The sequence below is a fragment of the Micromys minutus genome, assembly GCF_963924665.1.
Source record: "Micromys minutus genome assembly, chromosome: 16".
NCBI lineage: Eukaryota > Metazoa > Chordata > Mammalia > Rodentia > Muridae > Micromys > Micromys minutus.
Window position 1 is genome coordinate 29,774,266 of NC_137985.1, and position 67,691 is coordinate 29,841,956.

General features: G+C 45.6%; 2 protein-coding genes and 1 pseudogene across 3 annotated transcripts in view; all 3 read right to left on the reverse strand.

The window, feature by feature from the left end:
• Nucleotides 1-5,959, reverse strand: part of ST3GAL4 (ST3 beta-galactoside alpha-2,3-sialyltransferase 4) — a 52,772-nt gene extending 46,813 nt beyond the window's left edge. Inside the window, exon 1 of the mRNA XM_080929879.1 lies at nt 5,840-5,959. The gene's annotated coding sequence lies outside the window, so the exon portion shown is untranslated. The remainder of the gene's footprint in view (nt 1-5,839) is intronic.
• A 7,102-nt stretch (nt 5,960-13,061) lies between these two features.
• DCPS (decapping enzyme, scavenger) lies at nt 13,062-60,710 on the reverse strand. Its single transcript, XM_080930770.1, has 6 exons — nt 60,511-60,710; nt 56,444-56,618; nt 24,511-24,656; nt 17,957-18,070; nt 14,990-15,100; nt 13,062-13,526 (listed from the first exon to the last, which is right to left on the reverse strand). Exons 1-6 carry the CDS (start codon nt 60,706-60,708, stop codon nt 13,260-13,262), a joined length of 1,011 nt encoding a protein of 336 aa, XP_080786896.1. The 5' UTR covers nt 60,709-60,710; the 3' UTR covers nt 13,062-13,259.
• On the reverse strand, nt 55,270-55,817 carry LOC308430624 (ferritin light chain 1-like; annotated as a pseudogene). The gene has a single exon. The product of its transcript is annotated as a ferritin light chain 1-like (transcript).
• Nucleotides 60,711-67,691: the final 6,981 nt, after the last annotated feature.

The following is a 67,691-nucleotide window of genomic DNA, read 5'->3' on the forward strand; positions in this document are numbered from 1 at the left end:
AGGGATGCATGAGAGCCTACAGCCTGTCCCCAGAGACACAAATCCCCTGGCTTCACAGCATCTCCAAGAAGCCTTTGGTTCTGCCCGTCCTCAGAGGTACCTTCTGGACGCAAGCTTGCAGGAGTGAGAGGATGAGAAAGCGGAGGGGCTCGGGAAGCCTTCCTAGAACACTGGCTCAGGGTGACGTGAAGGCCAAAGGTCATTCCGCATGGCCATTACCAAAGATGACCAAGCCATGTGGCAAGGCTATGGGAACAGAGGCTGAGAGGTGACAAAGCCATATGGCATACTACCAGGAACAGGAGAAACTCGGTGGAGATGAATAGAGATTTAGAAAGCAAACAAACTTTTTTTTTTCCAGCTAAGAAAGCCTCTGTCCCAGTTTTAGAAGGGTTTAGCTGGAACTCCCATATGTGGAAATAAGAACAAAGCTCCGAGTCTGCAGATGCCACCAACCTGAGCGCCCAGCCCCCAAGACACCTTTTGTGGGCAAATAACAAGAAGTTGACACAGGAACAGGAAGTGAGGTTATGACTAGTCTTTGTAGGGATCTGAAAATTACTATAGAGAGGTAACTAGCTGGGCTTAGTGGCAAATGGGGGCATATTCTCCTTGGGGGACTGTGCCTGAATACAAGACCTTCACCATTATCTGAGCACAAGATGAGGCTGGACAGTGTAAAGATAAAGCTAGAAAACCTGAACTACATGTTCCCAATAACTCCTTAAAGAAATCTCTATCAAGCAATTATTTGCTAGTCATCCTTTCAGACAATAAGAAAATATCACTGAGAGCCAAGGGCAGCAGAGGGTACATTTAGTTCCAGCACTTGGGAGGCAGAGGCAGACAGATCTATAAGTTCTAGGCTAGCCTGATCTACATACAGAATGAGCTCTAAGACAGCTAAAGGTACACTGTGAGCAAGGCAGACAAGACCCTAGGGCTTGAAGTCCTAAACCTTCCAGGAGGAAAATGCCTTACAAGTGCTCAGATCCATTCCACACTACGAACATGCCTTCCTGTCCTTTGTCTCTCCTCGATGTTGCCCTAGTTTCCGTCAAGGTCACAGATGTGTCTCAATGACCTTCAATGGCCATTACACAGCATGCTTCTAAAACTTGCAGGTGGCCTCACTGGTGCCTCTCCCTAACCAGCTGGGGCAGCCTTCAACAAGGGAACAAACAGGCCACTTCATGTGTGCCTTCTATAGCAAGGTAAAATGTGCATGTCCTCACTCCAGTTCGGTGACAATCACTTGGGATCAAAGTAACTATAGCTGAATTTTCCCATTCCCAGAGCTCCAGGACCCCTCCGGGCTATGCCAGCAATAATTCGACAAATCCTCAAAACCAGAGCATACCCAGCCCAGCATCCCTCCTCCTGGGCCAATGACCTCAAAAGGACAAGATGAGGGTCTTTGAGGAGTCACTCTGGCACTGAGTCAGCCCAGTCCGGGCATCACCAAGCACCAGACAGCAGAGGTAATCCACTCTAAATCCAGACATGCCCCAGGAACAGTGACCTGGGTGGGTGCCCAGGCTTAGACACCAACAGAGCCCCTCCCCTTCCCCACGTGTTCCAGCGGTTGCCCAAGACAGTCTTTTCAGCCTTGTGGGCGGCGGCTGCATTTCCAAGGAATAAGAAGAGCAAGCAGGCAGGGCAGATGGAAGTAATTACCAGCGGGAAAGAGGCGAGGCACAGGGTTGGGAGGGGCCAGCAGGGAAGGAGGAGAGCCCTGGCCGGCCCCACTAAAAGGGATGAGAAGCCCAACTAGACATAGGTTCTGGTCCCATAGAGAGGCCCGGATGTGTAGTCCCCCTTTGATACTAAACCACCATGACCTTGCCGTCCATATATATATATATGACTGGTTAAGACAAGCTCCAGCTCAGAACTGGAGAAACCAGGGCTGGAAAGTGCAGGCTTGGGAAACACACTCAGTCTCAGCCCCACAGTTTACCGGGGCTGTGTGACCTTGGTAGAGTAACTGTCACCTCCTCCAGCCTGTTTCATTTACAAATGGACTTCATTTACAAAGAGGCTTGCATGAGGTAACATGCAGTGTACATCGAAGCTCTCCCTCCCCGCCCTCGCTTTTTCAGTTTTCCATTAGTGTGTGCTCTCACGTGCATGCACGTCTGGCCGTGGACACATACCACAGTGTACATGTGCAGATCAAAGGACAGTCTCAGCCCTTCACCTTTCGTGAAACAAAGACTCCTTGTAGATCACACAGCATAAGCCAAGACAGCTGACCTGCCGGTTTCCAGTGATTCTTGGGTCTCCATCCCCCACCTATAAGAGCCCTGGGATTCCAGAGGGGTACTATGCAGTCTGCCCTCCCACAAGTCTTGAGGACTCACTCGGGCTCTCAAGACTAAGTGGCAAGTGCTAGCCCTAATAAATTGTTTGAGTCAAGAACTCATGGGCCTCCAGCCTTTGAACTCCTGATCCCCCTGCCTCCACCTCAGGATTACATGGATGAACCACCATGCCTAGCCCTAAGTCCTTTTTTTATTCGAAGAGTGTGTGTGCTTCGATGGAATAGGCCAGAGGGCAGCCCACGGGCACAGTGACGTCGCCATTGCTACAGCAGCTGTAGAGCTCACACCTGGAGGAAGACTTGGGTCCCAAGCAGGAAAGGCCATCCTCAAGCTTCAACCGCTCTTGGGCTTCCTCACATTCACTGTGTATCAGCTCAGACTGAGCTGCAGCACCCTTCTTGCTGCCCAGCCTAGAGCAGATCTGAGGGCTTCACAATGGAGACAGTCACATCTGCTTTCTGCAATGGCAGCTTCGGAGATCAGGTAGGAAGAGCTGCTCTTGTGGACACCTGTATCCCAAAAGCCACAGCTCAACATAACCCTGGGGTAAATTTCAGGCCAGGCTCTGACTGAGACTTTCTTACTCCTTGGGGCTGCATTAGCCAGACACACCTCAGGACTGGAGAAGGTATGGAGGGTTGGGGGACATTCTCCATCTCGGGGTAGGGGGGCTCTGAACACACACAGATATGTTAGAGCTTCTCGGGAAAAGGCTAACAAAAGGACCTGTAGGCTAATGGCCATGTCCTAGCAATTTCCTTGTGGAAACTAAAAACTTCGGGTCAGAGCCAGGGATCTTTAGGAAGAAGAGGGATCCTAAGGGCTAGAGAACAGAGAAGCAGGAGCTATGCTGAACAGCACCAGGTAGTTGCAGAGAAGTGGTGTTAGGAGATGGAGTAGATTAGGTAGCGTGAATCCCACTTGCCCTGCCCTCTGCTGCCCAAATCTATCTCCTGATGGATGCAGATGTGCCTTGATCAAAATCTGTAGGGTTCAGCCTTCAGATCTTAGGGCCCCACGCTCCCTCCTGAGCCCGTGGCCTCGCATCTGACAGGCTGCATTTGCTGCATTAATGCAGTTAAAACAACTGTACTGCATTATCCGTAGTGGTGCCCTCCCTCCAATTCGGGGTGTAAACCTTGAACCACGACAACAGGTGTTCTTACTTCATGGGGCAGCCTTGGGGCAGCCACTCTGAGAACAGAGGCCTGGAGTATTCTGCAGAGCGGGGTCAGATGCCAGCCCGGTGGAGTAACTGCAGTCCGGCCATGCCTCAAGATAGTGCTGTGAAGCAGGACTGACCTCTCTGCTCCTCCATACCCAGGGGAAAAAGGAGGTCCTTCCCAGGATTTCTGATGATTCCAGAAAGGGGCCGATTCTTAGTTCTACCGGGAAAATGAAACCCTATGACACTAAAACAGCTGGCAGACTCGAGGGGCCAAGGCACTTTTGTGGGTGAGTCACTGGTTCAGAAAGAGAGCAAGGGAGGGAAGAAAAGAAAGCCTAGAAGGCACTGGGGGCTTCCTCACCCTGGGCCTTCTCTCCTAGTGAAACAGAGGCCTCTCCTCCTTGAGCAGCAACCCACTCCCAAGCTAAATATGCCCCTCAGTTTAAAGCCTAAGCAATCAACTCTAAAAAAATGTGTATGAGTGTCCTGCCTTTGTGTATTGGATTTATGTGCACCGCATGCATGCCTGTGCCTATGGCAGCCAGAAGAGGGTGTTGGATCCCTTGGAACTAGAATTAGCCGCTCTGTGGGTACTTGGGAATTGAGCTTGGGTCTCCTGTAAAAACCACTCAGGGCTCTTAACCTCTGAGCTGTCTTTGGAGAGATATAACCCCAGGATAATCTTGGAGAATAATACCAAAAGGGTGTTATTAAGACAGGGTCTCATGTAGTTCAAGTTGGCCTCAAACTCCCTACAGAACAGAAGATGACCTGGATTGTCTATTGTCAACGTGCTGACTTAACATCTCCAGGGTGCTGGGATTACAGGTAGGTACCAACACAATAAGTTTAGACAATGCAAGAGATCAAGCTTAAGAGTTTAAGGCAACTCAGCTGCATTCCTTGTGCCCCCCCACACACACACTCAGTACTAGGACTGTAGGAATTGTAGGCAGCTCATCTGCCACTGAGCCATACCCCCAGTCCCTAATTTACTTTTATGACTTCTGTCTACATCCCAATCTTTATCTCCATTGTCACCTTGAAATCTTTGAAGGCTGGCCCCAACTCCTGGCTTGTAGTGGGAGTGGGGGGAGTAGGAGGTGTTGGGGAGAGTGAAATGGGTGAGAGTGGGGGGCCCCGGGTTCGATAAGCAGCCAAAGATGCCTCTCCCTATGCAACAAGTCAAGCCATGAGGGATGCTCAGAGTAGGGCAGAGGCAGAACAAGTTTGAGGAAGCTGAGTGGCGTCAGCTTTCTCAAAGGATGTTTGCAGACCAACTCCCAACAGAGCAAAAACATACCCAGTTATTTCCCAGGCCCTTAAGTGACTGGCACCTCTTAGGAGTGCCTGGGAAAGTAAGGTTATAGATGGAATTTCAATCAGCAAACTCACAACTCTTCCTCTGTGCCTCTGATACTTACACCTATCAATTTGTTTACAACCTCCTAGGTAAGAGGCCTGGAGGGGCCAAGTGGGATCTGTAGAACTGACCCTGCCCTGTGGTACAAGTCTGTCCCCCTTGTGAGAGACAAGCGACACCGTGTCACTGTTCACACCTAGCCTAGCCTGCAGGCAGTAGTAGCCTTCTCAGCCTGGCCCTGGAAATCTAGCCTAGAGAACAGAGAACACAATAGATCAAGCTCATAGACCAGAAAAGTTACTCCTCAGACTAGAAATGGCACTGATACAAGACACGTTGGCATCTCGGGGCTGCTTACAGGTCCCAGCCAGCAAGGGTCAGTGAGGTACCTAGAGCAGACATGACAAGGGTTCCGTCTCCAGCTCTAGGTCAACTTCTCAGTCCTATACTATGTCTTCTCACTGTCCACAACCCAGGCAACTTTGAAGCACAGTTGCATAGGCCCACAGACCCCCTGACTCCTTAGACACAGCCACCCTGTGATTGGCAAGCCCACCTTTGGACTCTGCCCAGAGACCTTGCAACTCCAGCACACAGGCAAACCCTCCAAAACTTGTCACCTCTAGCAAAGCCAGCCCACATGTCCTAGACTTCAGAGGATGCTAGAGATGGTAGTCACCTATTCAGCCAGGGCGCAAGAGCGACAGGGGTGGGGGTTAGAAACTTTCTGAAGGATTGTCCTGTTCACTCACTCCTAGAGAGCGAGACAAATCAGGCTTCCCGCGAAAATCTAGTCCAAGAAAAAGAACCCAGCTCCCCAGGGCTGTGGCCACCCTGCACCAACCGGGTGCAGCGTGGCGCCCACGTGCCGGGCCCCGACCACCTCCCCAGCTCCCCAGCCGTGGCGGGAGGCTGGAGCCTCGCAGCCCGGTCGCTCCCCGCCCTCCGCCGCGGGGCCCCAGAGCCCGGCCGCCGCGTACTCACCCTCGCGGGTGGAGCGGGGCGGGGCGAGGTAAATCCGCGCGCAGCTCCGATCCGTTAGGCGCCGCGACTGGCGGGGCAGCACTGGCGCAGTGGCTCCGCTCGGCCCGGTCCCTGTCCCGGGAGCAGGGCCGGCCTGGGAGCGGGCAAGTCCGCCTGAAGGGGAGGCGGGGGCCAGGGCTTGGGCAGGGGGCGGGGAAGGGGCCGGACACGCTTGCGCACACGGCCGGGAAGCCGACAGCCGCGAACGAACGCCGAGCTGGAGGGAGGGCGCACCGAGGAGGGAGGACGCGGAGAAAGGAGGGAGCTAAGGAGGGAGGGAAGACGCCGAGGAGGGAGGGCGAGCTAAAGGAGGGAGGACGGGGAGAGAGGAGGAAGCTAAGGAGGGCACCAAGGAGGGTGGGCGAGGGCATGGGGCCGCCAGGAGACTGGGGTTGGCGTGGAGGCCTCCGGGGCCTGGAGAGAGATGGCCAGACGGGGTGCGGGAGACTGGATCGGGTGAGGGCGAGCCCAGGGCAAGAGCTGCCTGTGAGTGGCTCTAAGATGAGTATGCCCAAGGTTGCCTCCAGCACTTATCCCACTCTCTCCTGGAAACAATAACCAAGAAAGGCAAAAAAAAAAAAAAAAAAAAAAAGTATCCTTTTCTCGCTACAGAAACTGAAGCACAGGAGTGGGAGTCCATCCTGCCGCTATCCTCCCATGCCCTCGGGGCAGTCAGGTGACCTAAATTCAGGAGCCTTTTCTCTGCGGAGCGCCCTAAACTGCCCCCTCAGCACCCTCCCCTGCATACCCTGTCTTAGCCTCGGATAACTTCTCAGTTTCCGTTCTTGCTGAAGGCGCCAGGCATCCTGTCTCCAGGGGAAACTCCTTCAAGCCTTTAACCCTGATTCCTTGGGCTCTAGAATTGCCTGGGCTGAAGAACAGTGCAGAAACCACCCTCTGGACCATTAATTGCAGGAGTCAGTAGTTACCCAGTTCCTATCTTGAGCACCCTGAGGCTACAAGGAGAGTGTTAGATCCAGTCCCCTTGCCCGGAAGCTTACTTATCTCGTAGCGGAGAAGGGGGGGGGGGGTGCTGTGCTGGACTCCCAGAATCAGGCGGCACAGGATGTGACTAAGTGTAAGATATGAATAACTGACAGCGCCCAGGGTTTTGACAGAGTTTAAAAGTCATCTTCAGGGGAAGCTGGAGGTCTCATGTGTTGGGAACCTCCAATTCACAAGTTCTGCTCTGTAGAAACAAAAGGAAGAGGCAGCCTCCAGCTTCTTCCACTAGTGACCGTTTCCACCTGAATTACCTTGCAGTGGTGGAAGCTCTTTGGCAGCTCGGCAAAAGCCTGGTTTTATTTGAATGGTGCCTTTGGCCTGTCAGTCATCTAGTCACTCAACAAATATTTATTACATCTTGTGCCCTGGTCAGGAGCTAAGCTGGGAACAGAGAATCCAATGACTGTCACTGTTTGGCAAGGAAAAAAAAAGAAGGTTCATATTTTGCAAAAGAAAAACTGCCCCAGGAGAAAGAGAAACTGAGATATGTCTGGCAGGCTGATCCAAGAAACAGTTGCCCAGCCTCCAAACCTGGCTAAGTCTTCACCAAACAAGGTACAAAGACAAGTTCACACTTCTTGCCAAAGGTCAAAAAAAAAATCTTTCTACCATAAAATTGAGATTAAGAATTCGCTTTTCTTTTTCTTAGCCTCCTGGAGACCTGAGTTCCAATTGTGCTTTTGCCACTAAATAGCTTTCTTTTTCTTACTGGGAAAGAAAAGATCATGGAAATAACCGAGCTTATTAAAAGGACATTATTATTAGTATTGAACGATACAATGGAGGTGAACTTGTCCTGAAATCACCATGATACACATAATTATGAACTCAATAAACATTCAGATAAATGTCTTTTAAACATACAAAATGCATTCAGAACCACAGAAGCACAACCGCACAGCCTATCCTGGTGCCAATCATCTACTTTAGCTTACTACGTGCCTTTTCTCTTGTGCCTCCCCCCAGGCTGACCTGGAACTTTCCACCCTCCTGCCTCAGCTTCCTGAGAACCAAGATTACAGTTTAACAGTACAGTCAGAAGCTGAGCCCCTACCTCTTCTGTGGAAGAGAGGGAAGTGATTTGAGTATAGAGGAATTCTTTGATCCTAGACTTCTGGGTTCCAGGTTCTTGCCAGTCCCACTGTACCCCTTGACAGGACACTACAAGTTGCTTACCATGAGTCAGGGATGTGACAAGCTGGGCTATGGCCTCAAGGGACTATTCCTTTCAGAGGTTTGCTGTGTTGATGTGAGCCAAGACAACCTTCAGAATAACATCAGTAAGTCGTACTCGGCTAACAAGCAAACCACCGCCTCCATCCTCATCCTTCTGCCTCCTCCTTTACCTTTCCTGTTCTCCTAGTTAGATGTGGCAAACATCTGACTCCTGGGACAACCACTGGAACCTCAGAGGGAGGAGACAGAGGAGGAAGGGGTGTGAGAGGAGACAGGTGTATCTGGGCCAGGCAGCCCTGTCTCTGAGGCGCCTGCTGGACAGACAGCCTACCTGACAAATGTGCCTCCTCCCAGACATCTGGCTCCTGTCCTTCACATGTGCCACGTTCACATCCTGGAGGAAGGGACAGCAAGATGCCATTTGAGGAAGAAATAAACCCAACCCAGCATCTCAGGCACTTTTAAAAATAGCAACCCCAGGATGGTATTTCAGCTCCTATTTTTATCAGATTTATAAGGCTGGACCATGGCGTTGAACTGTTCTCAGGGATCTCAATAGCAGGAGACATTTCTATTGTAGTGTAAAAAAACCTGCCAGAAGGCCAAGGCTAAAATGCATTCCAGGACCCTTTAGGTTGGTAGAAATCCCAAGCATGTGGCTCTTGCCTTTCTTTAAAGCCAAAATGAATTAACCACAGTGGGCTTTCCCCCTAAAATCTAAGCTGGGTGTAGTGGAACATGGTTGCAATCCCAGTATTCAAAAGGCTAAGGCAGGAGGATTATCAGGAGTGCAAGGCCAACCTAGCTTATAGACACTGTCTCAAAAACACTCGGGCACGGTGGTATAACACTAGTACCATTGAGGATGCTGCTGTCATGACCTAATCACTTCCCAAGGCCCCTGTGTTTAATGCTGTCCCCTGAGGTGTTAGAATATTAACATACAGAGGCTATAGCAAGTATCTAGTTCCCAAATCTTTCCTTTTAGATCATTCTTGTGGCAGAAAAATAGCAAAAATTTACTATGTAATAGTGCTATGCTTAAAAATCTTTTTTTAAAAAATGTTTTTTTAAAAAATGCTCTGCCTGCACATATGTTTGTATACCATGGTGCCTATGGAAGTCAGAAGAGGGCATGGGATCCCCTGGAACTGGAGTTACAGATACTGTCAATGCAGGGAATCAAACCCAGGAACTCTGGAAGGGCAGTCAGTACTCTTCACCATTGAGTCACCTCCCTAGCCCCTTAAGAAATCCACAAGACCCCTGTGGAGTAAGCATGGTTGTCATCCTTATTTTGTGAACAAAATGTAGGTTGCTCCAGTGTATGTTTATGGTGCAGAGTCTTATGCTGGAGCCATCAGACTACTTTGCCTCCCAAAGTAGGAGAAAAGTCCAGAGGGACAAACGAGAGGAACAGAACATTACCCATTAGGCTTGGAGAGAGTCCAGTTGGCAAAGTACTTTAATCCAGGGGACCTGTGGAATATGGTGCCACTTATTTGTAATCCCAGCACTGGGGAGGCAAAGAATTACTAGTGATGATACATTAAGATCTGCCTTCTTCCCCCAGTTCTCTCGAGGAAAGATGCTGGACTGTAACTCAATGACAGAATTCCTGCCTAGCAGACATGAAGCCATGGGGGTTCACTCCTTTGAGCTGCAAAAAAAGAAAATCTATAGTGCTACAGTATTGTGTTACAGTATTAGTATCGATTAATTAATACAGATATAGATCTATTGGGCTAGAAATAGAAAGATGGTTTAGGAATTAAGAACACTCACTATTGAGTAACACTGTTGAGAACTCGGGCTCAATTCCTGGCTCACAACTCAATGTAACTACAGTTCCAGGGGAGTTCCATGCCTCCATGGTCACTGCACATACATAGTACGCAAACATACATGCAGGAAAAACACCCATATATAGTAAATATAAAATATAAAGGTCTATATGAAAAATGTTTTTAAATAGACTTTTTTCCTTGATATTGCCTAATAAAATATAACGAAGTACTTACATTGCATATTATGAGTAGTCTAGAGATGATAACATAAAGGATTTGTATTGACAATATTATATCCCCTGCAATACTTGAACATCCAGAGTTTGGGCCTTGGGGTGGTGTGTCCTGTAATCAAAATCCCTGGTACACCAAGGTAAAGACTATTCAAGGTATTCTGGTATCCAAGGTATTCTGGATAAAAAACTATCACAAGAGAAATGTTTTCAAATATTTGTGTGTGATTCTTGTTTGTAACCTTAGAGCTCTTTATGCACCAGGGACATACAAAATGGAGCCTGACTAAATTTTTTCTCTTGGCTTTGTGCTGACAATTCTGCTCCATGAGAAGGCTTTGGAGTGCACAGATGTTAAGGAACCACAGCAGCCGTGTGTCCTTTTGCTTTTCATCTCCAGCCAGGCTGTAAGAAAAGAGCCAACACTAGAGGCGAAAAGACATTGTGAAGGTATCCCTGATTTATCTGGAAAGGGTGACATCTGCCACTGCCCCAACATGCATGTGAGCATCTCATTGCCAGAGCAGGGCTGGCATTTTCAGCTGCTCAGGGAGGGCTGAGCATAATACATTCTGCTCAGAAAGCTTGGTCCCAGGAGACAGGACATTGTGCCCTGGAGTGACAGTAGGAAGAAACACTAAGATACCTCTGTCTGGTTTGGGAACTCAGGCCCAGTTCCATTCCTGTGTTCTACACTTTTAGAGCATAGTTCCACAGGCCCCAGGGCAGAAGTTTCAGCTTCCTGGGGCTGACATTCACCCTGTAAGGAGGCTCTGAGCCTCCTGATATGTTTATCTCAGTAGTAAAGTAGAGAATCCATGAAATGATTTGTTATACAAATATTAATGGTTCCAATGTTGATTTGCCTTAAAACTCTGTTTTACCCAGTCAGAAGTCCAGGTGTTGGGAAGCTAGAACGGTAAGATGTTCTTAAATCTGTGGCCCTCTCAGTCCAAAAGGAAAGGCAACAAGCCAACAGATACAAGAATAAAAGGCCATGTATGTGAAGCTACCCAAATAAATCACGTAGAAGAGTCTGTCTCCCTGCAGACTAAGACAAAAGGAAGACAGGACTGGCTAACAGGAATGGAGAACCAGAAAGGTTATCCAGAGCACAGGTCTATGCCTTAGGGAGGAGGAATACCTGGCCTTAATTACTACCCTTGCAACTATGACCCCATGACCTCGCTAAGCAGACTATTCTTTTCCTGTAAGTTGTATATCCAGTCATCACTCCAGCCCACCCAAGCCAGACAATGAGATTATAGCATGTAACACAAGTCAGCCAGTGTGTGAGCCTGAACTCAACAGGCTGGGATGAGGAACCAGGAGCATGTGATATGGTAGAAGGGTGTATCTTCTGGAGAGGCCTTATCACCCACCAACAATGCCTCCTGCCTATGAGGCTCCAGGGCACATCCAGTGCCATTTGCTTTCAAAGAAGAGGTCACTTTCTACCCTGATAACCAGAAAAGGAGCAAGTGAGACAGAGGAGTCTGCCCAGCAAGCTGAATGCAGCTTTAAAAAAAAAAAAATCTCTGTCAGTCTTTTCTCCACAAACTCTCAGCATTGGCACATAGCCCTGCCCAGGAGAGCTTTTGCTTTCTGTTCAGGAAACCACTAGTGTTTGTACCAGCCCATGAACAGATCTGGCACCCACTTGTAACAGATGCTCCCCCTTTGGTTACCACCAGAATAACTACAAGTCCATGTGGTGGCTAGGTATATTTCTCAATGCTGGGGTGCTTGAACTGCAAAGAAGGTTGGGTTAGGACAAGGGTAACTTTATCCTGCCTCACTTGAACTTCCTGAAGACTAGAGTAGCCTCAGGTTCTAACCATTCACTCCAATCCTGGTTGGTTGGTTGGTTTTTTAGATAATCTCTCAGGGGCACCAAGGTCCAAGTGCTAGCCACTATAGGCAGTATGTGCCTGGAGCAAGTGACAAGGGGCCCCACTGAAGGACTCACTTGCAAATATAATAGTTGGGCACTGAATCAAAGCTCTTTGTCCTCAGGCCAGGGGATACAGGGTCACAGCCATCTGTCTTCCTCATGTTTTCCTCCTGGTCACTTCAGAGTCCAACATCCTGCATCTCAGAAGAGAGCTTCCAGAGCACAGCACAATATCTTTAGCCTTCCCTTGCCCAACAGTAAACACTAGCTCTATTCTGGCAGTTAGATACAATTGTCCTTTGTGCCGGAGAGTGATCTGATCTCATGGCACTACATGTGGCCCTGTTCTGGTGAACAGTGGCAGATGTCACCTTTCTATGTTCCTGCCAGCTCCATGGCTGATCAATGCCCCGATACCCTGAAGTCTGTAGCCTTGAGATTCTTTGAAGCAGAGTTGATCAGATGGTCCCCAGCCCCTCCACTGCAACCAGATCATTTTGCCCCAATAGTGTTTTGAAGTTTCTAGCTGCCCCACATGCGTTTGTTTTGTCTTTCTGCCTAGATAACAAACTCAAGGTCAGGGTTCTGCTGACCAAATAACAGAAGGAAAGGCAGGCTTTGGGGGTTTGCATCATCTGATTCTCAGGAAAATGTTCCCAGTTCCAGGCATCTAGACCCAGCCCCCTCATCAACAGCCTTGACACAAACAGGGTGTAACCTCATTACTGGACAGTGAAGGAGGAAGTGGCATCTAAAGCCTCCACAGACTATTTCCGGAAAGGTTTTGAATTTGGTTTTCAGGGTGAGAGTGAGCTTGTCCAAAAGGAGAGTAGGGGAAAGAACGTGGCAATAGGTTTGGAAGGAGTATGCAGGGGAATGAGTTGGACTTGGGACAAGGGAATCAAGAGGTACAGAAATCACAAAGATGGAGGAAATCCTCAAACCTTCCAGGAAGCTGTGACTCACCAGCTGTGATGATACCCTGAAACTTTTCACCTTTCCCAAGAGGTCCCCACCAGCTCTGCCAACTCCCCTTCCCCCACTTGGCTTTCCCCCATTCCCCACCACACTACACCGTCAGTCCTCACCGATATGAAAGTTCTTTATTCTCATGTGAGGAATAAACCAGTACAAAAAAAAAAAAAAAAATCTCACATTTGACCTTTGCTGAAAGGCCAAGAAACTACAAAATACATTTTAGGAAAATCCCTTAGAGATAAAAACCCAGCCCACACTACCCCAAGCCCAGCCCACTAGTTCCCCTCTCCTCGGGCACTCTCAACAACTCAGGGTTGCTGGGCCTTCTGCAGGAGCTGAAGCAGGGGGTCATCGGTCCTGAGGGCAAAAGTAAGAGTGCGCTGTTGATAATGCTTGGGGTCACACTCCAGGTTCTCGATCACCTCAGCCAGCAGGTGTGCCCGCTCTACACCTGAGCCGGGGGCCTCAAAACCCAGAGCAGTGAAATGTACATGCAGGTGGTAGTAAGACGGCAGGTAGTGTAGATACACACGCAGACGGTCTCCTGTTAGCTGGTAGCGCTTCAGGATGGCTTCCTGGTAAGGAAAGACAGAGATAAAAGGTCACATTGCCAAGGAGCAGCACCCCCAACCACTAACCTCCCCATCCTTGCTACAGTTGCTCTGGGATGGTTACAAAACCAATCAGCTCTCTGCCCCACCTGCCTTAGATCTTGGTCTTCTAAGGCATTTGAAAATATGGTGACACAGCCAAGCTGAGACGTTCCTAAATAGAAATGAGCCTCAGTTACTCCAAGCCTCAGGTAACATGGGCTTCTTCCTTTTGGGAATTCAGGAGACCCAGCTCCTAAGTTGACCCAGAGTCCTAAGATTGCAGACCTGCAGTACTTGTGGAGTAGGCAGGAGGCTGTGTAGAGATGACTGCTAGGAACTTGGTGAAAGGAAAAGATGCCGGGAGGGTTCTGAGACTTCCCGGGGCTCCTTGCAGAAGAAGAAAGCACTCAAGTTGGTCCTGGTTCCTTTTCCCCATTCACCTTGCTCAGGCCTCTTTGTGCTCAAGAGTTTACCCCAGATCATATTCTGCCTTCAGTGCTACCAATGGAGAATCACAGCAGCAGGGTGAACTGGGGAGGGGGTGAGGGGTTGGGGGAGGCGGTTTTCTGGGATAAGAAGAAGTTTGGGGCAAGCCTGCCAAACTGCTGGGTCAGGTTTTTCCCTGAGAACACCCCTCTGTACCACTGGGGGTACCCAAAGGCTACTTTTTGAGAAACTAGTGGCTCCACAAAGGAAGAGGTTAGAAGGGCACCAAGCAGAGAAGGCAATTAGGGCACAGAGGTACAGGAGGAAGTATCTAGTCAGCACCCAAGCTCTGTGTAAGGGATGATTAGGCAACTTGTAACTGTTGGCCCCTGGCAGGACAGGTATCTTTACAAAGTCCAGAAAAAAAGGCTGAGGCTCAACTTGTACAGTGGTGGCTTCAAAAGGGATCCCAACTAGATCCTGAGATCTGAAAGTAAGCTGTTCAAGGGCCCTGACTCAAAACAGCAGGTCAGGACCATAGACCCAAGCTGCTAGTTACTCTTCTCCCGCCCTCTTCTCTTCTGCCCCAAGGGTGACGTTCCCTATCCCATAATGAACCAGATAGAAGGCACCTCCAGAACATTAGGTGCTACAGAATTCAGCCAGCCTTCAGTCTAGGTGAGAAAGTGTGTGCAATACCCAAGCCAGAGTCACGTGACCAACATCCAAAGAACTCATGTGGTACAAGGTGGTTGTCATGAACAAGACATAAATCTGGACAAGCCTATGGGGTAGAGAGACCTATGGATGAAGGCAGGGGGGAGGCAGGTCTGAGGGCAAGGAAAGGTAGGTGGAAACAGAGCTGGACTGTCCAGCAGGACTGCATATGAATTAACCTATGACTTCTAGTACTGTTCATCACTGAAATCCAGACAAACTGAGAAGTGTAAGGAAGAAGATTGCAGGGTGGAATCTGGAATGTGCTATGAGTCTGGCTTCTGCACTGTAAAGCAACTCACTTGTCCTTCCCGGAGAATGTTCCTCAGTAGTGGCAGGTGCTCCCGAGTGAGGTCTCGAAGTGATCTGATACCCCGGCGATGGCAGATGGCAATCAAGTACAGGTCATCAAGCTGTGGACAAACAAGACAGTTTTAGCAAGGAGGCCACCAGCCAGGGCACTCCTACCTGCAAGGCCAATCCAGGAGAGCCTAGAGAAGAACCAGTGAGCAGGTACCAGAGGTGTCGGTCTGCCCTGGATGACAGGGTTTCTGTGTATTTGGAACTCAGCGTGCACACCTGTAATCCCAGCGAGACTTTGACCTCTCAGTCCTTCTGCTGGAACGGCAAGACCCTTTCTCGGGAAGTAGAAGGAATTAAAGGAAGAAAAAGAAAGTATAAAACAAAATTCTCCATCTGGGAATGTCTACATGCACCACAGAGTTGGCAGGAAGAGATGGGCAAGCTCAGAAAGCCAAGCACAAAAGTCTTGGCCCTGAAGAATTTACAGCCTCACCTATGTTGTTCTGTATAAATAAATACTGTATGTATAAAAGCATCGATGACGACAGAACCCAGGGTCTTGTGAATGCCGGTCACAATCTCTACTACTGAGCTTCTTCCCCATGACACAGTCATCAGCACACAAGACGAAGGACAGTTCAGCTAGTTGGGTGACCAGAAAGTTTTCCAAGGGCAGGCAGGGGATCTGGATCTAGAGACAACTATGAGAGTGAAGGTTCAGAGGGTGGCAGCTCAGTATATGTGAAGTCAAAGGGGCACGCAGAGGTGTGGGTGACACATGGAGGAAGTGTCCGGGGCCTGTCAACTATTTCTTTTCCTATCTCAGCGGCTCACAGAAGACCTTTCCTGCAGTCCTTCCTGTAAATCGAATCTGGCTGAAAACCAGGAGGTCAAAACGGAGCAAAGAACCAATGTCAACAAGATCTTGTGCCAGAGAGCAAGTGAATTTTCTCTCGCCCGGAAACCACTCCCACGCTCTCCCTGCTCCCCAAACCTTGGCCTTGCTTGGCTATCAACACCCATGTGCCAGGCTGCAGAGCCAAATCCAGACAGAATACAGCTCCTAGTCCTGAGGTCTGACCTGCTCAATTCCTCAAGGAGATAACTGGGGGACCGTGACTCACCCAGCTAAATCCCCAAGAGCCCTAATGTAAGAACTGGAAATGAGAGCATCTGGTGTCCAAGTATGGCAGCTTTCTTACCAGAGTTAGAGGAACCTGTGCACTGCCCCAAAGCTGTTGTCTGGACTGTGCCCACTGGGCCTTTCTTTTATGAGTCTCACCCGGATTCTCCTTTTTTGTCTTGTGCCCAGGTAATATGCTTACTTAGTCCAAGGGTAAACAGAAAATAAGATGGCTTGATTTTGGGCATATGTTTTGGCTGTAATCACAGGACACTCAAAATAATAAAAGCATTTGTTTTAACTGTGAGAGAACAAATCCCAAACATCACACTACATGGTATATCCTGCTCACTGGCACGGAATGAGGCATGCTGTTGTCAGGTCACAGGATAGGTGAGAGAAGAAGGAACCATTCTTTGATAATAGACATGAGGATAGGATTTCTGCTGGCAGCCAAAGATCCTCCTGGCACAGAGAATGGAGCTGAAAAACTAGACAAGGACAGGTGAGACTTGAGACCCATTCTCCATTAAGTGGTTTATCGGTCACTCTGGGAAGATTTTTTATAAAGCAGAATGAAAACAATATTGTAAGTTTTCTGGGAATGGCAGGACTTAAAGGAAAGATTCCTGATCTGAGAACTTTGGGCCAAAGAGCTTAAGCTGTATGAACTGAAAATGTACTACATGTTCATGCCTAAGTATTTATACCCACAACATATAAGGATTAAGCTAAGATGTAACAGTGGTGGTTTCTGAAGACCTGAGGAACGTGGAGTAAGGGAACCTACTCTTCCTACACAGCCTTTGTATTAGATCTACTTTAACTATGGGCACCCAATAACAAAAAAGTGAATCATGACAGAACCTATAGGCAATCTCTTGATAGAACTGAGGAAGTCAGGTATGGTGGCACACATTTCAGGAAGGCTGGGCATTTCAAGATTGAGATTAACCTAGGCTACAGAGCAAGACCCTGTGTCAACAAAACAAACCAAGGCGCAGCGGGAGCATGACCTGGGAAGGCATAACCTCTATCAACATTAGACACTTGCTGCATATTTGTTGGATGGATGAAAGGCGCAAATGAATACACTCAGGACCTCCAGTTTGGGGATAATAAATACATACTTTTAAGGCTAGAGAGGCAGCTCATGGCTATATCTCTGCTAATATGCTTAGCGCCTGACATTTGAGCCTCAGCAGAAAGAGGCAGGAGAAGAAAGGGAGAGCAGTGTTTCCAGAAGGGGTGGAGAGCAAGACTGAAGAGTGCCAGGAAGGCTCCTCAAAGCTGCAGTTTCTCCATTTCCTTCATCCTTCCCTTGACCCTCAACCCAGTTCAAGAATCAGAAGCTCAGATATGACCTATCTTACTGCTGGTGATACAACTTCTAAAGGGACAATGAAGTTCACTCCTGTCACATGTCAAGGAGCTGAGGTATTGAATAAAATAGGGCTCTCTAAGATCCCTAGGCTGGAATCTGCCTGCAATCACAGCACTTCAATCTTTAAGTCTCAGGAGGCAGTTCTTCCTGTCCACACCTACTTCCCACGAGCAATTAGACTTTAACCCAGAATTTCCCGGTACAGGGTTCCTGGAAGAGACACAGAACTTTGCCTATAGCCATGGAGGCAAACATCACCCCATGATGCCTTCTGGCTAAGAGCAGAGTCAGGAGAGGCTTTAGGCTGACCCATGAAAGCAAACATGGTTGCCTTTGACAGCTATGCACTGTCAGCTGGAGGAGCTCAGGCCATTGCTTGCTGCAGTAATCAGAGCTATAAGGGACTGAGCAGGGCACAGGAACTTAAGAGGCTGGCGTGCTCTAGCACCTTGTCTTTACCTGTTGCTGATTCCACTTGAGGTCTGGGATGAGGACAAAGCCATCAGAAGGATCTGGGTTCTCAAAAACAATCCGGTCGGCTTCAGCCTTCTTGTCAAGAATGTTATATACCCACTGGAAGGAGAGAAAAGAAAGAGTTTACAGATCCACTCACACCGACTGGGACCTTCCAAGAAAAATGGTCCAGCTATAAATGGCCACAAACTCAGGATAGATACTCACTGGCTCTGATAGACGCTCCACTTCCACCATAGCTGACTCCTGGTTACCACTGACATCATATAGGCCTCTGAGCTCACACAGGGCTGGGCCCTTTAAGTTTCTCATGCTCAACATAGACATATGCAGACACTGCTTGCCCTGTACTAACCTCTCCAGTGTCTAACGAGGCAGGGTAGATGAGAACCTTCAAGGAGGACAAGGGTACAGAAGCTTCTTTCTGCAATGGCAGACAGCCACAGCACAGTAAAACCTCTCTAGTTCTATAGGCCAGTGAATGTGAGGACTAGCGTGTGGAGTTTGATATGCTATATAGCAGCAGGCCTTGCTGGCAGGCCCCACAAGTCAAAGCAACACAGAAAGCCACACAGGCATAGAAGGTCTCAACAACACTCTCATGGGACCTCCTGCCCTCTTACTACCTTCTGATTAGCAGCTGGCAGTCTTTGAAGGACCCTTACCCAGTCCTGAACAGACTCCTAAGAACATCACTGTACAGGTACACCTGGGGGGGGGGGGGGCTCTGTGAGGAAGCCAGGCTTCAAAGAGGTTAGGCTACGGTGCTTCCAAGCTCACAGTACTCAAGAGCCCAGGTGCCTCTGGTTTTTTCTCTATTTTCCCAGCTTTGAGAGCCCATTTGCAAGAAGAGTGCACCACATCCAAAAGACAAAGCCGCTGGCAAATCGGATGGAATAAGCAGCTGGGGCCACACCATTATCTCTTCTTTCTTCAAGTCAGAAGGATTTCCAGGCTCATGTACAGAGAAAGGAAGGTGCTACAATCCTCTTCCCACTCTAAGAAGTGCTGGCATAAGCAGTGTGCCCAAAGGCCAAAAGCAGGGGCCTGGCCTGGAGGCAGGGAGTAGTAAAGGACATCTGCTAAGAATACCTTGGCTTCTACTCAAGGAGACACTTCAGTCCAGAGGGCTTGCTGATCCACAACTAGTTGTCAATGAGTCAAGGGACCTCCCTAGGACAAGATGGTCTGGAGAACACCAGTGAAGGGTAATGCACACAGCAGGGTGCTCCCTCCCGATGCCCAGAGGGTTAGGCACAAGCCACACCCAAACACCTATATGCATATACTTCCTTTTATTAACACTGTTTCCTTTATTAAGCGGGGGAAGAAAAGCCTAGTGACTGATTTCTGACTCAGGCAGAAAACAGCAATAAATGACCTTGCAGGTGTGATCTTTCAAGAGGAAACAGGGGAGGTCTGTGTTAGAATGAGCTAGGATGCAGTGGTATGCTTTGATTGGGCATGTTAACTGAGGTAGCAAAAAGGGGGCCTTTGTTTGATGCACTTCAGTACTTTGATATCTGGACCTTGGTGGTCAGCCTCAGGAGAAGAAAGTGTCCAGATGAAAGAATGGACCTTGGTGGCTAGCTGGAGAGATGCAGTCTATGGTTTACAAGAAAGAGAGGCTAAGGTCAGCCACTGCCAAGTTTTCCATGCCCCGGCCTGCTAGAACCCTTCAACTTGGAGATGGTTTCTTCATAAAGTACCCGTGGCCAAGTCACACACAAGCTAGTGGGCTAAGATTCTTTCAGAAGCATTTCCCTTACCACCAGAGACATCTTTGGGCTTGTGCTAGTAGAGGAAAAAGAGCCAACAAAGGTGACTGAAGCCTCCCAGAAACAGAGGAAAGAGACTGACCCCCTTCTACCATGGAGAGTCCTGGTGCACCTCACACCTGGCCTCCGGGGCTATCCCTTGCCCAGAGGCACACAGTTCCCACTGGAGAGCAACACACAGTAACAAAATGTGAATGGGCTCTGGAGCGTGACAGCACCTCCTCAGCTCCTCCCTCACTTGCTTCCACCATGGGCTAGCAACTAAATCCTTTCCCAAAACAGTGTGCTTGAGGCTGATGGGGAAGATTTTAACCAGGACAAGCACATAAAAGAACTATCCCCAGAGCCTGCTTGATAGAGGCACCCAAGGAGCAGCAGCAGCAGCAGCAGCAGCAGCAGCGCAGAGACAACAATGGCATGGTTTAATGGAGGAAGCAAAGGGAGAAAGGGGTTAGTTGGAGGCTGAGTGGCCACAGGCATGTGTAAGGACAGCATGAGCTGCCTAGGAGCCTGGGCATAGCACATTCTACCTCCCAGGGAGAGAGCCAGGCCAGGGGGCAGGAACCTGCATCCAAAGGAAGTCTCGTGGCCAGCAGCCAGAGAAAACAAGCTGGGGAAGGAGAGAACAAAATCCACACAAATTACACAGGGTCAGAGAGTAGGAGGGCTGCCCTTGAAAGCCAGTGCAACTTGTAAGTCCTCCTACCTCCCTGGACCTCCCAAGGGACATCTGGTCCCTTTCCACTCTCCCTCCATTCTTCACTCTGTGCACAACCCCTGCCCCGCCTCTGGCCATGCTTTCCTCCTGTATGTGCCGTCAGGGTCTGCACCGCATACTTCTTCCCCATTCCTGTGCGAATCTGTGTATGCTGATGCAGCTCCACTTGGAATCCTTTTCTGTGCTGGCAACAGCACTGGGCACACGATAAATGGGATGCCTCTCAGTTCTCACACACCTAACACAGAGGAACTGTGACTCACAATTTCCAGGCAGGGAACCTCCTCTCAGGGGTTGAGGAAAATGCCCTACTGCTCTTGGCCAGAGGAATGAGAATCCAAACACTAGCAGATGCAGAGGCTTGCAGATGGGCATTTTAACCAGATGATCTTGAAGGCTTCAGGTCCAGACATACCATTGCCACTCTGTGTCTTTTACTGGATGTTTTACTAGGAAGTTATAAGTACTTCAAATTTCAGGAACCAGACAGAGTAGCCCAGATGATGGAACCATATAGTATGGTTTTCTCTCTTATAAAGATTTGAGATAATGTATGTAAAATGCCTACAGCAGTTCCTGGCACCTAGGATGTGCGTAATAATCCCAAAGTGAGCATGCTGTCTTCCGCATAACCTCCCTTCCTGTGGTGGTCAACATCCTGTCCTTATCAATGAAGGCTCAACTGTCCACTCTTCGGTCTCATATGACCCAGGGTAACCCCACAGTCCTTCCTCTCTGTATCACCATTATGAGCCCTGTAACCCAGCTGGGGCCTCCTCCTGAGTGGCTCTCTGTCCTTCCATGCATTGAATCCATGCTGGTTTCTATTCCTGCTCCATTTGCACTTGCTAAATTTGATCACACGATCCACACCCTTAGAAATATCACAGATATTCAGAGCCGGAAAAATGGCTCAGGAGATAAAGCACCGAGGAACATAAGCAAAAGGGCCAACCAGAGTTCAGACCCCTAGGATTGGCATCAAAAAGTGGTCGGTAGTAATCCATCTCAGTGCTTAGGAGAAAGAGGTCAGGAACCCCCAGGGCGAGCTGGCTAGCTACCCTAGCTGAATCTACATGCTCTCTGTTTAGTATATAAGGTGGAGAACGATGGAGGTAGACAACCAACATCAACCTCTGGCCTCCACTAGTACATGAAGCATGTGCATCTGCATCGGCACAGGTGCACCTACATAGATCCAAACGTGTGTATACAGATGTGCACAAACACTGCACACCTGTGTGGCAGGAGAGAAAAGAATACAGAGCATAGCTTCATTAAAAGTACATGTGGGGCTGTCCAGACGGCTTGTAGATTTATTAAATGTACACGTGTGGCTGTCCAGATGGCTTATGGATTTATTAAATGTACATGTGGGGCTGCCCAGACCTCTTATAGATAAGGACACTTACTGCTAAGCTTTTTGACCTTGATGACACACACACATAATAAAATAAAAAGTAAAATGCTAAAATTTTCATTAAAAAAAATAAGCGTAAGCCCCAGTTTTAGCCCTTGAAGGGCCAGACAGTAGATACAAAACAGTTTTCTGCTGCCATTTTTAAGAATGTCCTCCAGTGTCTGTGAACTTCCAGTCTCCTGAACAAGGTCCACAGACCTCCTCTAGGCCACGCAGGGCCGTCCCCACGGAGCCCTGTGTATTGAGCGCCTTGTCACATCAATACTACGTCTATGTATTTCCTGGAAACCGAGAAGGATTCCGTCTGTGACCCCACGTCTGCACTGGTCCCTCTCACTGTATCACCGATATGCTCACAAAGCCCACCAATGGGCCTGTGTCATTATCACAGCTGTCTATCCGCATGTCCGTCTTCCCTGACAGTCTGTGGACGTCAGCAAGAGCTTGTCATCTGGAGCCCCCTTAAAGCCCCGCTGCTGCCGGCTGTGCTAGAAGCCTGTGTCAATCAGATCTGAAGGAAAGGAGTTCCGGTGAATTACTTTTGTTTACAAGTAGAACTGCACAGTAAGGCAGTTACATGACTCATGTCAACTAGACAAGGGCCTCTCCTCTTGAATCCCAGGTATGTACAAACAGCCCCACAGAACGTGTGTTCTAGAAGGTCCCTCTAGGATCCTACACAGAAGTTATCTAGGAATGTAGAGACACTTCCTTTCCACTCAGAAGACAGAAAACTTCTCAGGCTGTTTTTAAAAAGAAAGGGGTTGGGGAATGTACAGATTCTAGAATGCCTACCTAGTATGAATGAGGCCCAAGTTTAATTCCTGATACCACATACACTGAGAGTGGTGATACACATCTGTGACCCTAGCATTTGGGGAAAGGGGCAGGAGGGGCAGAAAGATCTGAACTTTAAGGTCATCTTCTGCTAAATAGTGAGTGTGAGGCCAACCTTAGCTACATAAGATTTTGTGTGGTTGTTAAAGTGTCAAGTTGACACAACAAAAAAAATCACCTAGGAAGAGGGATTCTCCATGAGGGCTTGCCTAGAGTAGGTTGTGGTCAAGCTTATACCGCAGCTGTCGCGCAGCCTCTTTGGAGGTTAAACAGCCCTATCATAGGAGTTCCACGTCAGCTATTTACATCACAACAATGGTGAAATTACAGTTATGAAGTAGCAGCCAAGTAATGTTATGGTTGGGGGTCACCACACATGAGGAGCATTAAAGGATCACAGAATTAGGAAGGTTGAGAACCACTGCTGTAGGGAATCGTCTCAAGTGATTTCATCGATGTGGGAAGGCTCAGCCTGAACGTGGGCGGCACCATTCCCTGGGTTGGGGCCCTGGACCGAGTTAAAGCTGAGAAAGCTAGCTGGGCCGTAAGCATGCGCGCACTCATTCTCTCCGCTCTTACCCGTGGATGTGATGTGCCGGGGAACTGTGAATCTGGAATTGTGAGCTAAAATAACCCGAATCTGGAATTGTGAGCTAAAATAACCCCCACCCCAGGTCGCTTTTTATCAGGATATTTTAATCACAGCAACTGAAATGAAACTAGGACACCTTGCCTCGATTTTTTACAAAAGAGAGGAGAAAATAAAAGACCTTGAGCCAAAGGAATCTGAGCAAATGCCGCTGGGAGGTGGCACCAGTCAGATCACCCGGTCTTACATGGGAAAGACTGGCTGTCAGCACAAGGCCTCCCAGTGGAACGTGTCCTCAGGCACAGTCCCCTCCCCCCCACTTCTCTCTGTTACAACTCATAGAACAGCACCCTCACACTTCTGAACTCAAGAGTAACAGCTCTGAGTGTCCCACATAAGAATATTCATTACCTGTACCCCAAGTCCAGAGAGAGTATAAAAAGGGCCCAAAGAGAATGTCAGTGAGCGATAGTGAGGAGCCACTGAAGCCACTGAGTGGGCAAGGAAGTGGCTCATCAATACGCATCAGTCATATTTAACTGTGAGTGGCCACATGGGGCTAATTCCAGGCAGAAGCTCTGGTTGGCACTGGGCCTAAACCCAAGGAACTGCCAGGATATTTGAGCTAAGCATCCTGAATCTGGCTCAGCCACAGTACTCGGTCACCCCTGGATACACACACTGTACTAAACACACACTGGGGACGACGGAGCACAGCCGGCTGTGGAAAGAACGCAAGGGGAGCGAGTGACAGGAAGTGTTTGCTCTAAGACTGTCTCCTGCAGGCTGGATTGCTACCGGAAGGACGAGGGGATAAGAGGCTGGATGAAGGTCTTCTAGCCCAACAGAAGGCTTTTACCCACTCACAGATCTTTAGCGAGGACACAGTCAGAGGATATACAGGGCTACTACAGAGCCGGTAAAACTTCTCCAGTGAGATGGACTTCTCAGAGAACATCAGTAGAAAACCCCAGAACCTCATAAAGGGCGAAAGATCACAAAGCCTGCCCTGAATAAAACAGCAACCCGCCCACACCAGGAGGCTGTCCACACTTCTCTTTGCAGTCTCTCAGTCACACAGACTGTCCCGGCCTTCAGGTATTTCTGTACTATTTCCGGGATAACCCTAACAGGTGCTTGCAAAACGACAAAACCAGCTTCAGGACCAACAGATTAAGAGACTTGGCAGCTAGTCACCTGGATGCTGAGGCTCTGGGACTCCAGGTAGGGTAAGGTGATGCTCCTGTAGTCATCTCCCGTCTCTTGGATCAGGCGGAGGTCCTGACGCATGTACTTTTGCAGGTGCTTCTCTGTGGCAGGGTACACCACGGTTGTTTTTATATCTACAATGACACAGCACAGTCTGACTAGAAAGGAAGACTGTTAAATTCATGAGGTAAGCCACATTCCTGGCAAGAAAAGTCTTTTACTCTTGGCGCTCTGGCCCCTCGAGAAGTTAACTATAGCCAACCGACCTCCATGTTCCAGGCACAGTGACCAAAGGTTTCTCACTTGTTAACACGAAAATGTCTCGGTATGTGGCTTTCTGGATGCAAAGCAGGAAGTGTAGCTTGAATCCTCGTGGCTCCCATAAGTAGCTTACTGGTTCAGTGTGGATTCTGGAGCCAGGCTGTCTGGCTCAAGACCTGCCTGTACCTGCTTCTCACTCACTCTGAGTAGGACTATGGCCCCCAGTTGGGAATTTGGTCCAGTTACTTAACTTCTGTGTTACTATCTACCAAATGGGGACAGCAACAGGGCTGATGTCATATACTGGAAGATGAAGTGAGTCAGTTACCCGAGACACTTCATAAGTGCTAGATGGGGTGCCCGGGGGATGGCTCAGTGGTAAAGGCACAGGATAACTTGAATTTAAACCCACATGGTAGATGGAGAGAAACCAACTCTTGCAGGCTGGTCTCTGACCTCTACAAACACCGTGGTAACACTAATAAGCAAACAACGTGTTAGATGTTGAACCCAGGTTTCTCAGGTGGCAGCATCAATCGCTCTGGCTTGGCTAACTCTACAGTGCAGTGTACTGTGTCATGTCTAATTCTGCAGTAGCCTAGCCTCAGGTTGGGTGTTACTGACCCCTTCCTCTATAACAATCAGATGTCTGTAGAGATTTCCAAACCACCCTTTGGAATTTTAGAGTGTTTAATTTGTAAAAACTGAGGGATTTTTAAGTTTGTAATGTATTTTATATTGCAGTGTTATTAATCTGTGATCTTGAGGACAAACAAGAAAGGAAAGGTTATAGCTTAACAATGGGGTGTGTGTGTGTGTAGTTGACAAGGAGTCAAATGTGCTAGATAGTTTTCTAGCCTCAATTGAAAAAAACGCCTCCTTAAGATCCAGCTATAGAGCATTTTCTTAATTAGTCCTTGATGGGGTCAAGGTGATGTCACCCCTTGGCTGGTGAACCTAGGTTCTCTAAGAATGCAGGCTGAGCAAACCACAGGGCACAAGCCAGTGAGCAGCACCCCTTCACCGCCTTTGCATCAGTTCCTGCCTTCAAGTTCCTTCACTATTTGAGTTCTTGTCCTGGTTTCCTTCAGTGATGAACAATGCTGTGGAAGGATAAGACAACTAAACCTTTTCCTCGCCAACTTGTTTTTGGTGATGCTGTTTCAACACAGCAATAGCAACCCTAATTAGGGCATTGTGTTAGTTTACTTGTGTGTCTGTCTCTTTAATTGATATGGTTTCACTTTGTAGCCTTGTGCTGGCCTAGAACTCACTTTATAGATCAGGCTGGAGTTGAATTTGTGGATGTCCTTCCTTTGTATCCCAAGTGCTGGAATTATAGCCAAGAATATCACTTTTAATCAGCAAGAAATCCTAAGCCCAGTGTAAGGGCACACACTTTTTAATCCAAGCTTTTGGGAGGCAGAGACGGGGAATCTCTTGTGAGTTTGAGGCCAGCCTGGTGTACCAAGTGAGTTCTAGGGCAAGCCTGGACTGTTACACAGAGTAACCTTGTCTGGAGGGGTCAAGGAGAAAACCTATAATTTTCCTGAGCAGACTACATTCAAATGTTCTGGCCATGGTTAAGTCCTTCCCACTATTGTCAGTAACATGTGGCATAGCTGGTGTCACTACAGTTTGCTGGGGGAGGGGAGGATGGTGACCTGGTGTTGCAAACTCAGCTGGGTGTTTCTAAAGAGCCCTGCATGCCCCCTCTTGTGGGACTGGGTATGACCTTCCAGAGAATAGCATTCCCTCCTTATACCAGCACCCAGCTAAGAACCAGCAGGCTGCACTTTCAGACTGGGTCTGAGGAAGCAGATGGTGCTAATGTACTTTTGTGGATGAGAAGGAAGAGTGGCAGGAATTCAAAGCTCATCCAGTCTGATGCTGAAGACAGCAGAGGCAAGACTGAAACAAAGGCCACTTTAGCTTGAAGTTGGTTGTCTTTCAAGATGGCGGCCCAGTTCTAAGGCTCAGTTGACATATGCAGGTGACACACCAAGCACATGACGTCCAGTGAGCACAAAGCATCCCATTCTATCACCTCTGAGACAGGTTGGCATGGCGGGGACATCAGAGTTTGGGACCAGAGTAGCCAAATAGTTTACCTTTTCTGCTAGATGGCCCTGAGCATATGGCCTCCCAGAGGCTGGGATTCTTTGACCGTTTAAAAGGGTGAACACAAAATCTGCTTCTCGGCTGCTGTTAGCATTAAGTAAAGCATGTCGTCTGGATCACCAGGAGTTAGTCTAATTCTCTGGATCTGACCCTGGAAATAAGGCACAAGATCCTCACAACCTTCTGGGGGAAGAAAAAAAAAATCTCTTGATTTTCACTCTTCATGACTAATAATCTATGGTCAGACACCAAGCACATACATTTCAAGAGCCAAGAAACTAAAAAAGACTGAAGGGCACCATCCTGGACCTTGCAGGGGCCTTGAGGAAAATGTCATGACATCTGTACTGTAGTGCAAGGTAGAGAATGAGAATAGAGGTTTGGGCCAAGTAGCCTGGGTATAACCCCCGAGTCTGCATTCACTGGCTGTGTGATGAAGGGCAAATGGCCAACCCTCTCTGTTGCTTAATTTCCCTCACCTGTAGAACTGAAGGTGATAATGGGACTATGCTGGCAGTGTTGGTATGAGAACTACACCAGCCAGTGGGCGGAAGACATTCAGGCACTTTCTCACACACACAAAAGAATGGGTGCTGACACCAGTGTCTGCCTCCTTGTTTCTGTGGTGCTGTCAGCTGCCTGAACTGGAGAGAGATGGGCCTTGGCAAGGGAACTCTCTCAGGGTTGGGGAGAGGTCCTGGAACAAAGACGGGGTTGACACTGGAAAAGAGCCTGATTCAGCTGGCAGGGGACACACAGCCCTGGGCAGATAGCCTGGGGCTCCTGGTGGTTCCAGAGAGTGAGCCCCAGTCTGCCCAGGCATGTCAGGGATCTGGCCCAGCCACCCAGGGTGCAGGGAGACAGGAATCTCACCAAGCCAGCCCTCACCTGTCCTCCACCCACCTCAGCATGGAGAAACTCCAGAGGCTTTACCCTTCCTTCCCCAGAAGCTGCTGGAACCCCACACTTTCTCCTGGAGCCCCGCAGGCTAGTGTGAGGCTGGGGCCCAATCAGTTCTTTCACCCCCTTTCCTGCTGCCTCAGCTGGGCCACCTACTGCTTCTCTGACAAGTGCCCCTCTCTAGGCGAACTGTAGCAGTTCCCAGCACCAGCCAGATCCCCACAGCAAAGATCCTTGAAGCTCCTTTGCCTCCCTTGGTTCACCAGCCAGCTGGGCAGCCTGGTCAGGTTCTGTGACCCTCTGTCTATTCTCCCCTTGCCCCTGACTTCCTACAGTTTTCCTGTCTACCTCCTCATGAGAACAAAAAGTTTGAGAAGGCATTTGACTTATTTATTTTCACTATTCATCCCTGGCACCTCTCCCATGGTAGGTACTCAGTAATTACTGCACAAATGAACGCACAAATTTGGACTTTTAAACCTTGAAAAAAACATTTGTGGAATAAATTATCCTTGATTAAAACAAACAAAAAAAAATCAATGTTTCTTTCTCAATGATGCTCTTAATTGGCAGCCTCACACCCGCCTCCAGAGTCTCACCTGCTGCTGAACTTCAGGAATGTGGTCAAGAGCTGATGACCAATAAGTGCACAAACATCTGTTAGAAATGTGCTGGGAAACAGGAGACAGCTGTGCACGCTCTGTTTCTCTCACAGGCCACTGGATAGTTATATGGGACCGACGTCCTCTCCTCCACCTCACTGCTGATGCAGATTCCAAATCAATCATGAGGAAACCCCAGCACACCAAGTCCCAAAAGCATTCCCAAGCATTCTTTAATACCCCACCAAAGAGGCCTGCTTTAGGTGTGCACCGGGTGCATTGCCTGCAGTCCATCATTTGGGAAGCTGAGCCCAGGGTTTTGAGGGCAGCGTAAGCAATATGAGGAGACCCTGTCTCGATAAGCAAAACAAAACCCAAATGTTAAAGCTAGAACACAGAAAGAAAGCCTGAGGGATTGCTCCAGAAGAGAGAAAATGGATGTAACTGAGGGGGCTTCAGGGGATCCTCTGTGGGACAAGAGTCCTGCTTTACATGGGACATGGAAATAGGCATGACCAGTAAAGGACTGTCTGTAAGTCCTGCCTCAGTGAGATCTGACATGTCTGGTCTCTGTGGGCACCTGCACCCACATCTGTGTGTGCTCACTTGCTCTCTCTCTCTTTCTCTCTCCCCCCCCCCACTAAATATTTCTTAAAAATAATAAAAAAAAAAAAAAAAACAAAAATTTAAAATGTGAGATCTCCTAAAATGAAGTCTGTCCATTTCCATACCTGCGTCCACAGCAGCACTGTATCTAAACAGAGGGGGAAGGGAAGCAAACAGAGATGGGAAGCCTTTGACTGTCTACACTACTTTCCTGAAGGATGCTTTTGTTATTGTCCCTTCACTGTTTTCAAAGTAACAAAACAGAAAAAGTGTGATATCTTTCAGAACCTTGGTTTGAGTTTCTAACACATGTACCAGAGCCCAGTGTTCAAAAGCCGGAGCAGTCCTTAGGCTCCTGCCACCATAGTGACAGCCTTTTCTAGCCACTAGGCAAAACTCCTTGGGACAACTCTAAGGCATATGCCACCAAGCAAGTTGGCTTGAGGGAGCACCTGCTCTGCCAGGCACGATCAATGAATGCCCTGCAGCAACTCTTCCAGCCCAAACCCTTCTTGTTTGTGTAGCTTGAGAAGCAAGGAGGAATTCCCCAACCACGCCCTCCTGCTGGCATTCTTTAAAAGACCACACCAGGACAACATTAAAGCCCCCCCAACCCACCCCTTTGAATGTTTACAATATAATAAACAATTCCCTGGAACTCCTCACAAAGACATGCCTGACATGACTTCTTAAATTTTGTTTTTTCATTTTCACTCAAGCTGAATTTACAGAAGCTGAATGGAGTCGGGTGGTACTTGCTTTGCAACTCCTCACTCCTCCCTCCCTGCCCCCCAACCCCCATCCCTGTCTCTAGCCCCACAGAGGCACCACTGGAACCCCACTCGCCACTTTTGAGGTCTGCTGTCACTGCACTGGAGATAAATGACATTTGTCTCCGACTGGTCTTCTAACAAGTGCACATGCACACACAAATGCACGTCTGCCAGTGCCCTTCCCAGAGGCCCCTTCCCTTAGCAACATCCCGGTTTGTGAGAAACTGATACACAATTCTACCAGTGTTTTTCCTTGTTAGCACACTTCCTAATGTTCAAAATCAGTAATTACTTTTTTGCATCGTTAATTTTTGTGATTATTTCCTTTTTTTGCTGAAGCAGTGGTCTTTAACCTTCAAGTTGCCATTATTTTTTTAAATTACTTCTTAGAATTTTCATTACAAAAAGCATACAGGGGACTGGAGAGATGGCTCAGCGGTTAAGAGCACTGACTGCTCTTCTAGAGGTACTGAGTTCAATTCCCAGCAACCATATGGTGGCTCACAACCATCTGTAATGGGGTCCGATGCCCTGTTCTGGTGTGTCTGAAGACAGCAACAGTGTACTCATATATGTAAAATAAATAAATCTTAAAAACAAAACAAAAAACAAAACGCATACAAATATTTTCAATTCTCTACTGTAACTTACCTAGTAAATCAGTAGGCAGAATTTAAAAGCACATACAAAGGAATACTATTCAGCCATTAAAAAGAAAAAGGGGGTGTGAAGAGAGTTCAGCAATTACGAGCACACTGTTCTTTCAAAGGACCAATTTGTTTCTCTGCACCCATACCAGTCAACTCACAACTGTGTCTAACTCTAGAGGATTTGATGCCTTCATCTCAACTCACCAGCAAATGTTCATATTCATAAGCCCACACTCACATAACTTAAAATAAGGGTGCCCAATGACCTCCCCCTGGAGCTCCATTCCTGGGACCCACATGGTGCAAGGAGAAAACCACCAAAGTTGTCTCTGACTTCCATGATGCCCTCTGGGAGTCCACAGCCACACAGGGACAAGTATGTGCACAAAATATTTTAATGTAATAAAAATTAAAAAACAAATCTTAAGGGCTAGATGTGGTGTTACACAACTTTAATCCTGGCAATGGGGAGGCAAAGGCAGGCAGATCTCTTGAATTTGTGGCCAGACTGTTCTACATATGGATTCCTAGGCCAGCGAGGTTACAGGAGGGGTTGGAGGGTAAAACAGGCCCGTATGTGACTCTGTAGTTGTCTGCTTATCTAACATGCTGACATGCAAAGGACTGTGGATTCAACCCCCAGCATCACAACACACACACACACACACACACAAACACACACACACACACACACACACACACACACACACACACACGAGCATGCCTGTACTCTCAGGTCCTCTGGAGGCTAAGGAAGGAGTTTAATCATGAGTTCTAGACCAGTCTGGTTGTCATAGCAAGACCCTGTTTCAATAAACTGAGAACCAATACAAAGATGAAAATGTCTTTTGCAGCAGCAGTACTGACAGAGCTGGAGGACATCTCTGCTGCCAACCCCCTAGCAACGGTCCCTTCTTACTTTCCTTGGTTTCTGCAGTTACTCCAGGTCATGTACCCACATCTGAAGATCTGGAAACAGGAGCCTAAGGAATTTAGGTTTTTCTTAAAAGCCATTAGTATACAGTCAAAAGGATACAGGACTATCCGATGAGCCAAATTACTATCATTTTAAGGAGTTTGGCTGGGTCTACTTGCCAAAGATCACCATTGGCTGGGCTTTGCTGTCGAGTTCTATCCTAGAAGGAGGGTGCAGGGAGTCACGTGATCCTTACCTAAGAGTCCAGCCATCCTCCCAACCAGTTGTATGTATGTAATTCTGTTCTGATCGTGCTCGGCCTTGGAGTCTTTGGGAAAACTAGAGGATACAGATGGAAAGGAACTGGGGAAGGGTCTCCATCTACAAAGCCAAGAGAGTGTGATCATCCATGTAGATCCAGCATGACTACTTAAAGGCCACCCTCACTCCTGACTATGATCCCTCACTGTCTGCTTTGTAAGATAGCACAATAAACTCATTGGGTCCCCAGAGTTCACTCTGACAGAACTGTGCCTTGGCTTGTTGTTGGGTCTGCATGGGGAGAGGGTAAACACTGCTTATGTCTCTCCAAGGGAAGGGAGGAGAAAAAAAGAATAGGAATGAATGTGATCAGCATACACGTGCAGGACAGTTTTATGTCGACTTGACACAAACCGGCCTTATCTGTAAAGAGGAAACTTCAATTAAGGAAAGGTCTCCATAAGATAGCTGTGGGACATTTTCCTAATTAGTGATTGATAAGGTGGTGGTGGTGGTTCTGGGCTGTATAAGAAAGCAGGCTGAGAAAGCCTTGGGAGCAAGCCAGTAAGCAGCATCTCTTTATGGCCTCTACATCAGCTCCTGGTTCCCGCCTTGTTTGATTTCCTGTCCTGACTTCCTTCGATGATGAACAGTACTGTGGAAGTGTCAGCTAAAGAAATAAATCCTTTTCTCCCCACCTTGTTTTTTGTCATGGTGTTTTTATCACAGCAACAAAAAACGCTATCTAAGACAATGCATCCCCTCCTGGCAATGGGCAAAGAGATACCTTGTTAGAGGTGGTGCTCTTATATCAGTCAGGGGCAGAGCAGATGGCAGTCCTTTGTTTATCCTAGCTTGATGCCTGGCTTGGCGGCCAAAGCTTTTTATGCCTAGGACTCATAAAAATCAAATCAAATCAAATCAAATCCAGGTGAGGTAGTATGGGAGGAGAAATACAGAGACCTGTGGACCACCATGCTACCCGAAGACCTGCCCTCCGGCACACTGCACAGGCAGGCCACAAGGCACCTACCTGCCTCCACATAAGCAGAGACAGAGGATGCCACCCAGGATCCAGCCTCCTGGCCAACCTGCAGGGACCATGTGGATATCCAGGGGCTGTGCAGAACTGGCCCAGCTCCTCAGTGGCTGCAGCTCTCAGGACTGCAGGTCCTGCACCTTGACCAGACAGCACAATGGAGCTGGCTGTGGTAACAGGGGTATGAGTGAGTCAGCCCAGAGGGCGCGAGTGTGGGTGAGACTCCACCACTTGTCTCCTGTGGGTGGCACGGGCACAGAAGTGATGCCCCCAGCCCTCACCACTTCTGGCAGACGGGAAAGCTGCCTACAGGGCCATGAACTGGGGGAAGCTAGCCCTGCCCTTTACCAGACGCAGTACTTGGGAGACCTGGTCTGGCACCTCACCTGAGCAGCACAGTAGGGCTGGCCCTGTTCCAGGGGATGCAGGTGAGCTAGCCTCAAGGTTGAGAGCTGGCCCCACCACCTGCAGCAATCTGGAAAGATGGCCCCAGGGTCGTGAGATCAAGTGAGTTGGTCTCACCACTACCTCCAGGTGGCTTGGGTACAGGGATGATGCCTTCCCCCTTGTTCCCTCACCACCTGAGGCAGTCAGGACAGCTGGTTTTGGGGACATGAGCTGGAGAGGCAGCTCTGTAGCACTCAGGAGAGTGAGCCCTGCACCTTGACTGTACAACACATTGCAGATGGCCCTGATGGAGAGGACGCAGGTTAGCAAGCCCCAAGGATCTGAGAGCAGGACAGTTGGCCCAGCCCTTCCAAGGCTGCAGCACTTGGGGAAGTGGGCCCTCTGCCTTGACCAGGCTCAGTGGAGTTGGCTCTGCAGGTATGGGTGCAGGTGAGCTGGCCCTGAGGGCATGAGAGCTGACCTTGACTCCTGCTGATGGTGGCTTTGGGGGGCCTAACCAGAATAGTGCTGGAGAGCTCGCCCTGGTGACATGGAAAAGGCAAACTAGGAAGGCTGGCCAGCTTAGCTAGCACCCAGACCAGGGTTCTGAGTTGGTCCAGCCCCAAATCTAAATCATCTGCCATGGGTTGGGACATGTAAAAGGGATAGTCACACTGATCCAAAGCTGCAGGATTCGGAAATCAGCAGGATCACTGGCAAGAGTCCCGATGATGATCCAGTATTGATAGTGTCATAGAAGCTAGAGATCTTGAGCCAGACACACTGCAATGAACATTTTGCAAGTGAAGATGTGTGGACTGAGGGTATACTGTGGACACACTGTGACACACTATAACTTCCGTGTGTGTGTGTGTGTGTGTGTGTGTGTGTGTGTGTGTGTGTGTGTGCGCGCGCGCGCGCGAACGTGTATATTTTTCTTTAGGGAGGCTTGTTAAGGATGAAGGGCAGGTGTAAAGGGATGACAAGATGCGTAGGACTGGGGTGCATGATATGAAACTCAAAAAGAATAAAAAGTTAACAAGAAAAAAAAGAATGCATTATATACATGTGTGAGAATGTCCTAAAGAAGCCTATTATTTTGTCTAATTGACATGGTTTAATACAACTTGTTGTTGTTGTTGTTGGAAACAGTATCTCTCTCACTGTATAGCTCTAGATGGTCTGAAACCCACTTTCTAGACCGGGTTAGCCTTGAACTCAGAGATCCACCTGCCTCTGGTTAGCACTGAAGGCATGCACTAGCATGCCAGGTACAAAACAAATTTCAGCACCAAAATTTACATCGAACATATATTATATATGCTACATCTACCATTAAAATTATTCCCATTTTGGAAAATACCTGAAGCAGAGCATACATAAAATTAGAATAAAATGTTGTTGCTAGTAGTAGTAGTAGTAGTAGTAGTAGTGGTAGTGGTAGTGGTAGTAGTAGTAGTAGTAGTAGTAGTAGTAGTAGTAGTAGAAGTAGTATTTTGAGAAAAGAATCTTGCAATGCGGCCCTGGCAACAAAAGCCAGGCTGGCCTAAACCTTGCAGCAATTCTCCTGCCTGCGGTAAGTAGTGGATTATAGGCATGTGGTACCACATCTGGTGGTTATTCTTGTTATTGTTCTGCTATACTGGAGAATGAACCCGGACTCTCATGCATGCTAGACAAGAAATCTATCACTGAGTCATACCTCTAACCCAACTCAATGTTTTAAAGCTGATTTCTACTGGTCAATGGAAGACAATGTATTTTGAACAGCTTTCCAAATGAAATGCCCCCTGTTGCTATTGTTAAAAGTACAGAATCATCAAATTTGTAAACTGAAAAATGTTAGCTTATGTTTCTTTTCCTGTATATAAAGCAGGGTATCTTCACCAGCATGCTGAATGCAAACAAGAAACATTAATCAGCCAAACCCCTCACAGTTTCTATGTGCAGCACAGCCGCCCGACTTGTGAGACCTGGGGTAGGGCCAGAGAATCTGCACATCTAACAAGCTCCCAGGTGGCCTGACCCTGCTGGCCCGGGGACCACACAGGACAACTCAAGTCGCTTCCACAGTGATGGTACAAAGAGGTAAGTCTGCAACTTGGAGCATCTCTAAGTGTCTTTATTCTGTTGTCACACTTCAGAATCTGGCTAAGGAATTCTAGGATAGAGGGATATAGGCATGGCTCAGAGGGCAAGTTACTGCCAACTCCAATGACCTGGGTTTGATTCCCAGAATCCACATGATGGAAGAAGAGACTGAACTGTGACTTCTACATGTATGCTATGGCATACTAGAACCCTTCCTACACACAAAATAAATAAAAAGTTATGATAATAATAAAGTAAATTTGGGGGCACTGAAGAGATAGCTCAGAGGTCAAGAGCATACATATACTGTTCTAGTAGGACAAGAGTTAGATTCCCTGCATCCATGTTGGGCAGCTTACAACCACCTCAAACTCCAACTTCAAGGGATCTGATGTCTCTGACCTCTGCCAGCACCTGCATACACATACTCAGATATAGGAGCGTGCGCTCGCACACGCGCGCACACACACACACACACACACACACATTCACACCTTTTAAAATTTAAACTTTAAAAAGTTTTTAAAGATCCTGGCTACAACTTCAGCAGAAGACATCTGCTTTATCAAAGGCCATACTAGCACTAGGGACTCCAGGTAAGACACCACCAACCCACCCCAACAGTACCACTTACCTCCAACCCCACCCCCATATTCTAGCCAGCCACAACTCAGGCAGGAGATTCCTGCTTTATCAGAGGCTACACGGAAAACCCCAGAAGCCAGTGTAAGAACACAATCAACAACAGCCAGGGCAATACCGCTGTAGCCTAGATGACCTACTACAACAAGGCCTGGCTACTCCAACACAGCTAAAGCACAAGATAATGACTTTAAATCTAATCATATGAAGATGATAGAGGTCCTTAAAGAGGAAATGAATAAAAGCCCTTTTAACGATCCAGGAAGATACAAACAGATGAAGGAAATGAATAAAAACTGTTCAAGATCTAAAAGTGGAAATATGAACAATAAAGAAAACAAACTGAGGGAATCCTGGAGATGAAAAATCTAGGGAGGTGAACAGGAGCTACAGACACAAGCAGTGGATGAGAAAATCTCAGGTGTGGAAGAAACAACAGAAGTATCGTTGTCAAAGAAAATGTTAAATCTAAAAAATTCCTAACATAAAACATCCAGGAAGTCTGATACACTATAGAAAGACCGATCCGAAGAATAATAGGAATAGAAGATTCATACATAGCTCAAAGACCCAGAAAATATTTTCAACAAAATCATAGAAGAAATGTTTCTTAACCTAAACAATCAAATGCTTATTAACATACAAAAAGTTTACGTAATACCATACATTAGACTAAAAAAAGAAAGTCTCTCCACCGCACAATACTCAAATCACTAAATATACAGAACAAAAATAAAGAATATTAAAAGCTGCAAGAGAAAAAGGCCAAGTAACATGTAAAGGCAGACCTGTTAGAATTATACCCAACTTCTCAACAGAGACTCTAAAAGCCAGAAGAGCCTGGCAGATGTCTTACAGATTCAAAGAGACCACAGATGTCAGCCAAGACTCGGCAAAATTTTCAATTATCATAGACAGAGAAAACAAGCCATTCCATGACAAAGTTAAATTTAAACAGTTTCTGTCCACAAACCAAACCCTACAAAAGGTACTAAAAGGAAAACTACAACTCAACAAGGTTAATTGCACCCAATAAAACAAAGAAGATAAATAATTTCACATTAGCAAAACCAAAAGAAGGGAAGCACATGCATGCGCACACACCACTGCCACGGCCGCCAAGGTCAAAATAACAGGAATTAACAATCATTGGTCATTAATATCTCTCAATATCAATGGACTCAGTTCTTCAATAAAAAGTCACAGGCTAACAAAATAAATGCAAACACAGAATTTATCATTCTGTTGCATAAAAGAAGCACACCTCAATATCTCAAGACAGACATTATTATCTCCATATAAAGGGCTGGAAAAAGATTTTCCAGGCAAATAGAACCAAGAAGCAAACTAATATAAAGCCATTCTAATATCTAACAAAGTAGATTTCCAACCAAAATTAATCAACAAATGGTAAACGACACTTCATATTCGTCAAAAAAAAAAATCCTCCAAAATGACCTCTCAATTCTTAACATCTCTGGCCTAAGTGCAAGGACACCCACATCTGTAAAAGAAACATTACTAAAACTTAAATCCCACACCAAATCCCACACAGTAATAGTGGGAGACTTTACTACCCCACTCTCACCAATGGACAGTCCAGTCACACAGAAACAAAACAGAAATCACGGAACTTAAAGACATTATGACTAAAACGGACCTAGCAGATATCTACACCACATTTCACCCAAACACAAAGGAATATACCTTCTTAGAACCTCACAGAATATTCTTCAAAATTGACCACATTCTCTGTCACAAAGCAAGTCTCAGCAGATACAAAAAAACAGAAATAAGCTGATCTTATCAAATCACCATGGACTACAGCTGGATTTCAACAACAGAAACAACGGAAGTCTACAAACTCATGGAAACTGAAGAAATTAAAGACTACCTAAAACTCAATAAAAATGAATACACTGTATACTCAAAGTTATTGGACACAATGAAACCTGTGCTAAGAGAAAAGTTAATAGTACTAAGTGCCTTCATAAAGAAATTAGAGAGCTCTCATACTAGCAATTTAATAGCACACCTGAAAGCTCTAGAACAAAAAGAAACAAACATACCCAAGAAGAGTAGGTGGTACAAAGTAGTTAAACTAAGGGCTGAAATCAATAAAAAAGAAACAAAGAGAACAATGCAAGGACTCAAAGAAACAAAGAGTCTAGTAAGTTCTTTGAGAAAAATCAACAAGATAGACAATCCCTTAACCAAATTAACTAAGGGGCAGAGAAAATATATCCAAATTAATAACATCAGAAAAAAAAAGGAGAAAAAGAAAAAAAGAAAAAAGAAGAGAAAAGGAGAATAGAACAAAAGATAACCAGGAAATTCAAAGATTCATTAGGTCTCACTTCAAAAACCTATACTCCACAAAGTTGAAAAATCTTTCCTAAAATGGGCAAATTTCTTGATAGATAACACCAAAGTTCAATCAAGATCAGATAAACAATTTAAATAGACCTATAACCCTAAGGAAATAGAAAGTCATTAAAACCCTCCCAACCCAAAAAGCCCAATGCCATATGGTTTTAGCTCAGAATTCTACCACATTTTTGAAGAGCTGATACCAATATTCCTCAAATTATGCCACAAAATAGAAACAAAAGGCACACCGCCAAATTCATTTTATGAGGCCATAGTCACCCTGATACCCAAACCATGCAAAAACTCAACAAAAATAAATAAATTACAGACAAATTCACTCATGAACATTCACACAAAAATAATAAAATATTTGCAAATTGAATTCAAGAACACATCAAAATGATCATCTACCTTGATCAAATAGGCTTCATCCCAGAAATGGAGGGATGATTCAACATAGAAAAATATCTGTAATTCAACATATAAGCAAACTGAAACACACACACACACACACACACACACACATACACGATCATCTCATTAAATGCTTAAAAAGTCTTTGAAAAAATCCAACACCCCTTTAATAAAAATCTTGCAGAAATCAGGGATACAGGGGACTTATCCAAACAAAATAAAGGCAATATACAGCAAGTCGATAGCCAATATAAAATTAAATGAAAAGAACTCAAAGCAATTCCACTAAAATAAAGAATTAGACAAGGCTGTCTACCCTCTCCAATATGTCTATTCAATATAGTACTTGGAGATCTAACTAGAGTAACAACTAAAGCTGATCATGGGGATATAAATTAGAAAAGAAAGAAGTCAAAATGTTGCTATTTTCAGATGATATGATAGTATGCATAAGCAATCCCCAAAATTCTACTAAAGAACCCCTACAACTGATAAACACCTTCAGGGAAGTAGCTGGATACTGATTAACAACAACAACAAAATCAGTAGCCCTCCTGTATACAAATGATAAAAACACTGATAAGGCAATCAGGGAAACAACACCCTTCACAATAGCCACAAATAATATAAAATACCTTGATATAACTTTAACCAAGCAAGTGAAAGACCTATATGACAAGAACTCCAAATTTTTGAAGAAAGAAATTGGAGAAATATTAGAAAATGGAAAGATCTTTCATGCTCATGATGAGTAGGATTAACACAGTAAAATGGCCATCTTATCAAAACAATCTACAGATTCAATACAATTCTCATTGGTATTCTAACACAATTCTGTATAGGTCTTGAAAGATTGATACTCAACTTTAAATGGGGGGAAAAAAACCCAGGGTAACTAAAACAATTCTATACATTAAAATAATTTCCAGAGGTATTATGTTCCCTGATTTCAAGCTATACTACTGAGCAACAGTAACAAAAACTGTATGGTTATGGCATAAAAACTGACAGGTTTGCCTTAGGGTTTTAAGGCTGTGAAAAGACACCATGACATCACCAAGGCAACTTTTATGAAGAACAATACTTCATTGGGGCTGGCTTACAATTTCAGAGGTTTACTTCATTATTATCATGGTGGGAAACATGGCAACATCCAAGCAGACATGGTGCTGGAGAAGGAGCTGAGAGTTCTGCATCTTGATCCAACTGCATCTGGGAAGGACTATCTCACAGGCAGTTAGGAGACACAGTGACACACTTCCTCCAACAAGGCCCCATCTCCTAATAGTTCCACTCCCTGGGCAAGCATATTCAAACCTCTACAAGTTCACCAATGGAATCAAGTCAAAGACCCAGACATAAACCTACACACTTACGGACACTTGATTTTTGACATAAGAAGCCAAAATTACACAATGAAAAAAGAAAGCATTTTCAATAAATGGTGTTGGTTTAGCTGGATGTCAGGGTGCAGAAAAATACAAATAGATCCATATCTATCACCTACACAAAACGTAAGTCCAACTGATCAAAGGTCTGAATATAAAACCAGATACACTGAACCTGATAGAAGAGAAAATGGGGAATAGCCTTAAACATGTTGGCACAGAAGACAGCTTCCTGAACAGAACACCAATAGTGCAGACACTAAGATCTACAATTAATAAATGGGACCTCATGAAACGGGAAATACGAGGGGGAGGTGCCTAGACTTCACTACAACTTGATATGCCATGCTTGGTTGAGCCCTGAAACTAGAATCCTATATGCTTGTCTTGCCTTCCTCCCAATACTTTATCTTTCTTTGAAGCTGTTTACTGCCACTTGATTAGTTCATTCATTAGTTCTATAAGGCAATTTTTTTTTTTGGTTTGTTTTTTGAAACAGGGTTTCTCAGTGTAGTTCTGGCTATCCTGTAACTCGCTCTGTAGACCAGGCTGACCTCCATCTTAGAGATGGCCGGCCTCTGCCTCCTGAGTGCTGGGATTACAAGCATGTGCCACTATCAGGAGGCAGCAACTTTGTTGTGTGCTAGCATCCCAGTAGAATGGGTTGAATCCAGATGCTTCGGTATGCTAGGCCACAGTCTACCTACAGAACTGACCTGGATCGATACAGTCTAAAGAGGGAATGTATTACAAAGCACTTGAAGTATGTACACACACAACTGCATACACACACAGCACCAAGGAGTCTGAAGAATATACTTCAACATGAGAGAGAGAGAGAGCCTGTTGGCAGTAGACTTTTAATAGAATCAAAATTCTAAAAGTCACTTTTATTATTGCAATTTTCCGAAACAAGAATGAATCACTATATAAAAATACACTGGAGGAAAAATAATTTATCAGAAAGAGAAAAATACACCATCTTTTTAGACAGCCACAGAACTGCACATTCAAAGCCACTTGGGTTACACAGCAAGACCTAGCCTCAAAACAACAACAAAATAAAACCAAAACCAACCAAATAAACAAAAACGGTAATAACAAAAAATGTAGGGTATGGTAGTGTACACCTATAATCCAGCACTTGGGAGGTAGAAGCAGGAAGTTTAAGGCTGGCCCGGCTTGCACAACAAGGTTCATGGCAAGCTAGACTATGTTAAATAATCTGCCCAGAGCCACTCACACGCTATCAAGTGGAGGTTGGGGTCAGAATACAGGGTATCTGGATTTTCTATGCAATGCCCTCTTCCTCATCCCATAGGGCCAAACTCTTCTGTGCTATGGCCACGTTTTCCAAAAGCAGCTCTATCAGATAGGAGAAACATGACAGTCCTTACCCTACTGCTAAACAAAGACAGCTGTCACTAAAACCATCAAGCATGAGATGCCAGTGTGACTGGACTGCAAGCTGGGGGTGGTTGGCGTCAAAGTGTAGAGAGAGGACCACCACTATGCCTGTCTCACCATGTTTCCTGGGAAGTGGAACATCCAAACTCTACGCCCCTCCTTGCTAGGATATGGTACACAGACTGTAGCCTGCTGTGGCTGGAAAACAAGCCCTAGAATATGCAGAGCAGAAGTGGAAAGGACCCTTCTCTAACTGTTCTCAGAGTGACTTAACATTTGTGACACATGCTCCCCATCGCTAGTATGAGCTCATGAGCAGGGAGGCATGGGGTAGAGAGGTTTAGAAGAAGAGCCAAGTGGTTGTGTTCCCAGCCCTTGGGCTCTGGCAGCAGCTCATTATCCACAAGAATGTTCTAGCAGTGGGATGGTCACACTGACGCACTCCAGCTGAACAGCAGCCCACATCGTCCTTCTCTCTGTGGTTCACATGTGCAGGCTAGTAAGGTTCTGATTAGGATGGTTCCACTGACTTTAGCAGACCTATGGATCTCCTGCAAGGCCTTCTGCAGTAAAGCCCCTCTGTCCCCAAGCTGGACACAGAAACCCAACTGCTCCCAGAGGTGAGAGGCAGAGCTCTCTAGAAGAAAGTTAAGAGCAGCTGCTGTCATTCGCTGCCAAGGCTAGCTTAGCCAAATCCCCAGGAAAATGCTGCAGCACATGAACATGAAAACACAAACCACAGACAGTCTGCTCTCCTTCCTACACACATGTTCAAACAAGGCTGCCTTCCCCAGCCAAGCCCCGGACTTGAGCAGGATGAGATCATTTCAATGGCTCTGTCTGTGGCTTTTGCTTTCCCTTCATTCTGATGAGCCCGTTTCCACTGATTTGACCCAGATGCGGCCCTGGGAGAACAGAGAAGCAAGAGCAGTGAACATGATTGGAGTGTGATTCCCTACCACTGCAAGAGCCTCCCAAGGCCAGTCAGGTGAGAGAACCACAACCCAGCAGGCCCTACAGGACAGTTGGGTCACAGGACTCCTACTGAAAGCCTCCAGGAGAGGCAGGTGGAAGGACCACCTGTGGATCTGCATTCACATTCCTCCTCTGTGGATGTCCCTTGGCTGGGTAGTCAGAGAATAGACTGGAGGCTGGCTGTGGGTCAAAGGCTTGGTAGGGTGTCACTGTCCTGCAGTTTGGGCTGATAGAAGTATTCAGTGGAGGTCTGAACATGAAGGATTAAATTGAGGGTGGGTCCGGATCCTGCGGTAAGCTTCAGCTGTTAATGACCTGTCATGGGAGTGCTGCTGACAACAGAGGGGAGGCTGATGCTGACTTCAGCAAGACTGTCAGCAAGACCATAGCCGGCTTCTCCACATCTTAAGTCCCAGAGGAGGCATGTGACAGCACCTGATAACAAACAAAACCCCCTAAGTCTCCTGGTCCCCAGACAAATTTGGTAGCTGGGGTGATGGTCTTGGGGGACAGGGAATGCTGCAGTGGGGGCAAAGAGCTCTCTGAAAAGCTCCACTTCAGAAGTCAGAGCTCATCCATAGTGACTGTAGAGCTGCTGAATGGCAGCCCTGGCCTTAGAGCTGAGAATTCATCTGCGTCCCCACATGTAGGAAGGAACTATTTTTGGTGCTGAGTACAACAGACCACAATAGCCAAACACTCTAGAGCACTTCTTTTAGCTCTCCTATTGAAAGTATCTGCTTGGTTCACTCAGAGGAATGCTGGGTGCCAATTCTGGACACTGTGATATGGGGAAGGCAGCCAAGGCACAGGATACATCCCCTGGAGAGAAGCTGGGAATTCTAGGTTGTGACCTACTTAAACGTACGAGTGAGGAATAGACACGGAACCAGCCACCATCACTTGTGGTGATGGGACTGGCTGTGAGCAGTCAGCTTTCACCCACTGTCACTGGGTAAGGTGGCTCAGAGTCTTGGGACCTTGTCTGAGGAAGGCAGAGAAAGACCACACAGTTCCTGCTGTGGAGGTTACTCTGAATGAAACAGTTCCTCCAGCCTTTAAAGAGAACGCCAAGCAGAGAGGCCACTGCTATTGTTAGTAGAAGAAATGTTAAGTCAAACCATTGGGAGAAGGAGCACAGGTTCTGGGTTAAGAATTTGAGTTGGGTATCAGGGGTTTTCCCGTCTTCCGCTGCCCCTCTAAGGCCAGAGTGCCCGGGCACACTCAGGTCAGAAGCTCTGAACACACCAGCAAAGAACACATGAGCGAAGACAGAGAAACCCACTATCTTTAAGCAGTGATACCACCCCAGGGGAGCTCACTTCCAGTCAGTTCTGTTAATAAACTTCCATCGCACAAAGTGAGTTCCAGGATAGCCAGGACTATTACACCAAAAAACCAAAGGGGGAAAAACACACAAACAACAACAGCAAACTGGCATTGCTACCCTGTCTACCTCCAGCCCTCTACATCATTAAGCACAGTCCATCTGGAAGAGGCTGCACACATCTGTGCCTAGGAAAGGGACTTCCTCAGCACATTTCAGAACAAGGGCTCTCCTGGGCTGCCCATTCTGCAGCCACCTCACTTGATTTAGCACCTCACTGATGCTTACCCTAGAGCAGCAATTCTCAACTTCCTAGTTCCTGTGGGTCATGACCCCTTTGGGGGAGTCTAACAGTACTTTCGCAGGAGTTGCATGTCAGATATCTTGCATATTAAATATTTATAATACAATTCATAACAGTAGCAAAATTACAGTTACAAAGTAGCAACAAAAATAATTTTATGGTAGGGGGTCACCAAAACATGAGGGTTGCAGCACTAGGAAGGTTGACAACCATTGCTAGAGGTAGGCAAAGGTCATCAGAGCTGGAACACACATGGTTTGAAGCTATGCAAAACTTTGTGGTCAACTGATAGGTTCTGCCTGACCAGAGTCAAAGGCATGCTGCAAAGGAAGCAACAGAGACCTCAGAGAGGCTTTTTTTTTTTTTTTCTTAATTTGACCCCTGGCCTTACTCCATGAGTTGGCAACCTAAAAACTATCTATGTGTTCAAGTATCACAAGACTAGTCTTGAAGAACTCACAAGTCTAGCCCGGTTCCTTTACCTCTTCTTATTTTTCTTTTCAGACAGGGTCTCACTATGTATCCTAGGTTGGCCTGGAACTGTAAACTAAGCTTGCCTCAAACTCAGAGATCCACTCAGTTTCCAAGTGCTGGGATCAAAGGCTTACACACCATAAACAGCCTGCCCAAGTCTTTTCAACACTAATATTCATCAGATGTTCCTCATCCCAGCCTTTCCTTGTATGAGTGTGTGTGTGTGTGTGTGTGTGTGTGTGTGTACTACCATGGAGTCGCCCATGATACACATACACCATGCTCTAGTGACATCACAGGGTCATTTAAGATGTTTTCTTCCTGCTTTGGTGTATCACAAACAATGCTGTACTGAATATTTTCCACCCCTTTATTCATACACATGAGTATACGTCTGAGCCAGATATCAGGAGTGGAAATGCTAGTTCAAATGAATGCATTTTTTACAAAGGTGGATGTCCATGGATCTGGTCATATCTATACATACCCACCACATACACTCACACACACACACACACACTGTACAAGAGCACCCAGCAACCTGTGCATGGGAATTAGGGAGAGGCTAAGGTTTCTGTCTGGATTCTCTCTGGTGTAGCTCTATGCTACAGATATCTACAGAACTCTCAGCCACCAAATGTAGACATATGTGGGAGACACTCAACTCTTATTTATTGGTGACTCCCTGGTTGTTAAAAAAGCTCACCACATAGGCCAGGGATTGTGCCACACATCTTTAATCCCAGCACTGAGGAGGCAGAGGCAGGTGGATCTGTGAGTTCCAGGTGAGCCAGGGCTACATAGTGAGACACTGCCTTTACAAACAAAACAGGTCCACTGCAATGGCAGTAAACTAAATAAAGCCATAATGGTGCCAAGAGCAGGGTGGGGAGTCAGGAGGAATGGGACCGATTCATTCTTTGAAACTAAAAACAGTGTGAATGTACAAGACAGCACAGGAGGAAGCTGCCACACAGGAGGTCAGTGGTTGGTGATCATCAGACCTACCCAGGGAGTCAGGGAGGGAAGCTGCCTTCTGAGAAACAGCTCCTGAGGACGGAAAGGGAAATGAAGCTGAAAACTGAGATCAACCTGAGGGCTGTCTGCAGAACAAGTGCACTAATTGGCTCCATCGCTGCCACATCCCAGGGGAAGCAGCTAATGCCAGGTGAAAACAGGAGGGCTGGCCTCCAAGATATTAAACCAATGGACTAGAGGAGTAGGCAAACTTCTATAAAGAGCCAGCTACTAAATACCTGGAGCTATGTAGGCCGGACAGGGTCTCCAGCTCACATCATTCTTCAGTTGGGAGCATGAGCTAACATAACAGTACCAGTCAAACTGTACCACTCAATCCCAGCATGGCAGCCAATAAGCCCCTCTCCCAACCACAGAGTACCACAGGAGCTTCCCATTCAGGGCAGAGGCCTACTGTAGAAAGAGACCAATCACTGTGCTAGCAGCCTAAACATCTGCTCTCAAGAGTATGTACCCAATGCTTCGTTTTTAAGTATGAATGAACTACTGTGCATTACCAGACACTGAGGGAAAACAGAAGCCTGAAGAAGAATGACCAAGATAAACAAGGGAACCAGATCCCAGAGGAATGAAATAGTTTCAGGGTCAGGAGATAATTTAAAAACAACAACTCTAATTAGTGTGTCAGAGAAACCCAACACAATTTAGCTTTCCTAAAGCAAGAGCGAGATGCTGAGAGAATGAAACTGGAGAGCCAGAGGAAAGAGAATTTAAAATACCAATGCCAGAGTAATACCTACATTAGAACACCTGGAAGACCAAGTGAAGACTATACATTAAACTACAGTATGAAAAGACATAACTTAAGACAACTGAAAAGCTCAGTCTTAGAGGTCTGTACAACACAAGAACCTGAGTTTGAGCCTAACACTGGGGGTGGGGTGGGGCCAAGCAAAAAGAAATGGGTGAAATCACCAAAGAAATAGGAAGAAAAAAAATGTGTACAGAGCAGAAGAATGAGGAAAGACTTTAAATCAAATGGCCTCGGATTAGTCAGAGCAATAGATAAGAAAGTTCAGTGTAGACACAGACAAAAATGAAACAGAAGATGAATGGAATATATTGTATCTAGTAACAAGAAGAAAACGACCCACCCTAAGATACCTTCAAATCAATGAGAGGCTGGCATCCACTCTGTTGTCTTCTGTTATGTGGCTGGCCTTGAATGTCTGAGCAATCTCTCTAGCCCTGGCATTGGATATCTTAACAGTGACACAGATGGCTTTAAGTCAACAGATCAATGTTTTTAATGTCTGAAGGAAAAATTAATTCAGCTAGACAAATCAACCAAAAGCAACAAAACAAAGGTTTCACAATTTACCTCCCACTTATTCTTTCTGTGGAATTATTTTATAATTGCTTCAGCTAATCAAGAAAGGAAAGCAAGAAAGAAAAGGACACCAAGTTTAGAAGACACAGTTAGACCTAGGGAAATGGTGAGAAGAAGTCTCCGGTGGAGAGCTACATAGCAAGCCCGGAACATCGGCAGTCCAGATGAGAGGAGTAGGAAAGGTAATGCCATGTAATGAATTTCCAAACTGAAACCAATGTGTGAGTCACTTCAAGAGCAAGGAGGAAAGCCATAGTATTCTTTCAGTCAAGAGAGGCAACGAGAAACACCGTGAAGAAAGTAAAAGCTGATAAAAACCAGTGGTTCCAATGTTACTGACTGAAAGGCAGTATGATTCAGAGGAACTGCTGGGACCTGGGAAATGAGAATCTCTAAAGTTGGACTTCACAAGTACTCTACACAGCATGGTGATGCTCACTATGAAGGTAGCAAAGAAGGTAAAATACTAGCCCTCTGCTTCGGTATGCAGCAAATACTAAGATGCCAAAATAAGGAAAGCGCTGCTCAGTGACTTTTCAGCTTAGAACCAAAGCATGAAACGTTACCCATCCTGGCTGGAGATATAGGTTAGTGGTAGAGCACTTGCTTAGCATGCCTGAGGCCCCAGGTTCAATGCCTGGTGCTACAAGAACTACAAAGGACAATGTAACAAAACACACTGACAGTTAAAGACAGTGCTGGAAGTAAGGAAGCAGTAGAAGGCAGAGAGGCAGTGGGAAAGCTGGACACGCTCACACTTTCACCTGATTTGCATTAAACCACAACAACAGAAAACAAAAACAGGCTATGTTTAGGACACTGAGCCCTCCAAAGGCAGATCTATAAAAACTGAGAGTGCAGAGAATGAAGGAAAAGGAGTTGATTCTTTCCTCTCTTTCCTTCCTTTCATCCGTCCTTCATCTCTTTTTCAGACAGGGTCTCATTAACACTGGTTATGGTGTGGTTGCTTCTGAGGAGTGGGATGGGAAGGGGACACAGCAGCAGGAGCCCGTTCACACCCATTATAAGCCTCTGGGTGCTATCTGATTATCTGATCAGGTAACACTGGACTCTGACAAATGCCCACAGAGACTTTAGGCTCAAAAGTTTCAACATTTCTGCTGAACAGTTCAAGTTAAGAGCTGTTTACTAATAAAGCCTGACATTTTATTTTATCTCCATTCAACTTGAGATCCCATGATCTCATGTGGTAAAGAAACCTTTTTAGGTGGGTAAGCCAGCATTCTGATGCCCTACCTGTCGTTCAGAGAAACTAAGTCTCCACGATTCAGTGACTTTTCCTGGTTCGATGGCTGTAAGCCTATAGTATTTCTCATGTTAGATGATCATGGCGTGCTGTTAAGTGTTTTGGCTGAGACTTGTCTGGCAAGATATTCCTTGCTGGCCACTGTTCATATAACTTGTCCCTTGGCTCAGCTGCAGTGGGAGGGCTGCCGAGGACATCACAGCGGATGGGTTCAGAGGCTTGTGCCAGTCTGTGCTGGAGAGGCACCAAAAGAGGATCTGCCATACTGCTGCATTCTATCAGGGCTGGCATCATCTTGGTGTGCCTTCAAAACAGCACAGGGTTACCTTATCCACAGGAGACAAAATAATCTAGCCTGGTCACTCCCCTGCCCCAGGGAAGAGGAGTCAAGCAGAAATGAAAGTCTGATAATGCCCAAAATCTAGAAGGCTGAAACTCAACACTTTCACTTTCAACAACAGTGACTTAAAAAAAAAAAAAAAAAAAACAAGTAAGAATGAGGATTGAGCCATTCAAATGTGTGGGAAAATATTTTAATCCATCTTAGGGGGGGGCAGTTTTTCTTAACTATTAACTAGGAAACATATTATATTCACACTCATAAATAGCAAGTTTCAGCACTCTCACGCCCGTGTGTGTGTGTGTGTGTGTGTGTGTGTGTGTGTGTGTGTATGTGTGTGTTTGTGTGTATAGCATGTACCACATAGAGACTAAAATAAAAAGGATATCCACAATGCAGAACACAGGGTTAAAGAGACAGAACGCTACCTGAGTTTCCTGGCTCTGCCCCACCATTTTGATCTCAGGGTTAATCGTGACTTTGTTGTCCTCTCAGCATTATTACAGATGCATGCATACCTAAGCAACACACTGTTCAGATCTGCCTATTCCTCACACCACGTGTGCTTGTCTTCCTACTCACACCTGATGACTTAGCCTCCATGAATACAGGCAGCTGAGTTCATTCCCATTGCCAGAGAGGTACTCTACCTACTGCTACTTGACTGTCTAGTCTTTTCTATCACGAACAGCTCTGCCAGTGAAACTCTTCTGAGAATAGCCAATCTTTTAAAATGTTCCTCCAATACAAATCCTTCCTCCTCTCTCCAGAGTTTGAGTTTTGCCTCTGCAAAGAACACAAAGTAGAAAATCCTGGCCTGTGGCTAAAGTACTGAGTGTTCTAGGCAACCAAAATAATAATTCCCAAGATCTCATCCCTTGCTCCCTGTCCAGGCCTCTCACACAGACTCTTGTCTCCTCCAGTAAACCTGAGATTCCACACCCTGCTTTATAACAGGTAAACAATTGGCCTTTTAGAAGGTAGCCTGTATTTCTGAGCCACACCTCTCACCACTATCTCCCCCTTCTTCTCTGGGTGGGAGGAAACATAGACCTCAAAGACTCCATTAATAGGGAGCCATGACAGCAGGAGGAGCCAACGCAGGCTCTGCCCTACCAGGACCAACCACGTGAGATGCCAACAGATGGGCCCACGGGCTCTTCATGGTTACCACCTACCATGGTCGGGGCCAGCCACATTTCCTATGAAATCCATTAAGGATCAGATACTGGGAAAGCTGTAAAAGCATTAAGAGATAACAGGATAGTCATGATAGTTGACTCTTTGATCTGTACCAAACACCTGCTGTCGTGTGAGAGCTTTGCTCACCTTACTTATCTCAGTGGGTTGGAACCCATGACATCACTTTAGGTTAGTCCAGCATTTCAAAAAGGAAACAAACAAGACTTGAAGTACACAGAAAACTCCTGACGATTACATCATAAAGTCGTATTGTTCTGTGAAACTTCTGGTCCACTTATGTTCATGGACATTTATATGTATGAAACCATAAAGTAAAATGTTCCTCTCACTGAGGACAGAGACTAGAAACCATTGTAAAATAATTCCTTCTTGTCAATTCCATAACAGTCCCATTGAGATGTATTCAGTTACTGGCCCAGTTTAACAAAGAAAATACCGGAAGTCACTTCACCAACTTTCGGTGCCCGTGTTTCAGTCACTGTCCTCACCTGCATTTCCAACATAACAGCCTCTTTCCTGTTCCTTTCTTCTCCAGACAACTTGCCATTCTCAGAGACTAGAACATCCTCCCCGTATCTTTCAAACTGGCTCCTTCTCTATTATCAGGTTTCTCTCTACTATGACCTCCACTTGCAGAGTCCCCTTGGTCCCACAGTCTGGGCAGCTCTATGCCCATGGCCACTGAGACACTATTTACTTGTTTACTGTCTGTTTTCCCCTCAAAACCCAAAGACAACTGACACACTTTGTTTGGACTCAAACTACTAGAGCATCTAGACAGAGCAGAACTTCAAGTGTTAAGTGAACAAGAATGCCTGGGCCTTTCCAATGGTCATTTTCAGAGCCAGGACTCAATCCCTAGTCTGCCTGAACCCACATTTATGCCTTACCCTCAGTTGGCTGTGATATCCTAGATCCTGGTCTATTCAGGCTAGAAAAGGAACAATTACCCTGATGTGCTTGCAGAGCGACTGCTGTGACTGGTACAGAAGGAGCAATGATGTTAGAGACTATTAACACTGGGACGGGACCTAAGGAAACCCAGTTCCCAAGCCCATGCTCCCTCCATGATGTCACAGGTGCAAGGAACCACGAGTGACTCTTTAGGCTACTTCCTTTGGTGAGCTGAGAATCTGGAGGAAATAAATGAGAGAGGAGACCACGTACTCAAAACATCACCAGTCATGGGAGAAGTACCAAAAGAGATCAGTCAAGCATGATTTATGCTGACTCCAGGACAGCAGCCGGCTCAGAGAGAAGAGGGCTCTCCTAGTCATAGTGATAGTATGGGGGAAAAGGCTGAGAAGAGAGAGATAAGAAAAAAAAAACAAAAAAACAAAACCACCCTTTAAAGATGCAACTGTGAATTGGGCACAGAGGACTAAGGTTGTAGGAACTTCACTTTAAGGTATATGGGGTCGGCCATAGTGAGCTGTAATTCGGAAGCTGAGAACAGAGAAGCATGGGGGGAGGGGTGGGGAGTAAGGGAGGGATGGGTTGGAGGTATGGGGGTGGGGTGGAGGCACACAATGCTCTAGGTAGGCCCTGACTAGGATGCCTGGAGCTGGAGAGCTTATGGTCAGAATACTTTGGTAACACTGACACCTTGTGGCTATGGAATGCCTGTCCCAAAGAAAAAGGAATCGAGGGATATTTCAGTTCTTCTCCTTGTACTGCTAAAATATGTTAAAGTTGATGTCAGTGCTAATCATTTTGTCAAGTCCTTATAGTAAGCATTACTTCTGATGTTCATTTTTCTGTAAATAAGCCAAGCCAGTGGGTAATGGGCCAACCTGTCGCCATAACAGAGTTGCTGGACCCCTGGCTGCCTTAGCCAAAGGAGCTATCAGTCAAACAGCCAGGCAGCACTGAGCATTTTCAATGTTCCAGGGACGGCATGAAAAAAGTATACAACAATTACAGCTAACTGTTCCTGATGGGCAGCCTCAGCTAGCTTTGGCTATTTCAAATAGCTTATAACTCGATTTTTTTTTTCTTTGCTATCACAAGCTTTGCTGAGTGATAGAGGAAATCATTAACCCATAGGCCAGAGGCCACAGGTCACTTATTCTAGTAACCTAGCAAAAGGATATGATTGGCACAAGCACAAACCTTCATTTGCATGTGAGGTGAGCTGTGATTGTTCTCATTCCCCTCCTGGCTGTAAGCAGTAATTCAGTTCACTCAAGTAAACACCAGCTCTGAAGGTGCAGTTCCAGCCACAACCATTTCAAATAGTTTTCATCTGAGGTTGTTTTTTTTTTTTTTTTTGGCCTTCACAACCCTCAGTGGGCCCCCCCCACCCCCACCCCCACCCCAACCAGACCAGGTCGGTTCAGACTAGAAAAGGAACAATTACCTTGATGGGCTTGCAGAGCCACTTCGGGGACTGGTACGGAAGGAACAATGCCATGATTCACAGGGACACAAATGTTCATTTGCATGAGTGACCACACCATCCCCGTAGGCTATATAAACAGACACGCTAGGAGACATTCTTCTGCCCGATTATACCCAACAGACGGCCTCTCCAGAATGGCCTCTTCTTGCCTACTTTTGTTAATGCAGCGGAGATGGCAACACAAAGAAAGACGCAATGGACAGAGCAGACTGGCAGGAAGGGCTGAGCGGTCCACAGGCCGAGCTGCAAAAACAGCGCTGCAGTTGGCTGCCTGACAGCAGTCAAGAGTGGACAGAGCAAAGGAGGGTGAGAGAAACAGGAAGAGGAGAGAGAAGGGGACTGGAAAGATGACTCAGTGATTAACAACACTGGCTGCTCTTCTAGAGGATTGGGGTTTGTTCCCAGCTCCCACATGATCCCTACAACTATCTGTAATTCCAGCTCCAAGGAATCTGAGGCCCTCTTCTGGCCTCCAAGGGCACTGGCCACACACGGTGCACAGACACACGTGCAAGCAAACAGCCACATATGTAAAAAATCATTTTTTTTTTAAGTAGAGAGAAGACAAGAAGGAGCAGAGGGTGAAAAGTGATAAAACACTAATGAGTCAGGGAAGAGAAACTACGGGTTCTGATTGCTAGAAGAGTTCCTGAAAACGGTCAACTCATTAAAAATCAACATTATCAGATACCCTAAGACAAAAGCTGCAACACTGGCTGGTATCAAATGCTATGGAATTCTGATTTACACAAGAGCTCTAACATTCTTTGAGCTAAGGGTCTCAATATCTGAGGCCTGAGCAAGGATGGGAACACTATGTCTGCATGCCTGCATGTCTGCATGTCTGCAAGTCTACATGTCTGCATGTCTGCATGCCTGCATGTCTACATGTCTGCAAGTCTGCATGTCTACATGTCTGCATGCTTGCATGTCTACATGTCTGCATGTCTACATGTCTGCATGCCTGCATGTCTGCAAGTCTGCAAGTCTGCATGTCTGCATGCCTACTACTACTGCTGTCAAGCACTGGGGGATAGAAAAGCTGCCAAAGACCAGCCCCTCAACTTCCTATGGCCTGATTTCTTTTTCTTCCTTTGTGTAGTAAAGGGGACTACACCTAGGGCCTCCTACTCGGACAAACACTCTACTACAACCTCAGTGTTCTTTTTATGTTGAGACAGCATCTCACTCAATTGTTTGGGCCCGTCCTCAACTCCCTCTATGGCACCCACAGACCTTAAACGTTTGAGCCTTTTACTTCAGTTTTCCAGGAGCTAGGACTACAGGCCTATGCCCAAAGCTAGACTCTTATCCAAAATCTCTATCCAGGTAAAAGGAACCACAGCATCTGTCTCTCTGTCTCTTCACAATAACTCATAGCCTTCTTGCCACTGCCCTAAACATAACGAAGATCAGAGATGACATCTTGCCGGACTCTGTGGTCTGCAGTAGGGTCTGGAATTCTGTGCCTGAGAAGCACCTAGGTGGTGCTCACAGTACTGTCCCACAGACCACATTCTGAACGGCAAAACCCTGGAAAATGGACTGAGAAACCACCTGAATGAACATCCAGCAAGCTGGAAGTGATACATTCATGATTAGAGGAGTAGAGGAAGAAAAGCAAAGAGGAGGATGCCTTACAAAGTCTAGAATATTTACTTAGGTTCTTTATAGAAAGAATCTGCCAACTTACTATTTACAAAGTCACCCATGGACAGAAAAAAATAATCCAACAAGGGAGAAACACAGATCAGGCCCTGGATCCAACTGTTGTGACTTCCGAATCTCCAGGCCAGGACTAGATGGAGAAGGTAAGCCCACAAAACATAGCACATGTACTATGAAGAAGACAGTGGCCACTATCACTTTGTGCAGTGTCACAGCAGTTCTGTGGTGGGGTCAGGAGAGGGGGATGAGGGTGATGGGGAGAGGCTTTGTGAATGCACCAGAGTTGATCTCAGCACAGAACCTTGGGAATTCTAGCTAGGGATGGGGATGTCAGTAGAAGAACTGGGAGGAGAAAAATGGGACGCCAGTAAACAATGGCCTGAGTGTGTAGTCTGATGGCTTCTGTCAGCCAGGTCTGGCTACAGTGGCTTCTGTCATGCTGCTGCCCGTGTCAAAGAAGACATTTGCTTAAAGGTCAACACTTAAGAAAATGAATATAGCTGTTCATTTCCATTAACTTAAACTGAAAAATCTGGCTGTCTTTCTGTGAAAAGCAGGATCTAGTGCTGTCTCTGCTCTGATAGGTTTGCTTGTCTTATACCAAGTGATCACATGTACTTTCAAAGAACAATAACCCTCAGTTACAGAGCCGTAGAAAATACTATTAAAATGACCTTGGAACAGGATATCTGGAAAGCTAAACTGTTCTTAAATGCTGAAGGGCTAACGAGAATACACTACATTAGGATGTAAACAAATCACTGCATGTTCAAAGCACATTCTAGAATTTCCTGGTTGGGAACCATGAAGGTCAACCCATTTCTCTTATATAGTGCCTACAAAATCTTGACATATCATGTTTTGCTGAGGCATGGAATGATTACCTTTTTGGTAAATTAAAAAATGCTTTCAAGGCTGGAGAGATGGTTCAATATTTAAGCAATGGCTGCTCTTCCAGAAGACTCAATTCCTAGCTCCCACACAGCAGCTCTATAACTCCAGTCCCAGGGGACCCAACCCTCCCTTCTGGCCTCTATAGGCACTGCATATACATAGTGTGCAGACATCCATGGACACACCCACACAAATGTTTTCAAAGACAAATTTCTGTTAGCCATATATTCCTGCCCTACTCAAATTCACCCTTCTTGATCATATTTTTCGGACTCTTTTACCAGAATGTGGGATTCTTCAGGGAACAGCAACCTGTGCAGCACCCAGCACACGACAAAGCATATGGTGTCAGAGTGTGGTGAGAGCTCAGCCCACTGAGATGCTTCCTTCCTGTTACCTATTGCTGTGTGATTTTGAACTGGTTACTTAGCTTTCCAAACCTTAGTCTCCTCACCGATAAAGTCCTCTCACAATAGCGTTGTTCTATAAATCAAATGTATTATTATTATTATTTTTTTATTTTATTTTTTTTTTTTTTTTGCTGTTTCAAAAAGCTTTGTTTTTTTCTCGGTCCAAGACTTGGGAGAGTCTCCAGGGCAGTTAACAAAGCGGCCTAGTGGCTTTAGAGGTTCATTCGGGTGGAGGTCCTGAGGCGGCTGGTGCAACAGAGGGAGCCCCTTGGAAGGCACAGAGGCCTCCTAGTCGTGCTTGAGAGTGAGACGCTCAAAGAGATACTCTCCCAGAGATCTCTGGGGCACGCCAGTCTGTGCTGGCTGTGGCCCTGCCAGCCGACGGAGGTTGGTCAGGTGGTTGCCCATCTTCTTGATGAGCTTCACCTCCTTATCCAGGAAGTGGCTTTCCAGGAAGTCACAGAGATGCGGGTCTGCTCGGGCAGAACCCAGGGCATGCAGATCCAAGAGGGCCTGGTTCAGGTTCTCCTCCAGGGCCAAGGCAGCTTCCATGGCCTCCAGAGTTTTACCCCATTCATCTTGAGATGGCTTCTGCACATCCTGGAAGAGTGCACGACCCCCACGTTCGTTCTGCAACTTGAGGAGAAGCTTGGCGCTCTCGTGCTTCTCCTTGGCCAATTCGCGGAAGAAGTGGCCTACGCCCTCCAAAGCCACGTCATCGCGATCAAAAAAGAAGCCCAGAGAGAGGTAGGTGTAGGAGGCCGGTGCAAGTTGACCAGGCGGTTCACGGCAGCTTCCACTTCGGTGGAGTAATTCTGACGGATCTGAGAGGTCATGTACAGGGCAGACCATGAAGACAGTCTGGTCCTAGGAGCCGGAGACGGCAAGGAGATGGTCCCGGAGGCTGCGACTGGAGAGACTTGTAGGGCAGCTGGAAGCTAAGATGGGAGCCCCCGGGTCTGTTCCGTTCAAACACTGTTGAAGCAAGACACAGACCCACGGGACCTCAAAGGCTCTGCTCAATCAAATGTATTAAATGCTACATCCTGAGCTAGTATCACAGTAAGGGTTTTAAAAGTGTTGGAAGTCACCAGCTATGCTCATTGGCAGATGAATTTATTATTCCATCCCATGATTCGCACTTACTCCCCCAAATATACTGGACCAGGAAAGATTTCTGAACCTTAACATTCAGGACAGTTCTCTCTTGCGGTAGCCCATCCTGTACACTGTGGAATGCTTCACAGCAAGCCTATCCTTTATATACCAGATGTCAGTAGTACACACTCCAACAACCAAACTGTCTTGAGAGACTGCCAGGTTCTCTGGAGGGAAGCACCGTCCCTCTTTCACTCAGAAGCACTGTAGTAGAGTTCTCGGACCTGAAAGCGTCTATTCAGCACAGCCCTCAGTCTGACCACCCCTCCCCCACAAGCCGCCACTCCAGGCACTATTTACTCACCGCTCAGGTGCCTTGGAGGAAACAGGTTATAGGTGCTGTAGATGTCATTGGAGAACTGCAACTTGAGCTCAGGGCTCCCCGTTAGGAGCTGTGCCACATGGTCTGCCTGAAATGGTGTCTTCTCCAGGATGACCACAGCATCTTCTCCATCAGTATCCCCAGAGTCCTCATTCACCTGCAGGCAGAGATCTCATTAGTGGGTGAAAGGACGGTGCCACTAGCAAAGCCTTCAGAGCACAGGGAGAAGCTTTCAAAGCCTCTGAAATCCCAGCATTTTGGGCCAGGGAAATAGTTTTGTTAATAAAATGCATTCCATGCACGTTCAATGGACCTGAGTGTCCATTGAACAGAACCCATGTGAAAAAGCTGGGTGTGAGAGAAATCCTGTCTGGAAAACCCGGGGGTGAGGGACAGTTGTTACTTAAAATCCCAGGACTGGAAAGGCAAGGATAAGTGGACTCCTGGGGCCTGCTAGCCATGTACCAAGAAGCAACACAAACAAGTAATAAACAAGAAAGAAGAAACCTGAGGTTGTACTCCGGCCTCCATACTCAGACACACACAGACACACACACACACTAAGGATAATAAAATCCCAGCATTTGGGATCTAGAGTCTCTTAAACCACAACACCTGCGTTTGCTTCCTCAAGGGCTCCCTTCTGAGGAAGTACAACACCCACTTTTCTTCTCCCAGAAAAGGCATCTTAATCCAAATCCGTGTGGAAATTCTCAAAACTTTCATTACAAAACAAGTTTCGGTGAAGAGATGGCTCAGTGGTTAAGCGCACTGATTATTCTTCCAGAGGTTCTGAGTTCAAATCCCAGCAACCGCATGGTGGCTCACAATCATCTGTAATGAGATCTGATGCCCTCTTCTGGTGTGTCTGAGAACAGCTACAGTGTACTTATAATAAATAAGTATTTTTAAAAAGAAAGAAAAAGTTTCTCAGCTGTCGTCTATTTTAGGTTTACAAGACCCCTGCCAAACTCTCCTTAGTTTAGAAAAGGGACAAAGAAACTAAGATCCACACTAGAGAAATTACGTGACTTATCCAAGGTCACATGAACAGTAACAGTATGGAGATTAGAAGCCAAGTCTCCCCATTAGCTTCTAGCTAGAAGTCTCTGAGGCCTAAAATCTTCAGCAAGTGATTTTAAGACATACTTAAGACAAAAGGACTAAGAAAACCATACAGGACCTAATAAAAGAGACACAGAGAGACACTGAAGCTATGTATCCTTAATCTTCCCAAATGCAAGCTCTTGGAAGTGACTCTTGGACACAGCCTTGTGTATATGTGTTTAGTGAATATATATGCTTGCAAGTGTGGTCTTTCCTGCATGTCTGTGTGGAGGCCACAAGTCAAGGTTGTGTGTGGTGGTTTGAACATGCTTGGCCCAGGAAGTGGCACTATTTGGAGATGTGGCCTTGTTGGAGTAGGTATGTCACTGTGGGTGTGGGCTTCAAGACCCTCTTGCTAGCTGCCTGAAAGTCAGTCTTCTGTTTGCTTTTGGAAGATATAGAACTCTCAGCCCCTCCTGCACCATACCTACCTGTATGCTGCCATGCTCCTGCCTTGATGATAATGGACTGAACCTCTGAACCTGTAAGCCAGCCCCAATTAAATGTTGTTCTTTATAAGAGTTACCTTGGTCATGGTGTCTGTTCACACCAGTAAAATCCAAACTAAGATACCAGGTGTCTTCCTCAATTGCTCTCTAGCAAATATATTTGAGATAGTATCTGTCACTGAACTTGGAGCTCACCAGTTCACCTAGTCTATGTGCTCCAGGTATCTGCTTATTTCCCCTACTACCAGCCCTCCCCAGAGACGCTAGGGTTTCAGCAGGACAGCATCATACCCAGATTTGCATATAGGTTCTGGGAATCCAAACTTAGGTCCCCACACTTGTACCTTAGACACTTCACTGACTGAGCCATCTCCTTGCCCCCAGAAACAACTTCTTAAAACTGTGGGTTTCAAAGGCAGAGAACATTACAAAAAATCACAGCAGGCCAAAATACAAAAATGAAGTGACTGTGTGGTATCCAGATCCAACTGATAGGACATAATTCCTAAATCTAAGGCTCAAGTATCATAGTGGAAGAGGAGATGGAAAGACTGTAAGAGCCAGAAGAACAGGAAGTTTTCTGTGAGACTGTGTCTCTAGGAATGTCAAAGAAGCTATATCCATGATGTCTCATCAACATGGCTACCTAAACAAGACCTCAACAAGGCAGGCATCAAGACATGTTAACATGAAAGGGGAACTCTCATAGAGCCTCAACCCAAAAGCAACTTTATTTGGATTAAGCAAGTTGCAGTTATATATATGTTTATGTGGGGTATAAATTACATAACTATTATGAGAATCATGGAAAAATTTGAATAAAAGATTTCAAAGCATACAAGAACTAGAAATTAATTCACAATCAAATACATAATGAGTTGGAGGTGTTTTTGGCAGCTCACCTGTGTGCAATGCACAGATTTACACAGGTCTCGAACCTAACCACATATAATATGCACACTTTGTATTGTTCATGCCATTAAGCCAGGCAGCACCAACAAATCCTGCCAGAAACACCTTGGCTCAGATCCAAGATTACTGTGCCTTATGAGCTGAAATTCCTTCTCTGAACATACAAAGTGTTCTGCTCTTAAATGGCTTAAATTCAGAAAACAAAAACTTAGTATTTCCCAACCTTTATTTTCAGCATATAAGGATCCAATCAATATAACTTTGAATTGTATTGTGCTAAACCATTTTTTGTTTTGTTTTGTTTTGTTTTGTTAAGCGCTGCTTAAGGCCTGCTGACATGGCTCAGCAAGTGCAGGTGCTTGCCACACAAGCCTGACAACCTGATTTCGAGCCCCTGGAGCCCACGTAAAGGTAGGAGGAGAGAACCATATTCATAAAGTTGTTTTCTGACCACACATGCCATGGTGTGCTTGCCTGCCCCAGTTAAAAATAAAAAAAAGTGCTGAGTTGCTGAACTGAGTTTCATTTTTAAAAATTGCTAAATGAATATGGCTTGGGATCAGAACAGAATTTCCAACAGTTTCTGACTTGGTACCTGTCAGGCTCAAAACAGAACAAATGGTTAACTGTAGTAAATCATAACTGTACCACTCTGTACTACATATTAATACGAAGTAGTGTTCTCGGCACTATTATCAAATAAAAATACTGATCAACTCTGAAAAGATGCTCAAAAATGCTCTATATCCTGCTGGATTAGTCAGCCAAAATCCCATTCTTTATAATCAAGCACATCCATCTCATTAGCATGCAAATTTGTGTACACCTGTAATGAAAAACAGAAGTACACCAAAGGTATATATATACGCTGTATATTATATATGTCTGTATACCCAGGGTTGTGTGAAACTTCCTCAGCAAAATGAAATCACAAGTGGAAAATTTCAAGAAGCCCATTCTTGAGAAACCTCAATATCTGCCTTGACTAGTAGTTGCTTCAGTAGTTTGGGATGGTCTCCAACTTCCCTTCGCTCCTGCTAGACAGCTAAGCACAGTGTATGTAGAGCCAGCATCTTATCTGCCTCCTCATATCTGTCTCCTCAGTAGTTTGCAGTCCACGAGCCCAAGAACAGGAACAATCATCTCCACATGCCATGCACATGCCTGCATCCCCCTCATACATGACGGTGCACAGCATGTAGAAAGGGTTAACAACTTAGGCTGAAGTCACGTAAAGCAGGGACCACATCTCATAGTTATCTCGTCATTTCCAGAGATAGGACCCAGAACAAACATTTGCTGAGGTCCTGGAGTCTTCATACGGAAAATAAATGGTGATGAATGGCTTGGGGAATTTAACACGTGATTTTAAAACCGGCATCTAATTCTTAGGAGAGAAAAATTGGGGCAATCAGACCTAGATGTGTGCATTCCCCTACACAGCAATCTTGTCGCTCCATGTATCATAGTAGTGACACACTCCATCTTCCCCGAATAACGTGACTGGAATGGAAACAAATCCGCTTTTGACACGAAGATTGGTTCCCTCCTTCCCGCGTCCCCCGGGGTGTTTAATGGTACCTTCCCATGCAGGAAAATAATTTTGTCCCGCGCAGACTCCCTCAGCACTTTTTGTACTCTAAAGCCGGAGAACGGTAAGCGAACAGGGGCAGAGGTACCATTGCCAACCCCTGCTTCCTTCTCCTCTGTGCTGGGGGTTGCTGCCTCCTCTGCCTCCGGTTCGCGCTTTCTCTTGAGTTGAGGCGCTGTATCCGCCATGCTGCCTGGGAAGAACCGTACCCGCCTGCACGCAAGAGCCGCTGCCCACGCCCCTTAAGGTCCTTCCTTACAGCCTGTGAGGGACTGGACTTCAACTCCCGGCATGCTCCGCGCAGGCAGGGCTGCTGCTCCATTTCCCGAGGTGCTTTGCAGTCTGCTTCTGCAGTTTTTGCGTATGTTTGGGTGAGGGTCTTCCAATGACCTTTGCGGAGGATCAGCGCCTGTCTTGCTACCTGGCAGGCAATGAGGAAGGGAAAAGGGTGAGGTCCTAACGAGGTGGAGTAGAAATGTGTAGCAGTGAAGAGGCCCATCTTAGCCCTGGCGCGCCTGGGATAGGAAACCGAAAAAACGCCTTTGGGTTCTGTATGATGGACACATAGTGTTAAATAGTGACATTTTACATTAACATCCCAACTCACGACTGGGCGTGGAAGAAATGTTTTAAAAATAAGGCATTTTATTTCTTGGCTTTTGTTGTTGTTTTGAAACAGGTTCTCTGTATAGACCAGGCTGGTCTCAAACTCAAAGAGATCCACTTGCCTCTGTCTCCCCTGATGGGATTAAGGGCTCTAGCCACCACCTTCGGGGAGGCTTGGTTGTTATTCTTTTAATGTGACTACTTAAACCATTTTGCATGTTCTACTACTTTCATTATTTTGCATCAGTCCCCCCCCCCCCAATATATGTGTAGACTTGGCCTTTTAGATTTTTTGATTGTTTGTAGACAAAAGGTAAGCTAACAGGATGGATTGTACATGTCTTTCCAACACGTCCCAAATCCAGTCTGCCTGTAGTTCTTCCCTATTACCCTGAGTAGTTTGTATTATTCTTTTATTGTGGAGAAGTGGTAATAAAACTTAGCGTTTCTGGATTTTGTAGGTGACTGGTGTGGTCATTCATATGGGCTATCCTATTTCCCCTTTTAATTTGGCAACTCCAAATATTGTCAAGAACTGATAGTCTGCCAAACATTATTTTTTTAACATTTATTTATGTGTACGAGTACACTGTAGCTGTCTTCAGACACAGAAGAGGGCATCAGATCCCATTACAGATGGTTGTAAGCCACCATTGAACTCAGAACCTCTGGAAGAACAGTCAGTTCTCTTAACTGCTGAGCCATCTCTCCAGCCCCATGTTATTTTTGTCAGTGTCAATGAGCTTTAATTTTTTTCAGACTAACATAATGGATATGGCACAACTTTTTTCAGTTCTTAATATTAACAAGATGCAATTTTCTGTTCCTTTTTTAGTAGTAACAAAGGACACCATGGTTTAATTATAGACTGAGTTTTGGATAGGAACATGAGTTGGGTGTAAGTACAGGAACTTATTGGGGGACCTGGAAGTTGGTATAATTATTTGCATGCTGTCACTTGTCCACAACTTCCTTAACTTCTAGAAATATATACTATGAGGTTATCAATTATGTGCAAGACCAGAAAGATGTCTCACAAAGCCAATGGCAGCAATAAAACCTACTCAGTTCCAGGGCCTTGTTCTTATGAATATTTCTGAGCATTTTTCCAACTTAGAAAAATGAAAAATAAAGACCAAGCATGACAAAATATGCTTAATCCCAACACTTCACAGGCAGAGACAGATGAATTGCCATGTTCCTGCCAGAGCTACACGTGAGACACTGTTTCTTGAAACATTAGATTGGATATCTGTAGCCAAATGAGGAAGGAAACTGTAAGTTTCAAATTATAGGTACGTAATGTCAAAAACTAAAGTTAGCACTGTAGTAATACATACAACTTCCTTGCTTGCTCACTTTCTCTTTCTGTTGACAAGGTCTCACTAGTAGCCCTGACCTGCCCTGGCCTGGAATTCGGTATGTGTATTAGGCTGGCCTTGAACTCAGCGATCTTCCAGCCTCTGCCCCTGAGTTTCATAGCCATCTCCAACATATTTTAAAATAAATTTATTCTTATTAAACATAGAATGATAGTTTTATATGAATTCAAGAATAGTAATTAGTTCTATAGACTTCCTTTGTTCTAAATCTACTTTGCTGGAATTATTGGTGAGGGATTTTGTTAGATTGTGTATGCACACTGTGTTCAGTGCGCCCTTGCCCACCCTGCTCCCATCCTCCCTCCCCCTCCATGTGTCTCCACAAAGATGCACCCACTCCCAATCACCCTCTCCACCTCAGTGTCTTGGCATTCCCCTACATTGGGAAAACATGCCCTCCCTGGACCAAAGGACTCGTTCCACATTGATACCAGATACTGCTATCTTCAGGTACATATGCAACTGGAGTCATAGGTCTCTCAATGTGTGCTCAATGGTTGGTGTTTTAGTCCATGGGAGTTGTGGAGGGTTTGGTTGGTTGATAATGTTGTTCTTCCCATGAGGTTGCAAGCCCTTTCAGCTCCTTCAGTTCTTTCTTTAGCACCTTCATTGGGGTCCCTGTATTCAGTCTGAAGGTTAGACATATGCACAGAGTAAATATCCCTGCCCCTGAAAGTCTAAGAAAGTCAACATTCATATCATTCAAATTGTTCCTCTTTCACCATTCTGGGTCTGTTCTGTCAGGAGGAGGCAGTCTTTGTGTGTGAAAATCAAAGGGTTTTTTTGAGAGTTTTCACATTTTAGAATGATTATATGTGCATTTAGCTGCATACATGTTCAGCTGTATCTGTATGAATCTGGCAGAGCCCCTGAGGAAGCATCTCTATCTGGTTCCTGCAATTCTGGCATCAGCAATAGTGCTTGGGTTTGATGGCTGCAAATGGGGTGGATCCCCAGATGAGGCAGCCTTTGAATGATCTTTTTTTCAATCTCTGTTTCTCTATTTGAGTAAGTGTTTTGTTCTCCCTTGTAAGAAGGACTGAGGCATCCACATTTTGGCCTTCCTTCTTTTTGAGCTTCATAAGGTTTGAGAGTTGTTTCTTGGGTTTTCAGAGCTTTCTGAGGCTACTATCTGCTTATCAGTGAGTATATACTATGTGTGTTCTTTTATGACTGGGTTACTTCACTCAGGATGATATTTTCTAGTTCCATCCACTTGCCTAGGAATTTCACAAAGTCATTGTTTCTAATAGCTGAGTAGTACTCCCTTGTGTAAATGTATTGCACTTTCTGTGTCCATTCCTCTGTTGAAGAACATCTGGGTTCTTTCCAGCTTCTGGCTATTGTAAATAAGGTTGCTATGAACATGGTGGAACATGTGTCCTTGTTAGATGTTGGAGCATCTGTGGAGTATATGCCCAGGAGTAGAATAGCTGGGTCTTCAGGTATATGTCCAATTTTCTGAGGAACTGCCAGCCTGATTTCCAGAGTGGTTACTCCAGCTTACAACCCACAAACAGTAGAAGAGTGTTCCCTTTTCTCCACATCCTCGGCAGCATCTGCTGTCATCTGAGTTTTTGATCTTAGCCATTCTGACTGGTGTGAAGTAGAATCTCAGATTTGCATTACCCTGATGTCCAGGGACGTTGAGCATTTCTTTAGATGTTTTTCAGCCACTCAGTATTCCTCAGTTGAAATTTGTTTGTTTAGCTCTGTACCCCATTTTTAATAGGATTGTTTGATTCTCTGGAGTCTAATTTCTTGAGTTCTTTGTATAGATTGGATATTAGCCCTCTATCAGATGTAGGGTTAGTAAAGATCCTTTCCCAATCTGTTAGCCGCTGTTTTGTCTTTTTGATAGTGTCCTTAGCCTTATAAAAACTACGGAATTTCATGAGGTCCCATTTGTTGATTCTTGATCTTAGAGCATAAGCCATTGGTGTTCTGTTCAGGAAATTTTCTCCTATTCCTATGTGTTCTAAACTCTTCCCCACCTTTTCTTCTAATAGTTTTAGTATACCTGGTTTTATGTGGAGGTCTTTGATTCACTTGCACTTGAGTTTTGTACAAGGAGATAAGAAAAGATCAATTTTCATTCTCCTGCACGCTGACTGCCAGTTGAACCAGCAACATTTGTTGAAGAGGCTGTCCTTTTTCCATTGAATGCTTTTAGCTCCTTTGTCAAAGATCAAATGACTATAGGTGTGTGGGTTCATTTCTGGTCTTCAAATCTGTTCCATTGATCTAACTGCTATCTCTGTACCAATACCATGCATTTTTTGTTTTTCACACTTGCTTTGTAACATATCTTGGGTTCAGGGATGATGATTTTCCCAGAAGTTCTTTTATTGTTGAGAATAGATTTCGCTATCCTTGATTTTTTTTTTTTTTTTTTTTTTGTTATTCCAGGTAAATTTGCAAATTGCTCGTTCCAATTCTATGAAGAACTGAGTTGGAATTCTGACGGGATTGAACTGATTCTGTAGATTACTTTTGGCAAGATGGCCATTTTTACAATGTTGATCCTTCTAATCCATGCGCATGGGAGATCTTTCCATCTTCTGAGACATTCAATTTTCTTCTTTAGAAATTTGAAGTTGTCATATAGATCTTTCACTTGATTAGTTAGGGTTACACCAAGGTATTTCATATTGTTTGTGACTACTGTGAAGGGTATCTTTTCTCTAATTTTTTTCTCAGCATGTTTATTCTTTGAGTAAAAGAAGACTACTGATTTGTTCAAGTTAGTTTATAACTAGATACTTTGCTAAAGTTGTTTATCAGCTGTAGGGGTTCTCTGGTGGAATTTTTGGGATCACTTAAGTATACTATCATATCATCAACAAATAGTGATATTTTGACTTCTTCCTTTCTGACTTGTATCCCTTTGACTTCCTTTTGTTGTCTAATTGCTCTGGCCAGGACTTCCAGTAGTATATTGAATAGGTAGGGGGAGAGTGGGCAGCCTTGTTTAGTCCCTGATTTTAGTGGGATTGCTTCAAGTTTCTCACCATTTAGTTTGATATTGTCTACCAGTTTGCTATATATTGCTTTTACTGTGTTTAGCTATGGGCCTTGGATACCTGATCTTTCCAAGACTTTTAACATAAAGGGGTGTTGAATTCTGTCAAATGCTTTTTCAACATCTAGTGAGATGATCATGTGGTTTTTTTCTTTGAGTTTGTTTATATGGTGGATTACATTGATGGATTTCCGTATATTGAATCATCCCTGAATCCCTGGGATGAAGCCTACTTGATCATGTTGAAAGATTGTTTTGATGTGTTCTTGGATTCAGTTTGCAAGAATTTTATTGACTATTTTTGCATTGGTGTTCATGAGGGAAATTGGTCTAAAGTTCTCTTTCTTTGTAGGGTTTTTGTGTGGTTTAGGTATGAGTATAATTGTAGGTAGTGTTCCTTCTATGTTCTGGAATAGTTTAGAGAGTATTGGTATTAGGTCTTCTATGAAAGTCTGATAGAATTGTGCACTGAACCCATCTGGTCCTGTGCTTGTTTTCCTTGGGAGGCTTTTGATGACTGCTTCTATTTCTTTAGATGTTAATGGACTGTTTAGATGGTTTATCTGATCCTCATTTAACTTTTGTATCTGGTATCTGTCTAGAAATTTGTCCATTTCCTCTAGATTTTCCAGTTTTGTTGAGTATAAGCTTTTGTAGTAGGATCTGATGATTTCTTGAATTTCCTCAGTTTCTGTTGTTATGTCTCCCATTTCATTTCTGATTTGGTTAATTCATATACTCTCTCTGTGCCCTCTAGTCAGTCTGGCTAAGGATTTATTGATCTTGTTGATTTTCTCAAAGAACCAGCTCCTGTTTTTGTTGATTTAATAGTTCTTTTTGTTTCTTTGTGATTTCTGCTCTGAACTTATTTCCTGCCATTTACTCCTCTTTGGTATATGTACTTCTTTTTGCTCTAGAGCCTTCAGCTGTGCTGTCAAGTTGCTAGTGTATGCTCTCTCTAGTTTCTTTTTGGAGGTACTCAGAGATATGAGTTTTCCTCTCAGTACTGCTTTCATTACATTCCATAAGTTTGGGTATGTTGTGCTTTCATTTTCGTTAAATTCTAATAAATCCTTAATTTCTTTATTTCTTCCTTGACCATGTTATCATTGAGTTGAGCTTCCATGTGTATGTGGGCTTTTTGTTATTTTTGTTGTTATTGAAGACCAGCCTTAATCCATGGTGATGATAGGATGCGTGGGAGTACTTCAATCTTCTTATATCTGTTAAGGCCTGTTTTGTGACCAATTGATTATATGGTCAATTTTGGAGAAGGTGCTGTGAGGTGCTGAGATGAAGGTATATTCTTTGTTTTAGGATGAAATGTTCTGTAGATGTCTGTTAATTCCAATTGGTTCATAACCTCCACTAGTTTTGCTGTGTCTCTGTTCAGTTTCTGCTTCCATGATCTGTCCATTGATGAAAGTGGGGTGTTGAAGTCTCCCATTATTATTGTGTGTGGTGCAATATATGCTTTGAGCCTTAGTAGGGTTTCTTTTATGAATATGGGTGCCCTAGTATTTGGAGCATAGATGTTCAGGATTGAGAATTCATTTTGATAGATTTTTCCTGTGATGGGCCAAAAGTGTTCGTATCTTTTTTGATAACTCTGATTGAAAATCTATTTTATTTGATATTAGAATGGCTACTCGAGCTTGTTTCTCAGGACCATTTGTTTGGAAGGTTTCTTCCCCTTTTACTGTGAGGTAGTATCTGCTTTTGTCTCTGAAATGAGTTTCCTTTATGCAACAAAATGCTGGATCCTGTTTACATATCCTATCTATTAGTCTATGTCTTTTTATTGGGGGAATTGAGTCCATTGATGTTAAGAGATATTAAGGAATAGTGACTGTTGTTTCCTGTTATTTTTGTTGTAAGAGATAGAATTATAATTGTCTGCTTTTCTTCTTTTGGTTTTCTTGTGTGACTATTTTCTTGCTTTTCCTAGGGTGTAATTTCCCTCATTGTGTTGGATTTTTTCCATCTATTATCCTTTGTAGGGTTGGATTTGTGAACAGGTATTATGTAAATTTGGTTTTGTCCTGGAATATCTTGGTCTCTCCATCTGTGGTAATTGAGTTTTGCTGGCTATAGTAAGCTGGGCTGGCATCTGTGTTCTCTTAGGGTCTGTATGATGTCAGTCCAGGATCTTCTAGCTTTC

Bases quoted from the DNA above. Each gene is read 5' to 3' on its own strand.
- DCPS (XM_080930770.1), bottom strand. From the start codon at position 60,708: ATGGCGGATACAGCGCCTCAACTCAAGAGAAAGCGCGAACCGGAGGCA. The intron at 56,619-60,510 runs GTACCATTAAAC...CTCTGCCTGCAG, and splicing joins TTATTTTCCTGCATGGGAAG to GTGAATGAGGACTCTGGGGA. The intron at 18,071-24,510 runs GTGACTAGCTGC...CTCTCCTTCCAG, and splicing joins CCCAGAGCCTCAGCATCCAG to TGGGTATATAACATTCTTGA.